Below are 72,089 nucleotides of genomic sequence, written 5' to 3' on the forward strand. Positions count from 1 at the left end.
TTTCAGGAATTATATTCAGGGAAAGGTTTAATTTATTTTAGGTAGAAGCAAATAACCCAGTGTTGATCATAAAAGGACAGCATAAACTTTAAAAGTAAAAACAGAAAATGCTGAAAATACTCTGCAGTTCTGGCAGCATAATTGGAGAGAGAAACAGAGTAATGGCCTGGATTTTATTCTGGCTACGGTGTTCTCGACATCTAGAAAAAGGGATGCCAAGATCCCATGTCACCTCTTCCTCAGAAGGCCCGCCGAGTCTAGTGACAATCAAGCACTTAAGTGGACAGTGGTGGGCCTTTCCTCAGGATCAAGGATCCTGTTGCTGGAAGGCCTGCTCTTGGAGAGCTGCCAGACATTCAGAGGCCAGCAACTGCAGCACCATGGCAGAGGTGGTGGCTGCTGCAGGAAGAGCACTTACCAGAGCCCGAGCAGCATCACTGGACCTAGACAGGTCAGGGTCGGAGGGTCTCGTGGGGTGGGGACTGCGGAGGAGGGAGATGTAGGGGGTGGGGTGGGGTTCAGTAGCCAGGACAGAGGGGTGGCTCTCAGCGGGCACCCTCACTTCCTGATGCCAGGTCCCTCCTTCAGGCACCACCATCCAACCTGATTTCATGCTCTCCCCGCCTCCAAACCAATCGCAGGGGAGAGTATAAAATGTTGTCCCCCCATGTTTCAGGTCAATGATGTTTTGTCAGATTTCAGATTTTCAGCATCACAATGTTTTGTTTTTCTCAAACTTTAAAAGTGATTGATTTCCTTTTGTGACTTCAGCAAGTCTAATGCCCATGTTTCTGGTTCACTGTTTCCTAATTCTGCAGTGCAAAGTGACTTCTTAGAGATCCAAGTGGGGAATGATGTTCAAACACAAAACAATATATATCTGTCAAGCTGGGGACAAATGGAAGAGAAAAAAAGATAGGAACGAGGACAGTTATGCTCCATGACATTTTGAATGAATGATTTATAAAGACTTCACAGTGAAGCACAGGGGGATATTGTTCAGCTCACCAAATGACACCAGATCATTTGGCTCCACTGGAATCTACTTTAGAAATATAAGCAGATCAAGACATATCATAGCAACCGTGATGTCCTGTAGTTGAAGATATGTGATGTCAGAGAGTGGCTCAGACAGGTGGGCTGAATATTGGTGATTAACCATTCATGAACCCTTATCTTGCTCGATGAAAAAGATAAGGCTGCAGAAATGTGACCAGTGCTTCAATAGTTTAAACGAAAAGCAGACCATGCATCAATTCATGCTAAATAATTAGATGTGGACCACACAAACTTACTTTCTATAAGTAAGATAACTAATGTTAGTAATATTCAGACAAAAATGAAATTAATTTGCAAGGCTAGGAACATAAGAATGTGTGGGACCAATAACGGCCATTTTGGTTCATCTGGCTGATCCCAGTTTCACATCCATCCATCAGTTTCTTTTCCAGATACTTATCCAACTCTTGATTTTTTTTTTTTGACATCAGCCCTCACTCACTTCCTTGGCAACCCATTTCATGTATCCACTACCCATTGTGTGAAGTAATTTAATCTGAACTAGCTGAGGCTCTGTGGTTGGAAAGACAGACAGAGATGACATTAGAAAAGGAAGAGTTAATTTATATAAAAATAGGACAGTTTGGGAATTAAGAAAATTGAAAGGTTAGGGAAGATTTTATGGTTCCAACTACAGTGTGCTAGGATCAGATAGCAGTGAGTAAAATGCTCACAAAATATTGAAGCGCAAGGTTGAATAATTTAAATAAATTAGGTCAAACTGTGTCTGCAGTATCAGCTAACAAGGGCAATGCTACCATGTGTTAATGGCAGCAAGTGAATATGTGAAGCAATCCAGCCATAGTGAGCAGTTATTTGGTTAAAAGTTATTTTCCTCTGAATGAGGAATTTTAAAAATCATCCTAAAAAAAGGTTAAAAAAAAGTCCATCTCAATACTAAAAGCCTCAGTGCAAAAGTTTGCTTCATCTTAGAACCCATAAAGGCAACTTGTGATGAGGTTCGTGACTTTGGGAACGAATCCTTATCAGATGATAAAACATTGATAACATAGTTTTGCAAAACTGTCACAAAAGCTACCACAGTTTAAGGCTAATAGCCTTAAACCACAATCAACTGAATTTTTGACAAAGCTAACCAAACCCAAAAGCTGCATTATAATCTTGAAACACAGTCAGATGACTAATGAAAATTGACCATCAATGCCTTTCTTAGAAATCAAAGAGGCCCGGCCTTATCTAGAAATTAATAGTGATACAACCTTTCTTAGGAATCAAAGAGGATGAATCTTACCTAGAGATTAACAGTTATACAGCCTTATTTGGGAAATAAAGGGGGATGAACTTACTTGCATTTGAGGTAACTCCCCCATACGCAAGAAATTAATTAGTTATGCAACTTGAAAGCAGTATAAATATTGGAAGCACACATTGGACTTTTAGATTTGTTGGACTCTCCAACGTCTCTCATGGTGAAGGTATGGCTATTGGACTAAGGCAATGATAATTCTCCCCTTAACTGGGACAGTGTTTTCTCGCTAACTCAAAAGTCTTCTACTCGAGAATTTAAGGTAACTGTTAACTTAATAATTGCTGGATACCCTACTTAAATACTTCACTGTAACAAACAAGATTGTATTTTCTATCTTTTCCAAGAACTGTTGACATTGTCATTGACTGTCTCACCAACTGTGAATTGGATGTTCTGTTCTTCAATAAACTTTTATATAAATTAGATTTTATATTATCTCATAGTCTTCTGTATCATTACATATGAACCTGTCTATGTATACTCTTCGGTGGGGGAAGTACATTACTGTGCAGAGATTTCAGACCCTCAATATCTGGGTTATTATAATCTGGCTGGAGATTGTTAAAAGGCTATCTGGAGGATGGTAATATTCTCAGCTAGTTCCTTTCCTTTGGAGAGAGTTAGATCAGTATTTCAGACCCATTCAAGTATCTTTGGGATCCGTCTTTCTCAACCTTAAGTTGACAGTGTTCACCAGAAAAGTACGCCTGATATAGGATAGCCACAACAAGGGGCTATAATCTATTATTGTTGGTGCCCAAAATGTTTCCAAATTGATACAGAAACCTATATTTATATCTCAATATATCTTTTAGATTATTAAGTATAAAAGGAGTGTTTTACTGACAGTGGTACTATGACCCAGATTTAAATAAATATCGAAAGACAAAAAGTCCCTGATCAGGCCTTGTATAAATTTAAATCAGAACTCCCTCAATAGAACATTGAGGTTTCGAAATTTCTTATAACGTTCATATTAAATCCGTACCGAGGTTTGGTCCTGACAAAATGGCAAACCCAGTTAGAATTGGCCAAGTCTTTCTATTAGGAAATCCAGATGATTGCTTTGTTAGGGCAAATCCTATCCCAATACCTCCACAAGTAATAGTCTTTGAAATAGAAGGCTTTAATGCCGATGGAGGCATTAGAACCCATGGCACAATTGATGTTGATCCGCAGAACAAGGAGGAGATACAAAATATCCAATGGGATAATCAAATACATACTCCAGACCCACAAAATTCCTTAATGATAGGGTGCAGACCCACACAACAGGGAGGCCTGATAAACGGCGCTCAATAAGGCGAGTAAATCATGGCCGAATCATAGGACCCGGAGCAGCAAATGTTCCTGGGGGTCATGGAATCCGGCTAAGGTTGCAAGCTCATAACAAAATAATTGATCATAATCTTTGAGAAGATTTCAGACAACTTAGAATCCATTATACCAATGTAGACAGGCACCCGCTCAAGCTTACGCCAATGCTGGAGGGGCAGGACTTGCTGGACCAGTATGGCAATCGCAGCAACCACAAATTATGCCGCTAGACCAGGTAAACCTAAGTCCTACATTCACTATGTATGGTAAACACGGAAACACCAACCAGGAAAAAACACATTTGGATTCGAACGACCTTTGATAAATTGGAAACTTGTTGCCCAACATCTGACGCAACTCCTCCATATGATACTAGGCTCAGACTTAGTTCCTCTATTTAACCAGTTTAACAACTGGACTCAAATATACATCCATGTTCTCACAGCAATTCAAGGAGGGCATGTAATGGGTTCCATCAAGGAAATACTTACTAATACTGCCAAAACTAATGGGTTGGTAGCTGCCTACAGATTGGGCAGAATACTCACACAGGATACTGTGACATTGTCAACATGTAGGCCAGACCAGGTAGGGACAGCAGATTTCCTTCCCTAAAAGGACATTAGTGAACCAGATGAGTGTTTACGACAATTCATAATAAGTTCATGGCACTGTTACTGAGACTAGCTGTCAATTCCAGATTTTTAATTAATTCAATTAATTAATGAATTAATTGAAATTTAAATTCCACCAGCTGCCAGGGTGGGATCTGAACCCAAGTCCCCAGGGCATTAGCCTAGGCCTTTGGATGACTAATTCAGTGACATTACCATTACACCACCATCTCTTCATCAAGATCCAGATAACCAACAGAAATGGGATAATATCGAACGCATTATCCAACTAAATCATGACCTATTAGGCCTACCCCAAACTAAGCCTGTAGTAAGACAAAAAACTCAAGATAGAAATGCTGGAGAAGGTACTACTGGTACCCAGAGATAAAGACCACTTAGGCTCATGACTCAGACTTGTTCCAGCCAGACACAAACCCTTGCCTCTGGACCTCCACAGGAGGGCGTTCTGGAAGATCTATGCCCCCAGCCAGTCAACAGCAATAGGACGATCTCTCCCTGGAAAGATGAGATAGATATAGGGCCAAATCTCAGAGAAGGCAGAGGACAGTGGGATCCCTATGGGAACTAATTTTACATTGGCCAAGACTATCAGAGAACCATGGGAGGATACCAAGATGACAGAAATAGGGATCAAAGAGATTCCCAGCAGGATCCAAGTCAACCCCAATGTGAAGATCATCAAGCTAGTCAACAATCCGACAGATCCCCTAAGGGATCTGGAAAGGACAATATCCCCAAAAGGGAGGAACAAGAAAAATCAGTCAAAACGGTCAAAAGCAAGACCAAAAATAAAAAACTCAGGATTTTGAGGATCACCAATCTCAGGATTGAAGGACTGGCACCCAGCCAGGCCTCTTGATTCCCCTACACCCTGGCAACCCTGCCCACTAGCGAACAACTGGAGGCCCTGTTTGATATGGGAGCTGATTACATTGTGATGGACCTCACAAATATAAAAATTAAGTGCGCAGATTTGGGGAGCTCAAATTATCAAGTACAATTAGGGGAATTCACACAATGTAAGATGCAAATAATTGAATGTCGCAAAATTTCTATTACCATGTATAGAATCACAGCCACCCTTGAGGTAGGACTGGTACCAAAATTGGCCTGCTCGTTTATTATAGGACAACCGGACATAAAACATTATCTTAAAATCTCAACCATGCCTGTGGAAGACCAGGGTGACAGGCAAAAAATATTCAGATCCAACTAGATCAAACTTGCCGAGAGAGGGCAGATAAAGACCTTCTAGAACAATTCATTAATAAATATTACCCTTATCTACAACGCCAAATCAATGTGGTAAAGTAGACATCAAACCTCATTCACTTGTTGCCAGCTGGCACAAGCCCAAAATATAGTGGCCTATTCAGGACCACAAGGGGAAATGAGGTCTTTTTAAAACCATTAAAGAATTAGAAGAACAAGGTGTTCTAATAAAAATGGATTCTAGAACTAATTCACCACTGTTTGGTGTTGCCAAACCAGATGGGAGGTGGAGATTAGTGGTCAATTTTACAGCCTTAATTCTACTGCACAACAGCAGAATTACACTGCCCTTCTCTCTGGAATCAAGAGGGATGAATATAAATCATGTATTGATCAAGCAAATGGCTTTTGACCACATCCAAGCAAAGAGACTGATTGGCCAAAAACAGCTATGACTGGACCTGATGGCTGTCAGTACTGCTGGGCCAGATTGCCCCAGGGATTTCAAAACAGCCCGGTTATCTTTTCTGCTCATGTCATTGATCTTTTAGAAGACCTACCCAACATCAACTCTAATGTAGATGATATATATATTTCACACAATGATCTCCAAGACAACTTGAAAGCTATTGATAGAGTTTAAGCCACATTTTCTACTGCTGGGTACTTAATTAACATCACAAAGTCAACTAGTTAGGGAAGAGTTAGATTTTCTGGGCCAATGAATAACCAGAAATAGTAGAAGATTAATTCAATCCTATAAAGAGAAATTGGCCACCATTCAATACCTTAGAACTCTGAAAAACCTACAAGCATGTTCAGGACTCCTGGATTTTGCTAGATCTAATACGCCAACCTTCACCAAGCTCTCAGCACCCCTGTATGCTGGAGTGGGCAAAGCGGCAAAAGGACCATTCATATTTTCACCAGATGATTACTCAAAACTGCAGCAATTATGTCATGACAGAAGGCCATAGACCTGGAACAAAGGGACTTACAAGTTCCCCCTCAATATGCACATCAGGACATCACCTAAAGTGGCAGTTGCTTTTTTTTTTAAAAAACAATGAAAAAGCATTTTGCCAGTTCAGTTCCATTCTTATAAATTCTCCAATGTTGAAAGGAGGTACATAAAAATAGAAAAGGTCATGACTATATTAGTCCAATGCCCCATTAAGGCAAGAAACCTTCAAGGGGAACACCTGAGTACCATCTATACTGAGATACCAGACTTGAGATCAGTACTGAGGATGGCCTCTGATGAAAAAAGAGCCAGCCTACTCTGATATAATAAAAGGGCATCAATCCTGAATGATCTTACACATTTTAAAATTTTTATCCTCAGACATGGACTTAGAATATCTCCCCATTATAGAGGAGGGAAATCAAACAAATGCCTAAGAGGCCACTTACAGAATACCAATATTTACTGTGATGGGTCATCAATGACGACTAAAAGAGGGACATCCCAACAATCCACGGCTGGGATAGGGATAGTAGCAGGGCCTTTCCGAGATTCCTATTTTCTTTACCCAGAATAACTGCTATCCATACCCCTTGGCCATAAGACAGCACAATATGCTGAGGCAGCAGCACTGTGGTCTGCTTTAGAGAAGGCAGACCCTGTTAAATCCATATTAATCTGTACAGCTAGCGACTATCGTAAAAGAGGATACAACAAGGACCTAATGTTCTAGGAACAATCCGGATTTACCAACCAAAGGCCTGCCATGCAGGCCCCCACCTGCCAAGAATGAGGCACACATATTTCACCACATGAACATTGATTTTTAAACTGTTACTGGAGTAAAGAACTTGTTTAAAAAAAAACACAACAGACCCTTGACTGGAATGACATTTGCATAGTAACAGACAGTACTTGGAAAGTACAAAGGGGCCACTCCCTGCTCCTATTCAATCCACAATGGATTTTTGGTTACCAGACATTGAAGGTGGAGAGGCTAGCATTCAGGTTAACTGCTAAGATGGCCAAATACACAAACAGATGTGGTCAGACCAATTTAGTAACATGACTAACTGACTGTTGGAGCTTTTTTTTAAAATTTGAACTTGCCACAGAGTTTTAAAACTCAAAGCTGTTTGCTCCTGGATTGAGAACATCTCTCTCCTGCCTGTTCTCATCTAGTTCTCACCAACTTTGGAATCCATTGAAGACATATGAACCCCAAGAGAAAAGTCTCCTACAGCGAGCAAGGTTTAAGAATATTAGGCCCCAACGAAAAGCAAGATCTAACTACAAGAAAGGATTACAGTGAGCGCAAAGCACAGTAACAAAAACCCCTCTTCAGAGACTGTCTCAAACCTCTCCACTATTTTTCTTCTGCTCTGTTCTGTCTCTATTTGCATGTGTGTATCGCATATGTCAGTGCTGTATCTCTAATCTAAAAAAAATATGCATGTTAGCGTGGGGTGTGGCATGTATTCGTAGGTGTTAACCAAATTGGAGTTTAAGTTTAAATAAATTTCTCTTTTCTTCTTTAAGTCTAAAAAGGCCTATTTGTTCTCATTTCTTTGCCTTATAATTGGAAAGCAGTGAACAAGGATTCACCAAGGGGGAGCTCAAAACAGTTTGTTTAAACAAAACCCTGTTACAATAAAACTAGGTGAAGGCTGAGAAAGACCCCTAGACACCTTTCTCACCTGGTCATAACAACCCATAAATTATAAGTCATTGTGGAAGGACATTCTCCATTTGAGGACAGAAGACCAAAATTGTCAGGTAACTCATGTACGTGGGTATACCACTGAGACAGTATTCTTAAAGGGCAACAGTCTTGCAGATGAACAAGCAAAACGTTTGGTCTACATGACACCCCCTTGAGAGGGCCTGTCAAAGTTAGTGCTATCATTAGGGTAGAAAGGGCAGCTAATCAGGATGAAGAACTGATTCGGCTATTAGGCCCAGGAAAAAAAAAGAGAATCCACCAGGATATCCATCAAAGTACTTTTAATCAGAGACCCCGACTGGACTTGTGCTAATTAAGTTGCCCAAGGGAAACCGAGAAGTACCCCCGAGTCACCAATGAGAATAGCTTGTAAAAGAAGCTCATGAGAGTATAGGTCAAGCACATTCTGGTGCCAGAACAACATTCCGCAATTTAACTTCTTTATATTGATGGTCAGGCATGCTGAATGCATGTAAAATATACATGGATAATTGTGAGCTGTGCAATTTAAGTCACCACTTATTAAACCATCACCATTGGCTCCTGTAAAGCCTACTCAATCAAAGCAGAAAATCTTTACTGATTTCATTGGACAACTTTCCCCAACATTGGGATATAAACAGGTTCTTCTTTGTGTTAATGGATGCATTTCATACGAACAGACTGTTACGATCAGGTGAGAAAGGTGTCTAGGGGTCCCTCTCAGCCTTAACCTGGTCTTACTATAACAGTGTTTAATTTTAAACACACTGTTTTTAGCTCCCCCTTGGTGAATCCTTGTTCACCGCTTTCCAATTATACGGCAAAGAAACCAGCACAACCAGGTTTTCTTAGGTTTAAAGAAAGTTTGAAGTTGATTAAACTTAAACTCTAATTCGGTTAAGCCTACGGAGACACAACATACTGACGCTAGCATGCATACGCAATAGACACATGCAGATAGAAACAGAAAAAAAGAGTAGAAGAAATAAAGTGGAAAGGTTTGAGGCAATATCAGAGGAGCGTTTTTGCTACGGTTCTTCAAGCTCACTGCAGAGTCCTTGATTGGAGGTAGATCTTGCTTTTCATTGGGGCCCAGTATTCTCTTAAACCTTGCTCACTGTAGAAGACTTTTATCTTTTGGGGTTCATGGGTCTTCAGTGGATTTGGAGTTCAATGAGAAGGAGATGGCGAGCCAGACGAGAGGCTGTGGCAAGCCAGCCAGGAGAGATCTGTTTCAGTACAGAGCATTCTGCAGTCTCTCTCTGTCCAAACTGTCCTGTGGCTGGTTCAAAAAATCTGGACCAGCCAGTTGGTTATGCGACCATCTGGTCCAACCAGTCCTGGCTCTGTGGATTATATCATCTTAGCAGGGCCTGGAATGTACTTCCTTGCCTTCAATATCTGGTGCTCAAAGTCCATTGTGGGTTAAATTGGATAAGGGGAAGTAACCTCTTTTGTCTCCACAAGCAGAGTCTGGTAATATGCAAATGTTTTCCCAGCCAAGGGCCGAGTGATTTTTTAAAACAAGTCCTTTCTTTACTTCAGCAACAGTTTTCAAATCAATGTTCATATGACAAAATTAATATGCCTCATTCTTGGCAAGTGGAGGTCTAGCATGACAATACGAATTAGGAGCAGAAATAGGCCATTCAGCCCCTCGAGCATGCTCTGCCATTCAAGAAGATCCTGGATGATCTGTTTGTTTTTCAAATTCCACTCTCCATCTACCCCTGATAACCTTTGATTCCCTTGCCTAACAAGAATCTATCTACCTCTGCCTTAAAATATTCAATGACCCCTTAGGAGGAAACATCCTCTCCACATCCACCTTGTCAAGACCATTCAGGATCATACATACTTCAATCAAGTCTCCCCTCACTCTTCTAAACTCCAGCGAAAACAAGCCTACTCTGTCTAAACTTCCCTCATAAGACAACCTGCTCATTCCAGGTATCAATCTAGTAAACCTCCTCTGAACTGCCTCCAATGCATTTACACCCTTCTTTAAATAAGGAGACCAAAACTTCAGAGTATTCGAGATATGGTCTCACCAATACCACTGTATAACTGAAACAGAACATCCTTACTTTTATTTTCAATTCCTCTCGTAATAAAGGATAGCATTCCATTTGCCTTCTTTATTACCCACTGTACCTGTATATTAACTTTTTGTGACTCCTGCACCGGAACACCTAGATCCCTCTGCACTCAGAATTCTGCAGTCATTCTCCGTTTAAGTAATACACTTATTTTTTTTTTCTTCTTGCCAAGTGAACAACTTCACATTTTCCCACATTATACTCCTTCTGCCAGATTTTTGCCCACTCAACCTATCTATATCCGTCTGCAACCTCCTTATGTTAAAGGCCTGTTCGGGTCTGCAAATGAAACCCGACACAAACACGACAGAACCACATCCAACCCAAGCCCGACCCGGCCCGAGTCCTTTCATTTTTTCCCGTGCCCGACGCGACCCGACCACCGGAATATAATCAACTTTATTGAAGAGGTTGTGCTCTACCTTGGATGGAATTTCTCACTGCAGACTAGTGGGGAGAGTTTCCCGCCTTTGCGTCCTGGCCGTCACTGTGTCCGGCCCGTCCCAAGCCCGAATGCTGGACCCAGAAGAGCGACCTGGCCCGAACCAGACACATGTCGTCGGGTAGCTTATGCTCTACCTTATGACCTCTTCACAACAGACTTTCCTACCTATCTTTGTCTCATCTGCAAATTTAGCTACCATGACATCGCTCCCCTCATCTAAGTCACTGAAATAAGTTGTTAAATGTTGTGGGCCCAGCACAGACCCTTGTGGGACTCATCACATCCAGCCAATCAGAAAATGACCCATTTAAGCATACTGTTTTCTGCCAGCCAGCCAATCTTCTATCCATGCGAATATGTTACCCCCTACACCATGACTCACTACCTGTCAAATGCCTTCTGGAAATCCAAGTACAGTATGTGGCTCCCCTTTACCCACAGCATAAGTCACTCCTTCAAAGAACTCCAATAAATTGGTTAAACATGATTTCCCTTTCACAAAGCAATGCTGACTATTCCCAATTACCTCGAGTTTTTCTAATTGCCCAGCTACAACCTCCTTAATGATCGATTCTAACACCTTCCCCATGACAGATGTCACGCTAACTGGCCTATAGTTACCGGTTTTCTGCCTCCCCCACTTCTTGAATAGAGGGGTTATCTTTGCTACTTTCCAGTCTGATGGAACCTTTCCAGAATCTAATGAATTTTGAAAAATTACCACCAACACATCTACTACCTCATTAGCCACCTCTTTTAAGACCTAGGATGAAGTCCATCAGGACCCAGGGACTTGTCAGCCCGCAGTTCCAACAATTTGCTCTGTACCGCTTCCCTGGTGATTGTAATTTCACCAAGTTCCTCTCTTCCTTCCACCTCCTGATTTACAGCTATTGCCAGAATGTTTTTAGTATTCTCTATTGCGAAGACAGAAGCAAAATGTTTGTTCATTACATCCACCATTTCCTTATCATCAACTATTAACTCCCCGTTCTCACTCTCTGGAGGACCAACACTCACTTTACTTACTCTTTTCTTTTTTTAAATACCTGTAGAAACTTTTGCTATCTGTTTTTACATTTCTAGCTAATTTCCTCTCATACTCTAATTTCTTTCCCCTGATTAACCTTTTAGTCATTCTCTGCCATTCTTATATTCTGACCAATCACCTGAACTGCCACTCACCTTTGCGCAATTATATGTCTTTTCCTTAAGTTTGATGCTTTCCTCAACTTCTTTAGTTAACCAGATGGTGGGTCCTCCCCTTAGAATTTTTCTTTATAGTAGGAATATACCTATTCTGAGTATTGTGAAATATCCCCTTAAATGTCTGCAATTGCTTCTGCATTAATACATCTCCAGCCAAGTAACCCAATGCACTTCAGGAACTCATCTTTCATGTCCACATAGTTGCCCTTATTCAAGTTTAAAATACTAGTCTTAGACTCACTCTTCTCTCTTTCAAACTGGATATTAAATGCAATTATATTGTGGTGGCTTCTACCTAAAGGTGCCTTTACTCTGAGGTCATTAATTAATCCTGTCACTTTACATAATGCCGAGTCTAATATCACTTGCTCTCTGGTTGGTTCCAGAACATGCTGCTCCATGAAACTCTCTCGAAAGCATTAGAGTCATAGTCATACAGCACAGAAATAGGCCCTTCAGCCCATCATGTCTGTGCCGGCCATCGAGCACCTAACTATTCTAATTCTATTTTCCAGCACTTGGCCCATAGCCTTGTACGCCATGGCATTTCAAGTGCTCAGCTAAATACTTCTTAAATGTTGTGAGGGTTCTTGCCTCTACCACCTCTTCAGGCAGTGTGTTCCAGATTCCAGCCACCCTCTGGGTGGGAAATTTTTTCCTCAAATCCCCTTTAAACCTCCTGCCCCTTACCTTAAATATATGCCCTCTGGTTATTGACCCCTCAGCTAAGGGAAAAAGTTTCTTCCTATCTAACCTATCAATGCCCCTCATAATTTTGTATACCTCAATCATGTCCCCACCTCAGCCTTCTCTGCTCTAAGGAAAACAACTCTAGCCTTTTCAGTACCTTGTCATAGCTGAAATGCTCCAGCCCAGGCAACATCCTGGTGAACCTCCTCTGCACCCTCTCCAGTGCAATCACATCCTTCCTATAGTGTGGTGACCAGAACTGTACACAGTACTCCAGCTGTGGCCTAACTAGCATTTTATACAGCTCCAGCATAACCTCCCTGCTCTTATATTCTATGCCTCGGCTAATAAAGGCAAGTATCCCATATGCCTTCCTAACCACCTTATCTACCTGTGCTGCTGCCTTCAGTGATCTATGGACTAGTATACCAAGATCCCTCTGACCTCCTGTACTTCCTAGGGTCCTACCATCCATTGTATATGCCCTTGCCTTGTTCGTCCTCCCAAAATGCATCAACTCACACTTCTCAGGATTAAATTCCATTTGCCACTGCTCTGCCCATCTTACCAGCTCATCTATATTGTCCTGTAATCTAAAGCTTTCCTCCTCACTATTCACGACACCATCAATTTTTGTTTCATCTGCAAACTTACTTATCATACTTCCTATATTCACGTCTAAATCATTCATGTACACTACAAACAGCAAGGGTCCCAGCACCAATCCCTGCAGTACACCACTGGTCACAGGCTTCCACTCGCAAAAACAACCCTCGACCATCACCCTCTGCCTCCTGCCACTAAGCCAATTTTGGATCCACTTTGCCAAATTGCCCTGGATCCTATGGGCTCTTATCTTCTTAACCAATCTCCCATGTGGGACCTTATCAAAAGCCTTTCTGAAGTCCATGTAGACTACATCAACTGCTTTACCCTCATCTACACATCTAGTCACCACCTCGAAAAATTCAATCAAGTTAGACAGACACGATCTCCCCCTTACAAAGCCATGTTGACTATCCTTGATTAATCCCTGCCTCTCCAAGTGGAGATTAATCTTGTCCTTCAGAACTTTTTCCAATATTTTCCCAACCACTGATGTGAGACTCACCAGACTGCAATTACTTAGTTTATCCCAGCTACCCTTCTTGAATAATGACATCACATTCGCTGTCCTCCAGTCCTCTGGTACCTCTCCTGTGGCCAGAGAAGATTTGAAAATTTGTGTCAGAGCTCCTGCTATCTCCTCCCTTGCCTCACATAACAGCCTGGGATACATCTCATCTGGGCCTGGGGATTTATCCACTTTTAAGCCCGCTAAAGCAACTAATACTTCCTCCCTTTCAATGCTAACATGTTCAAGTATATCACAATTCCCCTCCCTGATCTCTACACCTATATCGTCCTTCTCCATAGTGAACACAGATGAAAAGTAATAATTTAAAACCTCATCCATGTCCTCCGGCTCCACACACAGATTGCCATTTTGGTCCCTAATGGGCCCCACTCTTTCCCCTGGTTATCTTCTTGCCCTTAATATACTTATAAAATGCCTTAGGTTTTTCCTTTATCTTGCCTGCCAGTGTTTTTTCATGTCCCTTCTTCGCTCTCCTAATTGCTTTTTTTTCCCCCAGTACCCCCCTACACTTTCTATACTCCTCTAGTGCCTCCGCTGTTTTCAGCGCTCCAAATCTGCCATAAGCCTCCTTTTGTTTCCCGATCCATTCCTCTGTATCCCATGACATCCAGCGTTCCCTGGACTTGTTGGTCCTAACCTGCACCTTTACGGGAACATGTTGGCTCTGAACCCACACTATTTCCTCTTTGAATGACTCCCTCGGGTTTGATGTAGACTTTCTTACAAGTAGCTGCTCCCAGTCCACTCTGGCCAGATCCTGTTTTATCATATTGAAATCGGCCTTCCCCCAATTCAGTACCTTTATTTCCAGTCCATCTTTGTCCTTTTCCATAACGACCTTAAATCTTACAGATTTGTGGTCACTATCACCGAAATGCCTCCCCCACTGACACTTCTACCACTTGTCTAGCTTCATTCCCTAGGATTAGGTCCAGTACTGCCCCCTCTCTTGTCGGGCTTTCTACGTACTGGCTCAAAGCTCTCGTCTGCATTTTAAGAATTTCGCCCCCTTTAAGCCTTTTACACTAAGACCATCCCAGTTGATATTGTGGAAGTTGAAATCCCCTACTATTATTACCCTATTATTTTTACACCTCTGAGATTTGCGAACATATCTGCTCCTCTATCTCTCCCTGACTGTTTGGAGGCCTGTAGTACACTTCCAGCCAAGTGATTGCCCCCTTTTTGTTTTTAAATTCTGCTCATATGGCCTCATTTGAAGAACCTTCTGAGATATCATCTCTCCTTACTGCAGTAATTGACTCTGATCAACAGTGCAATGCCACCTCCTCTTTTATCCCCTCCCCTGTCATGCTTGAAGATTCTATAACCTGGAATATTGAGCTGCCAGTCCTGCCCCTCCCTCAACCATGTCTGTGATAGCAATAATATCATCATCCCATGTGCTAATCAATGCCCTCAATTCAGCTGTCTTACTAGTAAGACTCTTTGCATTAAAATAGATGCAATCCAGCCTTGCATTTTTCATTTGTGCCTTAACAGGTCTATATTTGCTCTGCCTTCCAGACTGACTCAGTTTCTCTTCAATATTTGACTGGGCATCACCTGCTACTGTACCTCCACTCTATCCCATTCCCCTGCCAAATTAGTTTAAACCCCACCCCCCCTCCCCACCCCCGCAACAGCACTAGCAAACCTCCTAGCAAGGATGTTGGTCCCGTTCCGGTTCAGGTGCAACCCGTCCAACTTGTACAGGACCCATCTTTGCCAGAAACAGACCCAGTGATCCAGGAAACTAAAGCCCTCCCTCCTGCACCATCTCTTCAGCCAAGCATTCATTTGCTCTATACTCCTATTCCTATACTCATTAGCACGAAGCACCGGGAGCAATCCAGAGATTACAGCCTTTGAGGTCCTGCTTTTTAATCTGCTACCCAGCTCCCTAAATTCTTGTTGCAGGATCTCATCCCTCTTTTTACCTATGTCGTTGGTACCAATGTGTACCGCGACCTCTGACTGTTCACCCTCCCCCTTCAAAATGTCCTGCAGCCGCTCTGTGACATCCTTGACCCTAGCACCATGGAGGCAACATACCATCCTGAAGTCATGTTTGCAGCCACAGAAACACCTATCTGTACCCCTTACGATAGAATCCCCTATCACTATAGCTCTTCCACTCCTTTTCCTTCCCTGCTGTGCAGCAGAGCCATCCATGGTGCCACGAACTTGGCTGTTGCTGCTTTCCCCTGGGCGGCCATCCCCCCAACAGTATCCAAAGTGGTATATCTGTTTGAGGGGGATGGCCACAGGGGACTCCTGCACGATCAGCGTGCGGCTACAACTCTGCCTGTTGGTCACCCATCCCTTTCATGCCTGCACAGCTATTAGCTGCAGTGTGACCACCTCACTAAACGTGCTATCCACAACATCCTCAGCATCGTGAATGCTCCACAGTGAATCCACCCGCAGCTCCAGCTCCGTAATGCGGGTAGCCAGTAGCTGAAGCTGGATATACTTCCTGCACACATGGTCATCAGGGACACTGGAAGCATCCCTGATTTCCCACATAGTGCAGGAGGAACATATCACGGGTGCGAGCTCTCCTGCCATGACTTACCTTTAGATGAATTAGTTACTCCCTTTTAAAAAAATAGCAATTACACTAGGGGCCTTGTTCTACTCCGAACACCACCCACTACAATCTAAATTGCACTTTAAAAAAAAAATACACTAGTAGTACTCACTATCACTTGAGGTCTTTTTTTAAAAAAAAACAACTTTCCCCCTTTTGTTAAGCTATTTAAATTGACTAACAGCTGTTACATACCCAACCAATCACCTTGCAGATTTTCCATGTGGTCACTAAGTCTTTTTTTTCTATGAACACTTCATCCAAGCTACTATTGGCAATCTGATTTTTCCAGTTTATATGTAGAATAAAATCACCCATGATTGTTGCCGTTCCTTTATCACAAGCACCCGATATTTCTTCTTGTATAATTCGTCCTACATTGTGATTACTGTTCGGGGACCTGTCGACCACTCCCACTCATGACTTTTTTCCCCCCGACTATTCTTCATCTCCACCCAAACCGATTCCACATCCTGATATCCCAAACCAAGGTTATCTCTAATTATTGCACCAGTGCCATCCTTGATTAACAGTGCTACCCCTTCACCTTTACCTAGTTTCCTATTTCTCTTGAATGTCACATACCCCTCAATATTCAGGACCCAATCCTGGTCATCCTGCAGCCATGTCTCCGTAATGGCTTTCAAATCATATTTATTTAATTCAATATGTGCTATCAGTGCGTCTACTTTGTTATGAATGCTACCTGCATTCAGGTACAGAGCCTTTAGTTTTGTCTTTGTTATCTTTGTAACATCTAGTCTTGACTATTGATGTGTTCTTAGGTTTTTTTCTCTGTCCCTTCCTGCCATTCTCTGACCTTCATTTCCCATATTACTATTCTGCTCTCCTGCCTTGACTCTACCTTTTGATTTGTTACATCTACTCAAGCTTGATCCCTCACCGCATTGCCCGCCCCCCCACTTTCCCCAGTACTAGTGCCAGTGCCTCACAAACCGAAACCCACTTCTCCCATACCAGTCTTTGAGCCATGTATTCATTTCACCAATCTTCTGTGCCTTCTGCCAATTGGCACGTGGCTCAGGTAATAATCCATAGATTATTACCCTTGAGGTTCTGCTCTTCAATTTGGTGCCTACCTCCTCATATTGTCGAAGCAGATCCTCTTTCCCATTCCTACCTATGTCGTTGGTACATACATGAACCATGACAGCTGGATCCTCCCCCTCCCACTCCAAAGTTCCTGTCCAGCTCTGAGCAGATGTACCAAACCCTGGCACCGGGTAAGCAACACAGCCTTCTGGACTCTCGCTCTTGGCTGAACAATGTCAATCCCCTTTACTATACCATCCCCTATGACCACTACATGTCTTTTTGCTCCCCCCACTTGAATGGCTTCTTGTACTACAGTGCCATGGCCAGTCTGCTCATCCACCTTGCAGACCTCGCTTTCGTCTACACAGGTTGAGAGCACCTCAAACCTGACAATTGCAAAGTCTGAGGTTCCTCCACTACTGTCTGCTCAGTCCCATTAACTGCCTCACTCATGGTCACATCCTCCTGACCCTCGCTGCTGACCAAAACAGATGACCCTATTCTAAGGGGCGTGACCATCTTCTAGAAGAAAGAGTCCAGATATTTCTCCCCCCACCCCTACCTTATATTGCGCAGTGTTTGCAGTTCTGCTTCCAGATCAATAATCCTGATCTGGAATTCTTCTAGCTGCTTACACTTTCTGCAGACGTGTTTGTCTTGGATCGCCTTAGCAATCCAAAAGCTCCCACATACCACAGCTGCAACATAACACCTGTCCTCCCATTGTTACTTATGCTATTAGTTAACTTACTTTAGTTACTTTCTTAATTAACTTAGAATAATTCTATGTATAGTAGAATTTACTGGGCTTATTAAATGCTAGTACCACCGACAACTGAAGTTATACTTTTCTTAATTACACAGATATGTGTTTTAGGTATTTATATTAATAATTTTATCTTTTCTTTATTTTTATATTTTATTTATTTTATTTTCAAGTGTTAGTTCTTTTTATAGATCTACACTAACTCTGGTGTCCTAAGCTAGCTAATCACACACTGTCCCTTACACGAAGCACCTACCAACCAATCAACTTACTAGTTTGCTGTAATGTCACAGTTGGTTTTTCATTCAGTTTCTCCAGTAGCTGAAATGGCTCCGGGCTCCCAACTGTCTGCTTCGCTCCAGGTAGATAAGGCCGTGCTCTGATCCCCAAGCTGTATTTATGGCATTCCCGACTACCTCTGCTGCGCTCCAGGTAGGAAAGGCTACGCTCCGATCCTGGGGCTGTATTTATGGCATTCCTGGCTCCCGACTGCCTCTGCTCCATTCCAGGTAGGAAAGGCCCCACTCTGATCCCCGGGCTGCATTTGTGGCGCTCTCGGCTCCCGACTGCCTCTGCTCTGCTCCAGGTAGGTAAGGCCGTGCTCCGATCCTTGGGCTGTATTTATGGCGCTTCCAGCTCCCAACTGCCTCTGTTCTGCTCCAGGTAGGATTTCCTTCTGCTGGCTGATCCCCACAAAAGCTGTTTTGGTAAAAGCTCTCATCAATGCCATTACTGACATTATTAATGTAACTGGTGAACCCAAAATCCTACACTCCAATCAAGGCAGAGTCTTTGTTTCCAGGGTCTTCAAAGCCTTTTGGAAACAAAGGAGGATTGGGTTAGAGTACAACACACCATGTCATATGCAATCAGCGGGACTGGTGAAATGAGAAAACTAGGAAGTAAAAAAGCTATTGGCCAAACTGTTGAGAATCAGGGGAAATAAGTGAGCTGCCATCATTCTGGAAGTGTAATTATCACTCATTAACGTGTCCTCATCTGCATCAGGGACAGTGTCCCCTAAAACACCATGAGCTAAATTTGTGTAGGAGGTGGGGCTCCCGGTGCCAGCCTGAAAAGGCGGGGAAGCCTCACCTCTGCTTTTTCCAGCTACCCCCCCCCACCACCCCCAGTCTCTGCTTCACAACAGTTTCACAAGTTGGGATCCCCGACCCTTGAAAGACGGGGTCCCTGCGTCAATGAGCTGCTGGCCAAAAGACAATACTGGGAGCGGTGGCCACTGCCGGTACTGTAGAGGCTTCAGACCCAGGCCCAGCACTGAAACCCCAAACCAGAGGTGGGTAAGATGGGGCCAACGGGGCCAGTGAAGGGAAGGGGTTGGTGGCGAGGGGGTGGTCATGCAGTCCAGGGTGAGGGGTGGTCCTGGAGGGTGAAGTGGTTCCCAACGAGTACCCTCTGTGGCCCACAGATTATTCAGACAGCTCCCCCCCGGCCCCAGGGAGTGAGCCTCATATTACAAGGTGGCCTCCACACATCGCAGTGACGGTGGGAAGAGGCCCTTATTAGGCTCTTCAGCGCCTCAATTGGCCACTGAGCAGGAAGGCCATTGTTGGCCTATTCCACCCCCAGGAAGGTCACTCGGCTATGGGGAGGTGAAGGGCCCTCTGCCCCCCCACCACTCAATTCTCTGTGTTCCCCCACCTCCAACCCTGCCACAGAGGAGCCTATAAAATCCTGGTCCATATCATTTAGTGCATGGGGTTGAGATGCATACACCACTTTCCCATGGTTCTTGTGTTGCCTTTACATTCTCTGACTCCTTGACCCAACAGCGCCAGTTAGATTTAAAACAAGAAATAACAGAAGAGATACACAAGATAGATCAGAGGATAAGGGAGACAAATGGGCAAAAACAGTTAACCAACAAAGCATGGTAACCCTTAACAGGGGAATGGGTTCAGGAAAATACGTTCGAACTTAGAACTGGTTTAAGACCCAAGTGAAAAAAAACCTGTTCAAATACATTCAGTTATTAATGAAAGGACTATAAAGATATTAACTAATCAGCCGAATGGTTAGCAAACTCTTAAAACTGTCTCGGTAAAAGAGGTGTCCTGAGGGATACAAGAATGGAGGAACAGTACAAGGACCACTGTCTTCTCAGACTCAGCTTGGAACATGAAACTGGAACCAGAGGTGATCGACCTACTTCTGTCCTAATATACTAATCTGATGTTTATAGAGTAGTTGTATCTTTAAATCAATCTTTTGCGGCTTCGTAAAAAACAAGTGACTCTTCCTGACATTGCAAGAAATGCTTTACGTTGATAAACACCTGCTCGCTCCAACAGTCTTCTTTGCTGCTAGCAGAATCTGTCCTCATGTTGGATCAATGGATCAGAGATCAAGATCATAGCCTCAAGAAGACCATCATATCATAAGGTTTAGACTCACAATGCAGAAGAACAAAGGAACAAAGTAAGGTAGAACATCTAGATTGGAAGAGGGCTAATTTTCATGCGATGAGAAAGGATGCAGCCAGGGTAAAATGGAACCAAAGACTGACAGGAAGAGCGGTGTCGCAACAATGGGTTATCTTTAAGGAAGAGATGTTTCATGTACATTCCACCGAGGGCAAAATGTAAGGGGACCAATAACAGGGCTCCTTGGAAGATGAGGGAGATAGAGATTATGATGAAACCAAAAAAAAAAAAGAGGGTGTATGATGCATGTCAGGCAAATTCTTCAAGTGCCATGTGCATTAAGTTGAGAGGGGAGGTGAAGAGGAAAATTAGACTGGCAAAGACAGAATAGGAGAATAAAATGGCAGTCAACATAAAAGGGAACCCAAAAATCTTCTACCGGCATGTAAATAGTAAGCAGGTAGTATGAGGTACAGTGAGGCCTATTAGGTGCAAAGAAGGTAATATATGCTTAGAGGGATAGGGCAAGGCTAATATACTCAATGAGGACTTTGTATCTGTCTTCACTAAGGAAGTGGAATTTGAAAAACAAAATCAGTAGAAGCGGAGAGAGTAGAGGCAATGGATAGGGTAAAAATTGAGAAGGGATGGTACTAAAAAGGCTGGCCATGCTTAGGGTAGATGGCTTGTATGCCAGGTTGCTAAAGGAAGTGGGAATGGAGATAGTGGAAGGGATTGCCATAATATTCCAATCTTCCCTGGATACAGGGGAGGTGCCATATGATTGGAGAGTGGCAAATGTGACACCCTTATTCAAGAAAGGGTGTAAGGACAGTCCTAGCAACTACAGGCCAGTTATTTAACATCAGTGGTGGGTAAGGTTTTATAAACAATAAGAAAAAAAAAATCACACACTTGGAGAGGTTTGAGTTAATTAAGTATAGCCAGTATGGATTCGTAAAAGGCAGATCATGCTTGACTAATCTAATAGAATTTTTTGATGAAGTAACAGGGAAGGTTGATGAAGAGAATGCAGTGGATGTTGTTTATATGGATTATATGAAAACGTTTGCGAAGATACCACATAAAAGGCTGGTTAACAAGATTAAGGCTCATGGAATAGGAAGGTCAGTGCCCAATTGGATAAAAAAAAAAGTCTCAAGGAGAGAAAACAGTGAGTCATAGTGAATAGTTATTTTTCAGACTGCAGGATGGTGAACAGTGGTGTTCCCTAAGGATCAGTGCTTGGACCACTGCTTTTTGCAATATATAATGACTTGGATCTTGGAATACAGAGTAGAATCTCAAAATTTGCCAATGTCACCAAACATAGAGGTGTGGCAAACTGAGGATGATATGAACTGCTTGCAACATGACATTGATAGGCTATCAGAATGAGCAGAGGTGGCAGATGGAATTTAATACTGACAAGTGTGAGGTGATGAATTTTGGCAGTAGGAATAGGGAGGGGCAATGTATACTTAATGGCAAAGTTCTAAAGAGTGTGCAGGAACTGAGGGACCTAGGGGTGCATGTGCATCAATCTTTGAAGGCGACAGGAAATATTGAGAAAGCATATGGGATCTTGGGCTTCATAAACAGAGACCTAGAGTACAAAAGCAGGGAAGTTATGTTGAACCTTTATAAAGCTATGGTTAGGTCCCAACTGGAGTATTGCGTCCAGTTCTGGTCACCACACTTTAGGAAGGATGTGGGGGTCCTTGAGAGGGTGCAGAGGAGATTTACCAGAATGATTCCAGGGATGGGGAATTTTAGTTACAAGGTTAGGTTGGAAAAACTGGGGTTGTTCTCCTTACAACAAAAGGAGATTGCAGGGATATTTAATAGAAATGTATAATATTATGACAGGCTTAGATAAGTTAGACAAGGAAAAACTGGTCCCATTTAACTAATAGTACAAGGCCTAGGGGACATAGATTAAAGCTTTTGGGTAAGAGATGCAAGGAGAATATGAGGAAGAACTTTTTTTTTTAAACACAGCGGGTGCAAAGGACCTGGACTCGGTGCCCATCAGGGTGCTGGAACTGGAGACAATGACTTCAAAAGGAAATTGGATGGCCACTTGAAGGAAATAGAGTTGCAGGGCTACAGGGATCTAGCAGGGGAGTGGGACTGACTGAATAGCTCCGTGGAGAGCTGGCATGAACCAGATGGGCTGAACAGCCTCCTTCTGTGCGGCAAATGACTATGACCTTAAGATTGGAGATTTTATTAAGCTTCAGAAATCACTGGCCTTCGAACTATCCACCAAGAACCCCTCTCCGCAGATGAGGGCATTCAACTCATAACAGCCTTATGACAGCTATTCACATGTCCCTTTTAAAACTCCAGCCTATGAGGTCCCCTGGCCATGGTATGGAGATTCTTTCCTCAATGACCTCAGACTCAATACAATAAGAGAAAGAGCCCTTTCTAAACTCACGTCATGCCATGCTTCACAATATTAGTTCCCTTCCCACAGAGCAACCATACTCAGAGATACTCTTTGATTAGCTGAAGCTATCAAATGGACACTGGATATTCCTTTTACAGTCCCATTGATAAAACAAACTGAAGTTTATTACAAGCAGTGGAAACTCATTAATTTAGGCCTCATTAAGAGCTTAGTGTTATTCAAGGCCCTGGTAACGGTTAGACATCCATATGACCAGGTGGCCTGTCCACACTGGGAGCCTAATTCCATTTTCAATTTTACCTCCATGTTATATGATTTCCTTCATGTAGAGGAATGCACTGATCAGGGGCTTCTTATCTGTCATAAATCGGAGGAACTTGAGCAACGTGGAAAAGGTTCAGATAAGGCAAACTGCCCTCTCACCTCTACACCAGTTAGACTGGATTACAGGTGACATTTCCTTTGGGAAATGGATTTGATGCAGTCATTACAGCTTCCAGATGTTCCAACTGTGTCTGGACATAGGCACCTGGATGATAACGCCCTCTAAAGATGTCACCTGTTGGACACTATGTTAAATCCTCTCAATCAGGAGTCCCTAAAGTATGGCCCCTGGGCCAAATGCAGCCCAATTAATTTTTCTGACCGGCCCCTGGCAAATACTTAAAATAAAAATAGACCGCACAGATCAATTTAATAAGTATTAAGGTACGGCCTATGGAAATGGGTATAAATCTGACCATGCACGGCAGAAAAAAAAACGCAAGCCCATGACGCATTAATGTCCCTCTACGCTCATTGGTTCAATTGTAAAGTGCACTACTATGGAGGCCAGCCAAAGGCAAGTAGCGAGTAGGCCTATCAAACAGAATGCATTGCAACTGTTCCTACTCTGCATCAGACTTCAATATTTTTGTTGTTGTCCTTTTCAAGTACCACACCATTAAGCCATCATGTCAAAGAAACAAAGGCAGAATGTCACAAATTTAATAAAAAGTGGTCAGACGAGTATTTTTGTGTCCCTCACAGGCAAAAATTATTTGCTTGATATGCCAAGAAACCACTGCCGTTTACAAGGAATATAACATTAGAAGGCATTACGAGACAAAACACCAGGACAGGTTCTCAGAGTATACGGGTGAATGCAGGAAGGAAAAATTTGAGCAGTTTAAAAAAAAAGTCCAGCAAAACCTCTTCAAAAAGAAATTAGAGGAAAATGTTGCCTCTGTTAGAGCCAGCTATCGAGTGTTTCAGCTAATAGCAGCAGGCAGAAAGCCTTTTACAGAGGGAGAGTTTATCAAGCAGTGCATTCCACAAGTAGTCGAGGAAATATGCCCAGAAAAGCGAGACCTGTTCGAAGCGGTGAGTCTGTCAGCCAGCACAGTTACTAGAAGAGTAGAGGACTTAGGTGATGACCTGTTGACACAATTACAAGGTTATGCCCAAAATTTTGATGTTTTTTCTATTGCTTTGGACGAGAGTAATGACATTGTTGACAAAGCTCAGTTGCTTGTATTCATTTGTGGTATTGACGAATTGTTCAACATTACCGAGGAACTGGCAGGGTTGCATAGTATGAAAGACACTGCTACAGGGGCAGACATTTTTACGAACGTCTGCAAAACACTCGAGCGTCTGGATTTAAAGTGGGAAAATCTGAAGTGTATTACCACTGATGGGGCAAGCGACATGACGGGGAAAAATGCTGGGTTGATGGATAGAATTAACAGCCATGTAGAATCAGTGGGCATAGCAAAACCAGATTACATTGCATCATCAACAGTCGCTTTGTGGAAAGGCACTAGACTTCGATGAGGTTATGAAAGTGGTAGTGTCAATGGTAAATTTCGTCCATTCGCGTGCACACAAACACAGACAATTCCAAAGTTACTTGGAACAAATTGAAGCACTGTCCAGCGACGTGCTCTACCACAGTGACATTCGGTAGCTCAGTCACGGCAGAGTGCTGAAAAGATTTTTGGAGCTGTGCGCCAAAATCGACACATTCATGACTGAAAAAGGCAAGCCTGTGAAAGAACATTTTGATGGCCAGTGGCTATGGAAGCTCGCTTTTCTAACCGATCTGACACAGCACATAAATGATGTCAACATTAAATTGCAAGGCAAAGGGAAGCTAATCTGCGATTTATATAAAAGCAAAATTTATATAGCTATGTGAAAGGGTTCGAGATGAAGGTGCAGCTGTTTAATAAGCAATTAGCTGAGGGCAAACTCGATCAATTTCCAGCTTGTGCAACTCTCAAACAGAGCCAAACTCTGGGAACGGAATTTCCAAGGGATATGGCAGTGCAAAAGGTTGCATTGCACCAAGAGCAGTTTTCTGAGATATTCCAAGATTTCCACTGACATGATGCTGACATATGGCTTTTTGAAAATCCGTTTGCTGTCAGTGTTGATTCAGCACCAGAATCTCTACAAATGGAACTCATTGATCTCTAGACAAACAATGCTTTGAAGGACAAGTACAATGTGATTTGATTGCATTCTACAAGCACCTCCCAAGTGACAATTTTTCATGTCTAAAAGAAATTGTACGGGGCTTCATTACTATGTTCGGCAGCACGTACATTTGTGAACAGACATTTTCGCAGGTGAGGATTGTCATATCAAGGTTCAGATCAAGACTATCTGACGATCATCTGCATGCTGGAGTGTGCATTGCTGTCTCCAATATGACCCCAGACATTGGCCGCTTATTCATTCAGTGAGAAGTAAGCACATAAATCACAGAGGGTTTCAGAGAATGATTCCACCATCAGGCCCAGGAGGGCGAGTACATGCTTGTTAATGGCCCTTTGATAAAAAAAGCTTGGGACCCCTGCTCTAGATCCAGAAATTTCAATACCCCTCGTATTATTTATACACCTATTAAACTTAGCAAACTTAGTACGGTTCTTAGCCAGTTACAGGGCATGGAACTGATTCTTATCTTTACCCATTATTCAGTCGAGGATATTGTTAAAAGGGCACAACACTTGCTGTTGCAAATTGAATTAAATAATACTTGCCAAGCTCCAGGTCATAGATCAAGGTATTATAGAGGCAATGCCAGGGTTAGCTTCTGTTACTAAATCTGCTATTGAATGGATCACTGATACTGTCTCAGGAGCATTTGGAAGTATTTTTGGTGTCTTCTCATATCATTCCAGTACTCACTGATTGGGATCGTGATTCTCATTTTGGTTGTAAAATGATACCGTATTTCACTGTTGGAGAGAAGTTATGATTACTTTTGGAGACCTTTTTGATAAAACAGATTTCTTCGGATTTAAGAATGGCATCTAATTACGGTATTGAACGGCATTGTTGTAAGCCTACAAATGGGTGTTCAAACACATCTTCTACTATTGCACTTCAACGGAATCCTCTACTTTATCAATTGGATTCAACTATCGATTGCTAATCTTCAAGGACGTGGCTCAACGAGCTTCAGCCAGCTCATCAGGCACTGAGACTTCACCTTGACTCACCTGAATGCCTCATCCTTACAAATTTCATTCCTCTCCATCTTTGTTTAAAAATCTGTTCAATTTGTAATGAGCCTAAACATTGGCCTTGGGATGATTTAGAGGAGCAGTTCTGTAACATATGCTTAGACTATTCGAAATCTTGTAGTATTGAAATGGTTCATTGTACTCTTAAAACCTTGTTGGATAAGAATTGGCACTCTGTTGAATGTCTTGCTTGTGGACATCACTTGGTTAAGACTGCCTGCGCTTGCTGCTCGCATTCATGCTGGTCAAGAGGGGGTGTGAAGAAATCCGGCCATAATGAGGGGTTATAAGGTTAAACGAGTTATTTTCCTATCAATGAGGGACTAAATTTTTTTTTTTTAAGAAAGGTTTGTTTCCTGAAAGATTAAAAAAAGTCCAACTCTATAATACCAAAAACTCAGTGAAAAAGCTTGCCTCATCTTAGAACCATAAAGGCAACTTCTGATAAGGACGATTCACTCCCAAAGTCACGAACCTCTTCACACAGTAAAACATTGATAACAATTTTGCAAAATGTCACAAAAGCTACCACAGTATAACAGTTGATAAGATGGTTTTATGCTAATAGTCTTAAAACACAGTCAACTGAATTTTTGACAAAGCTAACCAAACCCAAAAGCTGAATCTTGAAACAGTCAGATGACTATTGAAAATTAACCATCACAATGCCTTTCTTAGTAATAAGATGCCTGGCCTTATCTAGAAATTAATAATTCTACAACCTTTCATAGGAATCAAAGAGGATGATCCTTACCTAGAAATTAACAGTTACACAGCCTTATTTGGAAAAGGGGGATAAAGAGGTAACACCCCCGTACATAAGAAATTAGTTATGCAGCTTGAAAACAGTATAAATATTGGAAGCACACGTTGGATTTTTAGATTCACTGGACTCACTCCAACGTCTCTCACAGTAAAGGTACGGCTATTGGAGTAAGGCGATGATGATTCTCCCTTATCTGGGCTATTTCTCCAATTACTACCCCAAACGCAGCTTCTCAGAACACCGTCACTATGTAATTGATGAAAAAGGAAATATAGCAGTTTCCTCAGGCATTAAGGTTGAGAAATGTGAGTTATTTGAAATTTTTCCAGTCATCAATTTGTTTGATACTTCAGACCTTCCCTTGAGACTTTTCCTGCAGTTTATGATATGTACTGGACAAAGATACATTTTGGACTGGAGAAATGGACTTCCAAATGGGAATCACGTTCTTCCTGAAGAGGAGGATATGGATGAGGCGAAATTGGAGAAAACCTGAGGCATTACAGATGATGTTTGTTTCCAACATGCAGATGGCCATTCCATAGGATTTACAGACCTTAACGGTCTTAGATACAATGTTTTGCCTGGCTGCTCTTCCTCCGGAGACTATTATTAGATTAGATTAGAGATACAGCACTGAAACAGGCCCTTCGGCCCGAGTCTGTGCCGAACATCAACCACCCATTTATACTAATCCTATATTCCTACCAAACATCCCCACCTGTCCCTATATTTCCCTACCACCTACCTATACTAGTGACAATTTATAATGGTCAATTTAGCCGTCAACCTGCAAGTCTTTTGGCTTGTGGGAGGAAACCGGAGCACCCGGAGAAAACCCACGCAGACACAGGGAGAACTTGCAAACTCCACACAGGCAGTACCAGGAATCGAACCCAGGTCCCTGGAGCTGAGGCTGTAGTGCTAACCACTGCGCCGCCCAAAGTAATCATGCCAGCTGCTATAGCCCACTGCATTAAATGATGAAGTTTAACTGACCATTGGTTTATTTTATTTTGCCATTTGATATTTTTAGGCAGCTGCTCATCATTGCATAAAGGAGGTCAACGATTCCTTTCTTAAGCAGGCCTCAGTTTATCCACGGTACCTGTGGAAAAGAGAGTGTAATTCAATTCTGTGAGCTAGCAGGGTCCCCACAGCTAAAGGGTGCATTTGCTTGAGATCACATGGCCCAGGATTTATGACAACTTCAATTTCATGAACAATAAAGAATTTAATTTGATAAACATGCAGCAACTACACAATGCCAACTACCTTGTGCTGGAAGTTAATGCCTACATGCTGGAAATCATCGTGATGCTTTCATCATTCATGAATCCACCATGTTATACTCAAGAAATCTTGTTATGGAAGGATACTAGAACCTACCTTTACTCAGTTTCACATTTATTGTACAGATTAAAAACATGCAACTCCTCACTCAAACCCTTCTCCAGTCTCAGTAAGTGTCTGCTTATAAGTGCTCGTCAGACCCCAATTAAGATCCTCCACCTGCACATAATCAAACAATTGATACACAATTAACAGATTAACACACCATAATATCCCTGATAACTCAGAACCATGTGACGGTATTGGATGATTGGTGATCAGGGATATCCCCTGCAGTCATGGATTATAACTCCAATTTGGCATTTGCATACAAGGAAAACAAATATAATAACACTCAGTGGAATACAAGAAGTGTGATAAAGCAAACCACTGGCATTCTGAAGTCTCCTTTTAGGTGACTAGACAAATCTAGTAGAGCCCAATAAGAGTTCACAGAATCCTGTAGCTTGCAGTGTCCTACATAACATTATGATGCAGAAAGGTTTGCAACATCTTGAAGCTTATAGGATGATTATGCTAAAGAAGTTGGTGAAGGCCATCCAACACCCACATCTGAAGGAAGATGCACATGAAAGAGAGCAAAGGTGTCTTCAGCCTGCAGCTAGAGAAAGGAAGGAGCAACTTATAGCCAAGTTCTTTCAATAAATAAAATTTAGAAACCTAATTAAACTGTCCTGCCCCATATTCAGTAATTACCTTGCAAAGACTTGAATTCCGAAAAGCTTCTCCAACTATCTTCCATGATACTGAAGTCAGATATCATCATTTGAGTTCACTACGTTGTAAACATTTGCAGAAATGACCTCTGAAATCTATGTTGCCAAATAATTCTTACTTGCCAGATCAAAAATCACTGTAAGCTTCCTATAATTCCTTGCATGCCAGCAGGTCCAGCAGAAAATTCTTAATTGATGTAAGAGCTGGTCCTTTTTCCCAAGAAACCAAGGAAACGTATGGTTCCCATTTCTGGCAGTCCGCAAGTAATGTACATTAATGCTTGAGGAACTAAAGGTGCAGTTGGCAGGTGGCATCATCTCATCAGTTTCATGTCTTTTTTTCTGAAGTCACCAGCACTGTTGTCCACTCTCTTTCCAACAATCCCTCCAATAAAAAAACTAACAGCTGATCTCACAGCTCTGTCAATGCGACTCTACATCCAACCACCAGGAGGTGACTGGTTCAGTCATTTTATCTCTTTCCTTGGATGAGCATCAGACTGCTACTTCCTTCTTGTAGCATCAGGAAAACCATAGACCCTATAATTCCTTGGTACAAGCCTGTTTTAAGTTTAAGCATTATTCTGTGATGTCAACAACTGGTTCAAATGCTGCTATCTCAAACTGTTTTTAAAAATTCATTCATGAGACACTGCTGGCAAGGTAAGCATTTATTGCCCATTCCTAATTGCCCTTGAGAAGATGGTGCTGAGCCACCTTCTTGAATACAACTTGGCTGGGCCATTTCAGAGAGCAGTTAAGAATCAACCACCTTGCTCAGGGTCTGGACTCACATGTAGGCCAGGCTGAGTAGGGATAGCAAATTTCCTTCTGTAAAGGACATTAGTGAACCAGATGAGTTTTCACGACAATCCAGTGGTTACCTGGTCACAATTACAGATATTCCTTTTAATTCCAGATTTATTTAATTAGCTAAATTTAAGTTCCGCAGCTGCTGTGGTGGAATTCGTACTTATATCTCTGGATCATTAGTCCAGGTATCTGGGTTACTAGCCCAGTAACATAACCACTCCTCTTGCATGAATTCTACAGATCCCTTCTAAAACTTTTTCATACTTATTGTACCATTACTTCCCTGAAGAATGTCATACTCCCCATTATCAATACACTAACATATTTGTTAATTGTGTAAATGGGAGCAGAAAGTTACAAAGGTACATAGGCAGATTAAGTGGGTGGGCAAAACTATGGCAGATGGAGCCCAATGTGAGGAAGTGAAAAGTAATCCACTTTGGATCCACAAAATATAAATCATAATATTTTCTCAATAGTGAGAGTCAAGAAACTGCTGAGGAGAAAAGTGATTTGGGTATCCAGGTACATAAATTACTAAAAGCTCGTACACAGGCACTGAAGTACAAGAGTCTGAAAGAGTTAATCTCGAGAGAGTGTAAAGAATACCTCCTACCATGATGATGTAAGAGATCACATGTGAGAGAAACTTGAAGCTAGATGCAGCATGGTTTTGGAGGAGTCACATAGACTAGTGTGAAGATGTACATAGTCATAATGTAATAAATGTTAATTTCTAATGACTCCAGACTGAAGTATCTCTTTAAGTTAGACTAACTAAGGCGACAGGGTACCAATCAAACATACAACAGGTACAAAAAGTCTAAATAAAATGTTGGCCTTTATCCCAAGAGGGCTGAAATGCAAAGCAGAAGAAGTTATGCTTCACTTCTACAAAGCCTTGGTCAGATCCCATCTGAAGTATTGCATTCAGTTCTAGGCACTTCATATCAGGAAGGATATATTGGCCTTAGAGTTATCAAAATTATACCAGGGCTTAAAGGGTTAAATTTTAAGGACATGTTGCATAAACGCGGGTGTATTCTGCTGAGTTAGAAGGTTGAGGGGTAATTTAATTGAGGTGTTTAAAATGATAAAAGGATTTGATACAGTAAATACAGAGAAGCTATTTCCTCTGATAGGGGAATCGAGAACACAAGAGCACAATCTTAAAATTAGAACTCAACCATACAGGAGTCAAATCAGGAAGCACTTTTTCATACACAAGATAGAGTGAATGTAGAATTCTGTCCCTTGAAAGACTGAATACATAGTCAATTGAAATTTTCAAGATTTGCATTGGCAGATTTTTATCAGGTAAGGATATCAAGGGAGATGGATCAAAGGCAGATAAATGGAGTTGAGTTATCGACTATCCATGATCTAAATAAATGGTGGAATAGTCTCGAGGGTCCGAATGGCCTACCCCTGTTCCTATGTTCTTAACCTTGTCAAACTCCCTTATGCTATTCCTATACACAGTCCTCAATTGCAAATGTTCATTCATCCGTTCCTCTCTTACTCAATTTATCTATTGCTTAGCCTATTGTATGTACAGCCTCCACCAGTTGCTATAGTTGCATATTTAACATACCCAGGGGATCTTTTGTAGGGATGGATCAACGTTGATCCTGTGGTTAAAACATTGCAATTTTCAAAAGATACAAAATATATTTGGTCAAAAAGCTTTGTTTCCCATCAAATACTCTCTTTTACAGGAAAGTTCCAGTAATCTTATCTAATTATCCTTATTGGTTGATTGTTATTAAGAAACATGTCTCATCCCTCTTATTGTTAAGACATTGAAGCAAATAGAAATATAGTTAAGCATAGGGGAAGGCATAGAGAGATTGAGAGAAAAAAAGAGGATGTGAGAGAGAGAGAGAGAAGCCCCAATATTAACTCAGGCACATTGGGAGCAAGGGAGATATTTTGTGGGAAACACAGAAGTAAGTTCAGTGTGTCTGTCACTGGCATTTTAATGCAGGCAGCTAATTATCATCATATTTCCAGATTTGGTGATGATTGTGCAGCATCAGGCATGATGAGGTCAGCCTATTACGATCACCTAGTTCATGGTTTGTATTACTTTTCTACAGGTATCTTTTAATTTGGAAACTGATTTATTTTTAAAGACAAATGAAAACACCTGGTTTGAGATGCTGACAAACAAACAAACATGGAGTCGTTACAAATCAAAAGGTAGCCCATGTTTATTTAGTAAGGTCCTAATGAGAAGTGTGGAGACAGTGTGTCTGCAGCTGCTGTCATCAAGGGTTTAAATTATTTATATAATTTCCCAGAACAAAGAGATTTAAAGTTGGAGGTAATTAGCTTAAATTGCTATCTGCGAAATCCCATTTGTACCACTTGCTATGGAGATAGATGTTACTAGGGAGATGGATCAGAGGTGATTTTTGATCTGTGTGTTTGCTGACACAGTCAGTCAGTTGGCTTTGGATAAGTAGTTGGCTTTTAGAAAGGTCCATGCTCAAGTTGGGAAATCCAGATTCGTGAGGTGTTAAATGTGAACTGGAGGATTCGCCTAGCCGAAGCTAAAAGGTGAATTCCCAGGAAATCTCAGACCTCAGAAGACAGCTGAGAATTTTAGGAAATTGAAATGAATTCCTAAGAGTTGTGGTACACTTCGGATTGGTCCCAGGAGAAGTGAACAAGCCACCAAGATCCTGTAATGTCTTCTTCTTTGACCTCCTTGTCTCGAGAGACAATGGGTAAGCGCCTGGAGGTGGTCAGTGGTTTGTGGAGCAGCGCCTGGAGTGGCTATAAAGGACAATTCTAGAGTGACAGACTCTTCCACAAGTGCTGCAGAAAAATTTGTTTGTCGGGGCTGTTACACAGTTGGCTCTCCCCTTGCGCTTCTGTCTTTTTTCCTGCCAACTGCTAAGTCTCTTCGACTTGCCACACTTTAGCCCCGCCTTTATGGCTGTCCGCCAGCTCTGGCGATCGCTGGCAACTGACTCCCACGACTTGTGATCAATGTCACAGGACTTCATGTCGTGTTTGCAGACGTCTTTAAAGCGGAGACATGGACGGCCGGTGGGTCTGATACCGGTGGCGAGCTCGCTGTACAATGTGTCTTTGGGGATCCTGCCATCTTCCATGTGGCTCACATGGCCAAGCCATCTCAAGCGCCGCTGACTCAGTAGTGTGTATAAGCTGGGGATGTTAGCCGCCTCGAGGACTTCTGTGTTGGAGATTCGGTCCTGCCACCTGATGCCAAGTATTCTCCGGAGGCAGCAAAGATGGAATGAATTGAGACGTCGCTCTTGGCTGACATACGTTGTCCAGGCCTCGCTGCCATAGAGCAAGGTACTGAGGACACAGGCTTGATACACTCGGACTTTTGTGTTCCATGTCAGTGCGCCATTTTCCCACACTCTCTTGGCCAGTCTGGACATAGCAGTGGAAGCCTTTCCCATGTGCTTGTTGATTTCTGCATCTAGAGACAGGTTACTGGTGATAGTTGAGCATAGGTAGGTGAACTCTTGAACCACTTCCAGAGCGTGGTCACCGATATTGATGGATGGAGCATTTCTGATGTCCTGTCCCATGATGTTCGTTTTCTTGAGGCTGATGGTTAGGCCAAATTCGTTGCAGGCAGCTGCAAACCTGTCGATGAGACTCTGCAGACACTCTTCAGTGTGGGATGTTAATGCAGCATCGTCAGCAAAGAGGAGTTCCCTGATGAGGACTTTCCGTACTTTGGTCTTCACTCTTAGATGGGCAAGGTTGAACAACCTGCCCCCTGATCTTGTGTGGAGGAAGATTCCTTCTTCTGAAGACTTGAACGCATGTGAGAGCAGCAGGGAGAAGAAAATCCCAAACAGTGTGGGTGCGAGAACACAGCCCTATTTCACGCCACTCAGGATAGGAAAGGGGTCTGATGAGGTGCCACTATGCTGAATTGTGCCTTTCATATTGTCATGGAATGGGGTGATGATACTGAGTAGCTTTGGTGGACATCCGATCTGTTCTAGTAGTCTGAAGAGACCACGTCTGCTGACGAGGTCAAAGGCTTTGGTGAGATCAATGAAAGCAATGTAGAGGGGCATCTGTTGTTCGTGGCATTTCTCCTGTATCTGACGAAGGGAGAACAGCATGTCAATGGCCGACCTCTCTGCACAAAAGCCACACTGTGCCTCAGGGTAGACGCGCTCGGCCAGCTTCTGGAGCCTGTTTAAAGCGACTCGAGCAAACACTTTCCCCACTCTTGATTATTTCAGGGGTAATGCTGTCCTTCCCAAGGGCTTTTCCGCTGGCTAGAGAATCAATGGCATCACTGAGTTCTGATTTTGTTGACTGTACGTCCAGCTCATCCATGACTGGTAGAGGCTGGGCTGCATTGAGGCAGTCTCAGTGACAACATTCTCCCTGGAGTACAGTTCTAGGTAGTGCTCAACCCAGCGGTCCATTTGCTTGCGTTGGTCAGTGATTGTGTCCCCTGATTTAGATTTGAGGGGGGCGATCTTCTTGATGGTTGGCCCAAAAGCTCTCTTAAAGCCATCATACATTCCTCTGATGTTTCCGGTGTCTGAGGCCAGCTGAATATGACTGGATAGGTGTTGCCAGTAGTCATTTGCGCAGCGCCTGGCTGTTCTTTGTGCAGTGCTTCTGGCTGCTTCAAGTGCTGCGGATGTTAACTTGCTGGGGGCTTTCTTGTAGTTCAACAGTGCAATGCGCTTAGCGGCTATGACAGGTTCCAGCTCTTCGATATGAGATTGAAACCAGTCTGCATTCCTCTTCGCACGTTTGCCGTAGGTGGTCAAAGCTGACTCATAGATGGCGTCTCTGATGTGGGCCCACTTGGTCTCAGCATCCCCTGTGGGAGTGTTTTGAAGGGCTTTTACAAGTGAATTTAGAAATTTTTGTAACAGCTGTGGATGAGAAATTCTGCTCGTGTTGATGCGCGGGTGGCCCTTCTGCTTGGAGTGATGCAGCTTCTTTGGTTTGAGTCCAACCTTGCTGCACACCAGGGAGTGGTCGGTGTTGCAGTCCGCACTGTGGAAGCTGCGTGTGATTTGAACACTGTTTAAGGAGGCTCGCCTTGCGACGATGAGGTCCAGCTGGTGCCAACAACGCGATCTTGGGTGCCTCCATGAAACCTGGTGACAGGGTTTAGTGTGAAAGAACGAGTTGGTGATGCAGAGGTTGTGATAGGTACACAACTCAAGCAGTCTCTGCCCATTCTCATTCATCCTTCCAACGCCATAGCGCCCAAGGCAGGAGGGCCCTGAGTCATGGTCAGCCCCAACCCTGGCATTAAAGTCCCCCAGCAGGAACAGGTGTTCGGTGTTGGGGATACTACTAATGATATTATGGAGTTCCTCATAGAACTGGTCTTTAGCTTCAGGTGGGGAGCAGAATGCTGGAGCATAGATGCTGAGTAGGTGTACTGGATCAGAGGTGGTGAGCAGTCGGATGGACAGTATGCGTTCCGAGCCATTTGAGGGAGGCTCTATCATGCTGAGCAAGGAGTTTCTGATGGCGAAGCCCACTCCATGCTGTCTTGGTTCTTCAGGATCCCTACCCTGCCAGAAGAACGTGTAGTCTTGCTCTGCTAGAGATCCACTTGCAGGGAGGCATGTCTCCTGAAGTGCTGCAATGTCTACATTGAGTCTACTGAGCTCGTTGTTAATGATGGTGGTCTTCCGAGAATCGTTGATTTGTGTAAGGTCTTCCGACAGGCCAGGACACCTAGTTCTGACGTTCCAGCTTGCAAAGCGAAGGGCTGGTACCTTCTTTCCATTTTTCGTGTTGTTTGGTGCGTTGTTGCAGTTCACTTTACAGGCAATGACCCTGAGCTCCAAATACCCATTGAAGCAGGTGGACTGTGGCGGGACAGAACCTTATTGCCGGGGGCTGCCCGGTTTGAGGCGGGCGGTAGCTGTCCAGTGAGGTGCGATGACCTCTCCCACCGACAGAGGCAACCCGTGGTGCCCAATCTCTATGCCAAGTGAGCTGGACTTATAACCCGTAACTGCTGCCTTCCGTGTTGTTTCAGTCATTGTGAGGCGACTATGGAGTGACCTCTCCATGGCGCATGCCTGGGCGAATGTATGGAGGTTGAGAGTTTCCCAAGCGTCAAAACCCCCCCTTGGCCTTTCTGGTGGGGTCCAAAGGAGTGCAGAGCACGACGTTTGGCACCGGTATGGCTGCAGGAACTGCCGAAAACATGCCAAAGGTGACACATGACCGCCTATGGGGTTCCGCTCCGGATTTTCTGTTAGGGTTTACTCCCTTAGACTTGGTCTCTCCCGAGATGCCCACAAGGCAGTGGGGTTGTTAGGGCCCCTACACAGGGGTAGGAGGATGCCGGTGGGAGGAGTGGGTGCGAGGGGGAGCTGGGAAGGGGGCTGTAAGGAGGTAGGGGGGTGCAGGGGAAGGGGGTGCAGGGGGAAGATAGTGCGATGGGAGAGTGGAGCTGGGAAGTGGGGGAAGGGGGGGAAAGGGGGTGCAGCTAATAAACCATTTCATCAGTTCCCACCATCGATGCCGGGAAAGCTCATCCGCGTCCTCCGGGAGGATGTAATGTAAAGAGAAATTATTGGGGGGAGGGGTGGGGGTGGAAGTAAAAGTCAAATGTGAATGTACTGTAGGATTTTAAGTTTAAAATATAAATGTCTCAATTTGTAATGTTAAGTTAGTAGTGTTTTGCTTTGTTTAATTCCTGTACAGTATACTTTTTGTTTAAAATGTGAAATCTTGTGGTGTATTTCTTTCAGTAATAACTGGAAATTCAACTTACTCTTTTTAAAAGTTAACGGTCCTGAACAGGATCATAACAGGACATGATGTGATTTCAACTCCAGTATTTAAAGGGACAATCCGAATATGGAGGAGTTGGAGTTTGAGACAATAAAAAATGAACAGTGAGAATGGATTCTGGATGCTCAAAAGCTGCATCCTGCTTCGATGATGCTTTCCTTGATGTACTGCTGGGGACTGAGAGCAGCGAGCAAGAGATACTCTTCTCCAGCTTTGGAAGGAGGAAGCCTGCTGCTACCACAAAGAAGCCGTGGTTGGAGATGGCCCAGGAGATCAGCAGCAGGAGCACTGCATCACATTCCTGGATTCCCTACAGGAAGCACTCGAATGACCTCCTCAGAAAAGGTGAGCACAGTTGCACATTCAAGAACATCTTGTGTGCATCACCTCACTGCCTTGTCAAGCCTACTCCATCACATCACTCCTCATAACCACTTACGATGCAAGAGTACCTGTTCTTCTCCTTCTATGCACTTCCTCACTCCCCATCTATCCATCCATCACTCACAATTATCCTTATACTTATGTAAATTAATAGCTCTCCTTGATAGTCACCCTCAGCAAATGCACTCTATCCATTGGGTGAAGACATGCCATTACACTCATTCATAGGTCAGTTCAGCAGCCTGCTTCTACCTCTGCTGAAGCTACAGGGATTGCACCACATAGAAATGGTTGGAAAATTGAGTAAACTTTTGTAGTTGCATATAGGTGTATGAGAAAATGTATTGTTTCTGTTCTTTAGTTAAATTACAAAATTTTATATTTTATTCATTTTCATGGGATGTGAGCATCACTGGCTAGGCCAGTGTTTGTTGCCTATCCCTAATTGCCCTTGAGAAGGTGGTGAGCTGCCTTCTTGAACTGCTGCAGTCCTTGGGGTGTAGGTACACCAACAGTGCTGTTAGGAAGGGAGCACCAGGATTTTGATCCAGCAAAAGTGAAGGAACTGGGATGTAGTTCCAAGTCAGGATGGTGTGTGGCTTGGAGGGGAACTTGCAGGTAGTGGTGTTCCCATGCGTCTGCTGCCCTTTTCCTTCTCGGTGGAAGAGGTTGTGGGTTTGGAAGGTGCTGTCGAAGGAGGCATGGTGAGTTGTACATGGTACACACTGCTGCCACAGTGCATCAGTGATAAAGGGAGTGGATGGGGTCCCGATCAAATGGGCTGCTTTGTCCTGGATGGTGTTGAACTTCCAGAATGTTGTTGGAGCTGTGCTTTGTCAGGCAAGTGGAAAGTATTCCATTACAGTCCTGACTTGTGCCTTGTGGATGGTGGACAGGCATTGGGGAAAGGAGGTGGGTTACTCGGTGCAGAATTCACAACCTCTGACCTACTCTTGTAGCCACAGTATTTATGTGACTGGTCCAGTTCAGCTTCTGGGCAATGGTAACTCGCTGAATGTTGACAGTGGGGGATTCAGCGATGGTAATGCTGTGGAATGTCAAAGGGAGACGATTACTTTCTCTCTTGTTGGAGATCGCCATTGCCTGGCACTTGTATGATGCACATGTTAATTGCCACACATCAGCTCAAGCCTGAATGTTGTCCATGTCTTGCTGCAAATGGACACTGACTGCTTCAGTATCTGAGGAGTTGCAAATGGTACTAAATACCGTACAAACATCCCCACTTCTGACCTTATGATGGAGGGAAGGTTATTGATGAAGCAGCTAAAGATTGTTGGGCTAGGACACTAGCCTGAGGAACTCCTGCAGTGATGTCCTGGAGATGATATGGTTGGCCTCCAACAACCACAGCCTTGTACTAGGTATGATTCCAACCAGTGGAGAGTTTTCCCCCTAACTTCCATTGACTTCAGTTTGCTCGGGCTCCTTGCTGCCACACTCGGTTCAAATGCTGCCTTGATGTCAAGGGCAGTCACTCGCACCTCACCTTGAGTTCAGCTCTTCTGTCCATGTTTGGACCAAGGCTGCAATGAGGTCAGGAGCTGAGTGGCCCTGACAGAACCCAAACTGAACGTTCGTGAGCAGACGGTTGCCGTTTAAGTGGCGCTTCATAGCACTGTCAACGACACCTTCCATCACTTTGCTGATGATTATGAGTAGACGATGGGGTGCTAACTGGTCAGATTGGGTTTGTCCTGATTTTTGTGAACAGGACATACCTGGGCAATTTTCCACATTGTCAGGTAGATGCCAATGTTATAACTGCACTGGAACAGCTTGGCTAGGGGCATGGCAAGTTCTGCAGTACAGGTCTTCAATACTACAGTTGGGATGTTGTCAGGGCCCATAGCCTTTGCAGTATCCAGTGCCTTCAGCTGTTTCTAGATAGGATTATGGACTTCACCCTAGGGTCTTAAAAGAGGTGGCTAATGAGGTGATAGATGCGTTGGTAATTTTTCAAAATTCTATAGATTCTGGAAAGGTTCCATCAGACTGGAAAGTAGCAAATATAACCCCTCAATTAAAGAAGTGGGGGAGGGAGAAAACAGGTAACTATAGGCCAGTTAGCTTGACTTTTGTCATGGGGAAGGTGTTAGAATCAATCATTTAAGGAGGTTGTAGCTGGGCACTTAGAAAAACTCAAGATAATTGGAAATAGTCAGCATAGTTTTGTGAAAGGGAAATCATGTTTAACCAATTTGTTGGAGTTCTTTGAAGGAGTGACATGTGCTGTGGGTAAAGGAGAGCCCGTTGACATACTGTACTTGGATTTCCAGAAAGCATTTGACAAGGTGCCACATAAAAGGTTGTTGTGCAAAGTAGGAGCTCATGGTGTAGTGGGTAATATATTTGCATGGATAGAAGATTGACTGGCTGGCAGAAAACAGAGAGTATGCATAAATGATTCCTTTTCTGATTGGCAGAATGTGATGAGTGAAGTCCCACAGGGGTCTGTGCTGGGCCAGAACTTATTGCAATTTATATCAATGATTTAGATAAGGGGAGCAATGGCTTGGCAGCTAAATTTACAGATGTCACAAAGATAGTTAGGGAAGTATGTTGTGAAGCTGGTTGCAGACTGATCTAGATAGGTTGAGTGAGTGGGCAAAAATCTGGCAGATGGAGAATAATGTAGGAAATTGTGAAGTTGTTCACTTTGGCAGGAAGAATAAAAAAGCAGAGTATTACTTAAACGGAGAATGACTGTAGAATACCAAGGTGCAGAGGGATCTAGATGTTCTCATCCAGGAATCACAAAAAGCTAGTATGCAGGTACAGCTAGTAATAAAGAAGGCGAATGGATGCTACCCTTTATTACGAGAGGAATTGAAAATAAAAATAAGGATGTTTTGCTTCAGTTATACAGGGCATTGGTGAGACCACATCTCGAATACTGCATGCTGTTTTGGTCTCCTTATTTAAGGAACGATGTAAAGCGTCGGAGGCAGTTCAGAGCAGTTTGTTAGATTGATACTTGGAATGAACAGGCTGTCTTATGAGGAAAGGTTGGACAGACTGGGCTTGTTTTCACTGGAGTTTAGAAGAGTAAGGGGAGACATGATTGAAGTTTATAAGATCCTGAACGGTCTTGGCAAGCTGGATACGGTGAGGATGTTCCCTCTTGTGGGTGAGTCCAGAACTAGGGGGCACTGTTTTTAAAATTAGGGGTTACCCTTTTAGGACAGAGATGAGGTGAAATTTTTTTCTGAGGGTTGTGCGACTTTGGAACTCTCTGCCTCAGAAGGTGATGGAGGCAGGAACATTGAATATTTTTAAGGTGGAGGTAGATAGATTCTTGTTAGGCAAGCAAATCAAGAGCTATCGGGGGTAGAGCGGAGTGTGGAATTCAAAACTCAAAACAGATCAGCCATAATCTTATTGAATGGCGGAGCAGGCTCAAGGGGCCGAATGGCCTACTTCTGCTCCTAATTTGTATGGATGTTCTTGTATCACGCGGGGTGAATCAAATTGGCTGAAGACTGGCATCAATGATGCTGCGGACCTCAGGAGGAGGCCAAGATGGATCATCCACTCGGCACGTCTGGCTGAAGATGGCTGAAAATGCTTCAGCCTTGTCTTTTCCACTGATGTGCTGGGCTCCTCCATCATTGAGGATGGGGATATTTGTGAAGCCTCCTCCTCTGGTTAATTGTACACCACTAGTCACAACTGGATGTGGCAAGACTGCCGAGCTTTGATCTGATCCATTGGTTGTGGAATCGCTTAGCTCTGTCTATAGCATGCATGTAGTCTTGTGTTGTAGCTTCACCAGGCTGACACCTCATTTTTAGGTATGCCTCATGCTGCTCCTGGCATGTTCTCCTACACTCTTTATTGAACCAGGGTTGATCACTTGGCTTGATGGTAATGATGAAGTGAGGGATATGCTGGTTCATGCAGTTACAGATTGTGGTTGAATACAATTCTGCTGCTGCTGATGGCCCACAGCACCTTATGGATTCCCAGTTTTGAGCTGCCTGATCTGTTCTGAATCTGTCCCATTTAGCACAGTGGTAGTGCCACAGAACATGATGGAGGGTATCCTCAATGTGAAGACGGTACTTCACTTTCACAAGGATTGTGCAGGGTCACTTCTACCAATACTGTCATGGACAGATGCATCTGCATCAGGTGGATTGCTGAGGACAAGCTCTAGTAGGTGTTTCCCTCTTGTTGGTTCCCACACTACCTGCCATAGGCCCAGTCTGGCAGATATGCCCTTCAGGACTCAGTCAGCTCAGTCAGTAGTGGTGCTACTGAGCCACTCTTGGTGAGGGACATTGAAGTCACCTCCCCGCAAAGTCCATACTGTGCCCTTGGCACCCTCAGTGCTTCTTCCGAGTGGTATTAACATGGAGGAGAACTAATTCATCAGCTGAGGGAGTGTGGTAAGTGGTAATCAGAAGGTTTCCTGCCCATGTTTAACCTGGTACCATGAGACAGTACATACCTATGAATGATGATGGTGGTGTCTGGGACATTGGATGTATGGTATGTTTCCGTGAGTATGACTATGTCAGGCTGGTGCTGAACTAGTCTGTGGGACAGATGGCCCAATTTCGGCACAAGCCTCCACATCTTTGTAAGAAGGACTTTGCAGGGTCAACGGGCTGTTTGCCGTTGTCATTTCCGGTGCCTAGGTCGATGTTTTATTCCTTTTCAACTTTCGTGCTACAGTTTTGGACTTTGGCTTGTTAGGCCATTTCAGAGGGCAGTTAAGTGTCTACCACATTGCTGTGGGTCTGGAGTCACATGTAGGCCAAACCAGGTAAGGACAGCAGATTTCATACCCTAAAAAACATTCGTGAACCAAATGGGTTTTTATGACCATCAACGGTAGTCTCATGGTCACCATTACTGAGTTTAGCTTTCAATTCAACATTTTTTAAATTCATTAATTGCATTTAAATTCCACCAGTTGCTATGATGGGATTTGAACCCATGTTCCCAGAATATTATCCTGGGTCTCTGGATTACAGTCCAGTGACATTATCACTACACCAATATTTCCCTGTCTTTCTGCACCTCTTTCCCGTCTTGCTCATGCTTGGCTGTTGGGTGGTAAGTCACCTTTTAAACTGCTTGTCATAGAGGCAGGCTGCTCAGATTCCTGTTCTGTCTGCTGAGATACTCCTGGCCAAAGGCTGGTGGATTTTTGAGCCCATGTGTGCCCACTTATTCTGATTGGCATCATCGCAGGCAAAGTTCATATAATTGCTGGCCTTGGCAATCAACCCATCAGTCATCGGTCTTGTGGATTTGTGGGCCACCAAATGAAAGATTCTGGATATGGCTCCAACAGAGCCAGATCGAGAGGTTAAAACGTTAAGAGCTGTGGTCACTTTGACAGCCACTGTTAATGTGTGGCCAGCTGGTTCAACAGGGAACAGGTTTACTTCTAGGAGTCTGCAGATGTCTGCCACCACCCGATGTGACAACCTGAGCCTCCTGAAGCACTGCAGTCCCAGTATGTCAAGAAAACTCAGCCTCTGCCTGTAGACCCTGTTTTGTGGCTCATGCCTCCTGAGAGAACACCCATCTACTGCTCTCCTCTTTTGATATCCATCTGTAGTTCTCTCAACAGCAAGATGCTGCTGCTCTGTTGCTGGTCATCTTGCTTCTCGATGGGTGTCCAATCTAAGGCAGCCAAGAGTCGCACATTCTTTTGTGATTCAGAAAATGTCCAAAGTACTGAAAGTAAATACTTAACAAAAGTACAGTGAATGAATCCTTTCCCACTTAGTGGGTAAGGAAGGTTGAGCAGTTATTGAAGTATGTGCAGGAGTTTTAAGCAGCTCCTTCAATTGCCATTGTATCCTCCTTGTTTTCAATGGTGGGTTTCATAGATCCATGGAGCCATAACAGCACAGAAGGAGGCCATTCGGCCCATCAGAGATGCAGAGCGATTTGGGTGTCCTAGTGCATGATTCGTAAAAGCAAGTAATTAGGAAAGCTAATAAAATGTTATCGTTTATTGCGAGGGGAATTTAATATAAAAGTTATACTTCAGTTACTGATGTGCTTGGCTCCCCCACCATTGAGAATGGGGATGTTTGTGGAGCCTCCTCCTCCTGTGAGTTATTTAATTGTCCACCACCATTCACGACTGGATGTGGCAGGACTGCAGAGCTTAGATCTGATCCGTTGGTTTGTGGGATTGCTTAGCCCTGTCTATCGCATGCTGCTTCCGCTGTTTGGCATGCAAGTAGTCCTGTGTTGTAGCTTCACCAGGCTGACACCTCCTTGCATGCCCTCCTGCACTCTTCACTGAACCAGGTTTGGAACCCCGCCTTGATGGTAATGGTAGAGTGGGGGATATGCCGGGCCATGAGATTACAGATTGTAGTTGAGCACAATTCTGCTGCTGCCGATGGCCCACAGCGCCTCATGGATGCCCAGTTTTGAGTTGCTAAATCTGTTCAAAATCTGTCCCATTTCGCACAGTGGTCGTGTCACACATCATGATAGATATCCTCAAGATGGGACTTAGTCTCCGCATGGACGGTGCGGTGGTCAGTCCTACCAATACTGTCATGGACAGATGCATCTGCGACAGGTAGATTGGTGAGGACGAGGTCAAGTAGGTTTTTCCCTCTTGTAGGTTCCCTCACCACCTGCCACAGACACTAGCAGCTATGTCGTTAAGGACTTGGCCAGTAGTGGTGTTACCGAGCCACTCTTGGTGATGGACATAGAAGTCCCCCACCAGAGTACATTCTGTTCCCCTGATAGGGAGTGCTTCTTCCAATTTGTGTTCAACATTGGAGAAGTACTGATTCATCAGCCGAGGGGAAGGTCGGGGGGGAGGTGGTGCATTAGGTGGTGATCAGCAGGAGGTTTCCTTGTCCATGTTTGACCAGATGCCATGAGACTTTGTGGGGTCTGGAGTCAATGTTGACTCACAGGGCAACTCCCACCTGACTGGATACCACTGTGCTGCCACCTCTAGTGGGTCTGTCTTGCCAGTGGGACAGGATATACCCAGGGATGGTGATGGTTGATTCCGTAAGTACGACTATGTCCGGCTGTTGCTTGACTAGTCTGTGGGACAGCTCTCCCAATTTTGGCACAAGCCCCACATGTTAGTAAGGGCGATCTTGCAGGGTCGACAGGGCTGGGTTTGCCATTGTCGTTTCCAGTGCCTAGGTCGATAGTGAGTGGCTTGCTAGACCATTTCAGAGGGCATTTAAGAGTCAACCACGATGCTGTGAGTCTGAAGTCACATATAGGCCAGACCAGGTAAGGATGGCAGATTTCACTTGTGCAACAGATAGGTTTTAACAATAATTGACAATGGTTTCATGGTCACCATTACACTAGCTTTTAATTCTTGATTTATTAATTGATTTCAAATTTCACCATCTGCAATGGTGGGAGTCGAATCCATGTCCCCAGAGCCTTAGCCTAGGCCTCTGGTTACCAGTCCAGCGACATTACCACTACGCCACCGCCTCCCTGACTAGTGAACTAGGGGTCACTGTTTGAAAATAAGGAGTTGCCCATTTAAGACCGAGATGAGGAGAAAGTTTTTCTCTGAGGGTCATGAGTCTTTGGAACGCTCTTCCTCAAAAGGCAGTGGAAGCAGAGTCTTTGAATATTTTTAAGGCAGAGGTAGATAGATTCTTGATAAGCAAGGGGGTGAAAGGTTATTGGGGTAGGCAGGAATATGGAGTCAAGGTTACCATCAGATCAGTCATGATCTTATTGAATAACGGAGCAGGCTTGAGGGGCCAAGTGGCCTACTCCTGTACTAATTCAAATGTTCATAAGTAAATCCATGTTGACTCTCTGCAGAGCTTTCTAATCAGTCCTATTCCCTGTATCTATCCTGTAGCTCTGTTAAGTTTATTTCTCTCAAGTGCCCATCCAATTTCCATTTGAAATCGTTCATCGTCTCTGCTTCCACTACCCTCATAGGCAACAAGTTCCAGGTCTTTACCACTCACTGTATTAAAAAAAGTTCTTCCTCACATTCTACCCCCCCCCCCCCCACTCCCTCCCCCACCGCATCTCTTGCCTAAAACCTTAAATCTGTGTCCTCTAGCCCTTGGAGCATCAAGTAATAGGAATAGCTCTTCTTTGTCTACCTTATCCAAACCTGTCAATGTCTTCTTGTACACCTCTATCAAATCTCCCCTCAATCTCCTTTGCTCCAAGGAGAACAACCCCAGCTTCTCCAACCTAACCTGTATCTAAAATCTCTCATGCCTGGAACCATTCTGATAAATCTCCTGTGCACCCTACCATCCTAAAGTGCGGTGACCAGACCTGGAAACAATACTCTAGTTATGGATGAACCAGAGCTTTATAAATGTTCAGCATAACTTCCCTACTTTAGTACTCAATACCTCTATTTACGAAGCCCAAGATTCGATATGCTTTGCGAACTACTCTCTCAATATGTCCCACCACTTTTAAAGATCTATGCACAGGTGCCCTGAGGTCCCTCAGTCCCTGTACATGCTTCAGAACTGTGCCATTTAGTCTATATCACCTCTCTGTATCCGTTTTGCCAAAATTCATCAGCTCACATTTTTTTTATATTAAATCCCATCTGCCACTTCTCTGCCCATTCTGCAAGCCTATCTATGTCCTGTTGCAGTTGATTGACATCATCCTCACTGTCTGCCATACCACCTCAGCAAATTTTGAAATTTTACTCTATATTCCAATATCCAAGTCAATTATGTATATTTTTTTTTAAAACTGGTCAAGGCACTGGACCTTGGGGAACATTGCTGTCTTCCATCCTCCAGTCTAAAAAACAGTCATTTACCATAACTCACTGTTTTCTGTCCTTAAGCCATTTTTTTTATCCAGTTGGACACTGACCCTCCTATTCCACCAGCCTCAATTTTGGCAACCAGTCTTTTATATGGTACTTTGTCAAATGCTTTCTTAAAATCCATATAGACAACATGCATTGCTTTCCCTTCATCAACCTTCTGCTTACTTCATGAAAAAAATCAAGTAGATAAGTCAAGCACAATCTGCCTTTTACAAATCCATGCTGGTTTTCCTTAATTAACTTAAACCTTTCCAAATGTCTATTGATTTTTTCCCCTGATTATTGTTTCTAAAACCTTATCCAGCACAGATGTTAAACTGATAATATTAACCCCCACAGGAAGACTGAGAAACTTGTGGATGCAACACTAATTTAAAAGTCAATTAAGATATTGCTTCATTTGAGTGATTACCAAATGTTAATAGGCAACCTGCTTCTCCCAAGGGGTTTGCATGCAACTAACCTAACGCATTCGAGTTGAACACTAAGGTCGGCGGTTGGAACCGGCTTTCCGAAATGCTCGCATTTTTTTGCTGGTTTTAACCCGCCCCGCCGCCACATCCAAACCCACGAGCTCCTCCAGTTGAAAGATTCCCCCTACTTTGAACTGTCGGCATGATCTCTTTAAGGAATCACATGTTAATTTCCTGCAAGATGTCTGCTTGACCCTGCAAAAGAAACAAATGCTAATTTGTATCTAAAACATTTAGTATCTTTAATTTCACATGATTACTGTAAGGCTCAATTTCATGGAATTTCATAGGAACATAGACTTAAGAGCAGGAGGAAGCCATTCGGCCCTTCAAGCCTGCTCCACCATTTGATAAGATCATGGCTGATCTGGTTGTGCTCTCAACTCCACTTTCCTGTCTGCCCCCAATAACCTTTGACTCCCTTGTCTATCAAAAATCTAACTCAGCCTTGAATAATTTTAATGACCCAGCCTCCACTGCTTTCTGGGGAAGAGAATTCTACAGGCTAAAGACCCTTTGAGGAAAAAAAATTCTTAAACTGTGTCCCCTAGTTCTAGTCTCCTCCACAAGAGGAAACATCCTCCTGGTATCCACTCTACCAGGTCTCCTCAGAATCTTGTATGTTTCAATAAGATCACCTCTCATTCTTCCAGACCCCAATGGGAATAGGCTGAACCTGTTCAACCTTTATTCATAAGATAAGCCCTTCATCCTCAGAACTTTCTCTGAACTGCTTCTAATACAATTATATGCTTTTTCAAATAACGAGACCAAAACTATACACAGTACTCCAGATGTGGTATCACCAAGGTCCTGTACAGCTGCCCTAAGACTTCCCTACCTTTATACTCTATTCCCCCTTGCAATAAATGCCAGCATTCCATTTGTCTTCCTAATCACTTGCTGTACCTGCATACTAACCTTATGTGATTTACGTACCAGGGCAGCCAGATCCTGCTGTCCAACTGAGTTCTGCAATCTCACTTCTTTAAATAGTATACAGCTTTTCTATCCTTCCTTTGAGTATAGAAAATGAATTAACTTGTGAAGATCAGGCAATATGTTGTTTAATATTGATTTCCTTAACTTTGTTTACTTGATGTAAATATTTTCCACAACCTTTTTATTTTAATTTGAAGGCAACTGAAACCTTATGTACTTTACAGCTTTTTTCCTGGGATCGCTCCAATCAGGACCCAACAGATATTTATGTAATGTCTTTAATGTGGAAAAACATTCCAAGGCACTTCACAGAGGAAGAAACGAATGGATGCTGAATCTGAGCAGGGATGTTGAGAGGTGACTGAAGGCCTGGTCAAGGGATGGGAGTTAAGGGGTGGTGAAATTGGATATTGGACAAGTTCCACTGACTTCAATAGAATTGAATATTGGATATGTCCTGCAATGGGCACCAGAAATGATTCTGTCTGTTTTGCTTCCCCCATCCATGTCCAATTTCACTCCCAAGAAGTATTTTAAAGGTGGAGAAAGAAATGGTGTTTAGAGAGGGAGTTTCAGAAAGAAAGGCTGAGCCAGCTGAAAGGATGTAAAGGATGGAAAGCCAGATTCAGAGGATTTGATGAAATGATAAGGCTGGAGGACGTTGCAGAGGTATGGCATGATTAGGCATGGAAGAATCCATAAATATGAGTATGAGCGTTGCCTGAAGGACACTGACCTAGAGCAGGTCATCAAGCATAGAGTGGTGAATGAACAGGCTTGAATGAAGATTGTGATCAGCGGAGTTGTGGACAAGTTTGAGTTTCTGGATAATGGAGGTCAGCTGGGCTTTGCAGAAGTTCAATATGGAGTTGACAAAAGTGGAATAAGGATCTCAGTGGTAGTGGAGGGGAGGAGGAGCAGAGGCAACAATGTTTTAATATGGAAGTAAGCAATTTTGGTGAGGGATAGCATATAGGGTTAGAAACTCAGGATCAAACAGGATTCCTTTATTATGCACAGTCTGGTTAAGTCTGAGCAATTAGCCAGGAACTAAAAACAAAGGATTTGGTCGTCCCAATGTTTAGTTGAAGAACATGTTGGCTCATTCACAACATGCGTGAGGCAGACAGTCTGTAGACATTGAGATACCTGTGGGCACAATGGAAGTGGAGAAAAACTAAATCCGAATGTTGTCAGCACACATATGGAGGATGATGCCTATGGATAACGTCACTGAGGACAACACACAGATGAGGAAGAGAAGGGAACCAAGGATGAAACTTTGGGGAACTCCAGAGGTTGTGATGTTAGGTGGAAGGAAAAGCCATTGCTGGAGGTCTACTGGTAGAGTTAGGATAGTTGGTAGTTAGTAGTGGAAACACAAGGACAATCCCATCTATCTGCTCCAAAGTCATGGTACTCATTAAAATTAATAGTTACTCCAGGATACTGACAGCTTTTTCCCAACAGTGAAATCTTTCTAATGGGGTAATTTGTTTAGATTTGAAGAAATATATGTTTAATTTGGGGTATACTGACAACACGTGATGATCCTTTAGATTTGGCTTCTTGTTTAATTCTGTGCTCGATTCTGTGCTAAACCTGACAGACATGAAGTTTAGTGTCACAACATTTGCATGTCATGCCATCAGTGGGAATAAAAATTCATTAAGGTCCACTATTGGGCGCAGGGATCCCGACGTGTGATTACCCCATGTCTGGTCCTGTTGAGACAGGCAGTGTGCAAATTTCATAGGAACATAGAAAATTTATGCAATAGAAGGCAGCTATTTGGCCCATCATGTCTGTGCTGGTTGAGAAAGAGTTATCCAGCCTAACCCCACATTCCAGCTCTTGGTCCGTAGCCCTGTAAGTTACAGCACTTCAAGTGCATACCTAAGTATTTTTTAAGTGCAATGAGGGTTTCTGCCTCTACCACCCATTCAAGCAGTGAATTCCAGATCCCCACCCCCTTCTGGGTAAAAAATATTCTCCGCAACTACCCTTTAATCCTTCTGTCAATTACTTTAAATCTCTGACCCCTGGTTATTGACCTCTAAACTAAGGAAACTAGGTCCTTCCTATTCACTCTATCTGGACCCCTCATAATTTTATAAACCTCAATAAAATTTCCCCACGTGCTGCACAATGCACCACAGCCCCCTACCTCACCTATCAGCAATCCGAACTCATGCCTAACATTCAGAGACTCCATGTCACTCTCACACCTTCCATTTCTGCCCGTCTCTCACTCACCTCTTGCTACTTCCACATACCTGCAGCTATTCAGCTATGACAGGCAGATCACCCAAATGCATTGCAACACACTCACTGACATTCTTCTCCCTCTCTTGCTAAACATTGTAGCCCATTAACTGTAGGTAGCAGCAGAGACCTGGCAGGGAACAGGCACAACAACATTGTTTGAGTTGTCTGGAGGAGATGGTGCTTCACATCATTGGGTTGGCTGTGACTGAGGTTGTTGTATCCAGTGTCATTGGGAACATTCAGGATGATGGTATGTTCTTGCTTAATGGCCTTTCTCAAATTCCACCTCACCCTCATCCTGCTATCTGGCATGAAGTGCAAGTTGCAGATGGTGTGGCCATGGACCTCCTGCTTTCCAGCACCGCCACCACCCCCGCCCCCCCCCCCCCCCACCCCGCCCCCCTAATCCCCTAACCCCTTCCCTCACTCCAACCCTCCTCTTCTGCATTTCTGCTTTCAGATATTCAAGAACTGCTGACTGTACAGCCTTACCATGAAGTGCGAGAGCTACACAAGACTTCTGATGAAGAAGCACCATCACTTGATCTGGCAATCATAGCCACCAGTACAGATACTGGCATTGTGAAATTTGGAGGTAGTATAGAATTGGGATCAACAAGTGGTGAGTCTCCGGCATGAATGGGTTGCAGCCAGGGAAGAATGAAAGGATAGTTTGTGTGTCAACTCAGCAGAAGACAAGGTCACAGACAGGTTCTGGGGCAGAGAGCTTGAAGAGGACTTTGATGGGCGACTTACAGGAGAACACTGATGGTCATACAGACCGAGATGCTGGGTGCATTGACAGGCTTGCCACAGAGTCTTCTGTCACTGTCAAGGAGCATAGAGGAGTCTGGCTCTAACTTGACACAAGACTTCACAGAAACCTTAGAGCGCATCCTTTCCAGCATGGAAGTGGTGGCCAATTCCATGACAGTACTGTGGACCCAGTCATGATGCAGAGTCTCGCAGCTGATGCCTCAGTTTCCATTGCATCACAGGCAGAAGCCACCCAATTTTTCAGACTGAGGTCATGAGCTCTCTCAGCTTGGTGCCATGCAGGCTCAGACTGCTACTATCATGGCTGTGGATATCAGTGCTCAAAGGGGCATGGAGGCTCTCGAGGCAGTCCAGTAATCTCTCCTCCAACACTATACTAGGATTGCTGAGGTGCACTTCTGGGAAAGAGGCAGTACCTCTGTGGCGTATGAACCTGCAGTCCTCTCAGGATGACAGCATTCATGCTCCCACCATCATCACTCTGCCAGTGCCCTTAGCCTTTCAGTCAGCCAGCGCAGACAGCTGCTGTCCATGCTGATGTGGTGTAGTCTGAACCCAGGCCAACAAGGCCCAGAGGTGCTCTAAGTCCTCCTGTAAGGGGGCAGCACAGTGGCGCAGTGGTTAGCACCGCAGCCTCACAGCTCCAGCGACCCGGGTTCAATTCTGGGTACTGCCTGTGTGGAGTTTGCAAGTTCTCCCTGTGTCTGCGTGGGTTTCCTCCGGGTGCTCCGGTTTCCTCCCACAGCCAAAAGACTTGCAGGTTGATAGGTAAATTGGCCATTATAAATTGCCCCTAGTATGGGTAGGTGGTAGGGGAATATAGGGACGGATGTGGTAGGAATATGGGATTAGTGTAGGATTTGTATAAAATGGGTGGTTAATGGTCGGCACAGACTTGGTGGGCCGAAGGACCTGTTTCAGTGCTGTATCTCTAAATAAAAAATAAATAAGGCCATCTGCAGTGTCCCCCAGTGAAAGTCAGCAGCTTTCCGCCAGCCATGCTGTAGCCACTGTGGTAGCACTGCGTGGAAGCACTAGGACAGGAAAAGGCACCCACAAGACAGGTATTAAGGGAACGCACAAGGATGAATAGTTCAGTTTCGTACTGGAAGTGTTGTGGGATAAAGTTGTTATAAAATGGTTTTTAGTTGGTGGCCTTTACTTCAGGATTTTGGCCGAAAGATTGCTGTGATGGCATGGAACAGATGGATTGAAAGGTGGGGAAATGTGGACAACTGTGATGTGGGGATGACATCTCAGGAACCAGAATCTAATTCTCTGTTCTCTGACAGCCCAGCTGGAGTAGAGAGTTTGTGGATGCCTCCTCCCTTCCTGCTCTTCCTCCTCCTCCCGAGGTGGCCTCGAAAGGCCTGGTGGCAATCACTGCGTCCTCATCACAGCAAGGTTGTGGAGGATGCAGTAGACCACCGTGCTTTGGTGAGTACTGGAAACTCTCCTCCAGTGGTCCAGACACTGGAACTATTGTTTCAACCTGCTGATGGTTTTCTCCACAATGTTTCTGGTTGCTGTATAGCTCCCATGGTAGGCATGCTGTCGGATAGCAGAGGAGAGTCAGGAGCCGGGGTAGAGTGGGTATCTCTTGTCACTCAGTGCCAGACTCTACCCCAGCTGTATGTGAAATGCTGTAAGTCAAGATCACCAGAGGAAGTGATGTTGCATCACACATGACTAGGGAGTTGAGTGCAGCCCGACAGAGTGAGATATGTTTAGATATAGCTTGTGCAGTAAATAGCTCGTGCAGTATAAAAACCCTCATTTTCTTTGGATATTACGTATAGTCCTGTGAATCCTACAATAGTTCACATACCAAAGGAACAAGTAATATTACACTATACAAATACTACATAAATACAAGTTGTTGTTTATGCTCCCCATTGTTGCCTGCCACCTGTCAAGTGACCTTCAGCCTTGAGGAAAATGGTATGACCAGAGTAGAATACGAGCAATGGGTGTCGGTGACAGGGATGGATTATTGACTGTGGGACTACATTGTGCTGGGAACTGGTGGGTGGGAGGGGGAGGGGTGGTTGCAGTGGATTCAGCATTGGTGTGTCAGATTGCTGCACTGCCTCAGATTTGCTGAAATGTGCCTGAATGAATGCGTCCCAGGCATCCCTGGCAGTTAAGTGAGAGGCTGAGATAGTCTGGTCACATCAGGTTCATTCTCCACTTCCTCCTCCTCCTCTTCCGAAGATTCAGAGCTGTACCTGTGGGAATCCAGCCAGAGCAGCAAACCCAAGGGCCCTCTCATTCAGACTGGCATCATCAGTAGCAAAGTGGATGTAAGTGGCAACCCTGGCAGACATGGCTTCCATTAGCTGGAAGATGCAATTGTGTGCAGAAGATTGTGAGATTCTACAGATGTCACCAACAGAATCTGGAAGGAGCTGGAGGCGAAGAAGTGCAGCACTATGGTGACCTTGATCCACTTACAATGCATTCCCACCTGGTCTACTTGGAAGATGGTCTTCTTCAAGGAGTCTGCAAATGTCAACAATGATCTGGTGTGAAAATCTGAGCCATCTGAGGCACCGGTACTCAGTCATGTCCAGAAAGCTAATCCACTGCCTGTATACACTGCACTGGGGGTATCAGCCCCTACGCATGGAGCTCTGTGCTCATCCCCTCTGTCCTGTGGAATGGTAGGTGGTTGCGGAGAAGGCTGCTATTGCTCCAGCTACTGCTCTTGTTCCTGTTTCTGCTGCTCCTGTTGTTCCTCATCTGAGGCCCAAGGTAGAGCTGCATAAGCGGCTGCCATGTTGCCGAGAAGACTGACAGCAGGGAAGTGCAGATCAAAGGCAAAAAACTCCAAGGTAGCAGAAATGCCCTCCAAAGTTTTGAAAATCGCCTCCATACCAGTGAAAACACACTTTGAGAACAAGTCCTGTGAGCAAACATCTTTCATTTAGGCAAAGAAGCAGCTATCATATCTCAGTATTTATAGGCTTTCCTATAAATGGAGTGGTGTGGGCTTCGCCATCAGAAACTCCTTGCTCAGCATGACAGAGCCACCTTCAAATGGCTCGGAACGCATACTGTCCATCCGACTGCTCACTGCCTCTGGTCCAGTACACCTACTCAGCATCTATGCTCCAACACTCTGCTTCCCACCTGAAGCTAAAGACCAGTTCTATGAGGAACTCCATAATATCATTAGTAGCATCCCCAACACCGAACACCTGTTCCTGCTGGGGGACTTTAATGCCAGGGTTGGGGCTGACCATGACTCATGGCCCTCCTGCCTTGGGCGCTATGGCATTGGAAGGATGAATGAGAATGGACAGAGACTGCTTGAGTTGTGTACCTAATCATAACCTCTGCATCACCAACTCGTTCTTTCACACTTAACCCTGTCACCAGGTTTCTTCGAGGCACCCAAGATCACGTCGTTGGCACCAGCTGGACCTCATCGACACAAGGCGAGCCTCTTTAAACAGCGCTCAAATCACGCGTAGCTTCCACAGTGCGGACTGCGACACCGACCACTCCCTGGTGTGCAGCAAGGTTAGACTCAAACCAAAGAAGCTGCATTACTCCAAGCAGAAGGGCCACCCGCGCATCAACACTAGCAGAATTTCTTATGCACAGCTGTTACATAAGTTTCTAAATTCACTTGAAAAAGCCATTCAAAACACTCCCACAGGGGATGCAGAGACCAAGTTGGCCATCAATGATTCAGCAATGACCACCTTTGGCAAACATGTGAAGCAGAATGCAGACTGGTTTCAATCTCATTTTGAAGAGCTGGAACCTGTCATAGCCATAAGCGCATTGCACTGTTGAACTACAAGAAAGCCCCCAGCGTGTTAACATCCGCAGCACTTAAAGCAGCCAGAAGCACTGCACAAAGAACAGCCAGGCGCTGCGCAAATGACAACTGGCAACACCTATGCAAGTCATATTCAGCTGGCCTCCGACACCAGAAACATCAGAGGAATGTATGATGGCATTAAGACAGCTTTTGGGCCAACCATCAAGAAGATCGTTTCCCCCCGCCCGCCCCTCAAATCTAACTCAGGGGACACAATCACTGACCAACGCAAGCAAATGGACCGCTGGGTGGAGCACTACCTCGAACTGTACTCCAGGGAAAATGTCACTGAGACTGCCCTCAATGCAGCCCAGCCTCTACCAGTCATAGATGAGCTGGACGTACAGCCAACAAAATCGGAACTCAGCAATGCCATTGATTCTCTAGCCAGTGGAAAAGCCCCTGGAAATGACGGCCTTACCCCTGAAATAATCAAGTAGTGCCAAGCTTGCTATACTTTCAGCACTCCATGAATTGCTTTGCCTGTGCTGGGACGAGGCAGCAGTACCACAGGACATGCGCGATGCCAATATCATCACCTTCTACAGAACAAGGGTGACCGCGGTGACTGCAACAACTACTGTGGAATCTCCCTACTCCGCATAGTGGGGAAAGTCTTCACTCGAGTCGCTTTAAACTGGCTCCAGAAGCTGACTGAGTGTATCTACCCTGAAGCACAGTGCGGCTTTCGAGCAGAGAGATCCACCATTGATATGCTGTTCTCCCTTTGCCAGTTACAGGAGAACAACAGATGCCCCTCTACGTTGCTTTCATTGATCTCACCAAAGCCTTTGACCTCGTCAGCAGACGTGGTCTCTTCAGACTACTAGCAAAGATCGGATGTCCACCAAAGCTACGAAGTATCATTACCTCATTCCATGACAATACCACCTCCAGGCGCGTATCCATTGTCTCTCGAGATAAGGAGGCCCAAAGAATGAAAGGCACAATTCAGCATAGCGGTGCCTCATCAGACCCCTTTCCTATCCTGAGTGGTGTGAAACAGGGCTGTGTTCTCGCATCTACACTGTTTGGGATCTTCTCCCTGATGCTCTCACATGCGTTCAAGTCTTCAGAAGAAGGAATTTTCCTCCACACACGATCAGGTGGCAGGTTGTTCAACCTTGCCCGTCTAAGAGCGAAGACCAAAGTACGGAAGGTCCTCATCAGGAAACTCCTCTTTGCTGACGATGCTACATTAACATCCTACACTGAAGAGTGTCTGCAGAGATTCATCGACAGGATTGCGGCTGCCTGCAACAAATTTGGCTCACCATCAGCCTCAAGAAAACGAACATCATGGGACAGGACATCAGAAATGCTCCATCCATCAATATCGGCGACCACGCTCTGGAAGTGGTTCAAGAGTTCACCTACCTAGGCTCAACTATCACCAGTAACCTGTCTTTCGATGCAGAAATCAACAAGCGCATGGGAAAGGCTTCCACTGCTATGTCCAGACTGGCCAAGAGAGTGTGGGAAAATGGCGCACTGACACAGAACACAAACGTCCGCGTGTATCAAGCCTGTGCCCTCAGTACCTTGCTCTACGGCAGCGAAGCCTGGACAACGTATTGTCAGCCAAGAGCGACGTCTCAATTCATTCCATCTTTGCTGCCTCTGGAGAATCCTTGGCATCAGGTGGCAGGACCGTACCTCCAACACAAGTCCTCGAGGCGGCCAACATCCCCAGCATATACACCCTACTGAGCCAGCGGCGCTCGAGATGGCTTGGCCGTGTGAGCCGCATGGAAGATGGCAGGATCCCCAAGGACACATTGTACAGCGATCGCCAACATTATGATCAACATTGAAGTCCTTGTTTTTACATAATTTCATTGTAAAATCCTTGCTGTTATTTCATTAGTATATATATATATATATATATATATATATATATATATAAACTTGTATCCTCTGAGCCTAAAAAAAGAAAGAGATCAATTTCTAGCTATATATATATATATATAGCTAGAAATTGATCGCTTTCGTTTTTTTAGGCTTAGAGGACACAAGTTGCGACCTGCCCACTCCTATTGTCAATGAGGCAAGCAATATGCAAATTTGGTGCTGCCTCCTCATTCACCTGATTGTAGCATCAGTCCTGAGTGGGGTCCGTGCTGCTGGCTGCCTGAGTACTCAGCAGGGTGCCAAGCAGCATTCACTCATCTAAACTGGTGCATCCAGCCTGCTCATCTTGAAGACAGTCTTCCCTGTAAAAGGGAAGCTGCAGTGAATCACAGGAGGCTGCTGCTGAATACTATTGCTGCAATTCAGAAGAAGGAAAATGGAACACAAGGGCAGAGAGAGGCCTCCCAGGTTCACAGATACAGTGCTGGAGACCTTAATAATGGAGGTGGTGGAAAGGAGGAGAGATGCAATATGGTTTCACAAGCAGGCAGAATTGGCGACAGGTGCTCAATTCTTGGTGTCTGGACTGAGGACCAGGAATGGTTCCTCACGAAGTCTATTGACCTCACGTGGCTGGTCAAGGTCACTGAATGCATCTTCACATGCTATCCCCTACCCACCGCTCCACCAGCCTCTCATGCTGCTCACACCCGCATCACTCACCCATTAACAATTGCTTGCACTCAGGACTTGCACTTAATATCCAGATACCCACTTCACGCTCAGACACATTATAATTATGCCAGCCTCACACCCAGCTCCCACTGCTTCCACATACCTCCAACTATTCAGCTGTGCAAGGCACATCACTCATAGTACAACACAATTACTGACATCCTGCGCTCTCTCTCTTGAAGGAAAAGTTGGCCCGTAACAGGATAGGGTAGAACCATTAGAGACAAGGGCACCTTCGTCTCCGGAGACCTACGTATGAGATGATTCTCCACAGCAAGGGACTGGTGATGAAAGAGCCACGGACTCCAGCATTGCTGACAACATTAAGGATAATGATATCTTGGTGCCTTATGCACCTTCCCAACTCCTCTTCTTCCTATTATCTGGCATGATGAGTAAGCTGTGGATGATGCGACCATGGACATCTTGCATTCCACCCACCCCACTTCCCTCACTCCCTCCTTGCCCTTTCTGATGTCCTGCTTTCAGACACCCAGGAACTGTCACCTGTCCAGCCACAGCACATGTAGGAGGATAGTGCACAATAGCACAGCAATTGTGAAGAGGCCCCACTGCATGTACATTAGAGGCTAGTATAGAGGTGGGATCAGCAAGTGGTGAGTTACTGGGCATAAGTGGGCTGCAGCCAGGCCAAGGTGTTCCAGCTCACCGGAGGGCGAGGTCGCAGATAACTTCAGTTGCAGAGGACTCAGATGAGGATCTCAATGGAGCAGTATACAGGAGACTGCTGATAAGGATGCACACTGAAGTGCTTGGTGCATTGGCTGGCCTGCCAGACAGCTTCCTGTGACTGTCAAGGAGCATGGATGAGTGTGGCTCTCACTTGGCAGAGGACATCGCACAGAGCTTGCCCTCTCTGTAGCCCTGCTCTCTCTTCCCGTCATGCTGCAGTTCCAGAGGCGCTGTAACTGCAGCCCCTTACCTTTGCAGCTTTTGTGTGGTCACCAAATATTCAGCCCTCCCTGGGAGGATGCAGCAACATTCCCTGCAAAATCCAGGAATGCACCACAACACCTCCAACACCACTCCACAAGCCTTCCGCCACTTTGCAATAGCAGAAGTTATTCTAAATTACTTTACCTGCAAGTTGGGTGCCTGACCTTTAAATAACGCTAGTTCTGGGCCCCTTTTGCAGCGCAGTGCATGTTCTGAGGTGATTTATAAGCAAATATGTTGTAGAAACATAGAAAATTTTACAGTACAGAAGAAGATCATTCAGCCCTTCCTGTCTGTGCAGGCCGAAAAAGCTATCCATCTTAATCTCAGCTTCCAGCTCTTGTCCATAGCCCTATAGGTTACAACACTACAAGTGCATATCCAAGTGCTTTTTAAGTGCGATGAGGGTTTCTGCCTCTACCAACCTTTCAGGCAGTTAGGTCCAGACCCTTGTCACCCTCTGAGTGAAAAAAATTACTCCTAACCTCCCCTCTAATCCTTCTACCAACTACTTGAAATGTATACACCCTGGTTATTGACCCCCCCAGTGATTCAAACGTGTTAGCAGTGTTTTGCTTCTTGCCGAAAAGAACAGGTAGTTCCCTGCAAACAGGAATTTGTTCTTCCTATCCACTCTGTCTAGGCACTTCATAATTTTATACACCTTAATTAAATCTACCCTACATTTAAGTCTAAATCATTGATATATATACCCCAAACAGCAAGCGATTCAGTACGGAGTCCTGTGGAACCCATTGGAAAAAGCCTGTCAGTTGTAAAAACACCCATTGACGATTACCCTTTGCTTCCTGCCACTGAGCCAATTTTCGATCCATCTTGCCACTTTCCCTTGTATCCCATGAGCATTTAATTTTCTGAACAGTGTGCCATGTGGGACTGTGTCAAAAGCCTTGCTAAAATCTGTGTAGACTACATCAAACAGGGAGGCGGTGGCGTAGTGGTAATGCCACTGGACTAGTAATCTAAGGGCCCAGGCTAATCATCTGGTGACATGGGAACGAATCTCACTATGGTAGATGGTGAACTTTGAATTCAATGAATAAATCTGGAATTAAAAGCTAGTCTAATGGTGACCATGAAACTATTGTTGATTGTTGTAAAAGCCTATCTGGTTCACTAGTGTCCTTTAGGCAAGGAAATCTCGCTGTCCTTACCTGGTCTGGCCTACATGTGACTCCAGACCCACAGCAACATGGTTGACTCTTAAATGCCCTCTCAAATGGCCTAGCAAGCCACTCAGTTGTATCAAACCATGACAAAGACTAAGAAAAGGAATGAAACCTGACATCACTCAGCATTGACCTAGGCACTAGAAACGACAACGGCAAACCCAGCCCAGTTGACCCTGCAAAGCCCTTCTTACTAACATCTGGGGGCTTGTGTCAAAATTTGGAGAGCTATCCCACAAACTAGTCAAGCAGCAGCCTGATACAGTCATACTCACAGAAACATACCTTATGGACAATCTCCCAGACACCACCATCACTATCCCTGGCTATGTCCTGTCCCACTGGCAGGACAGACCCACAACAGGTGATGGCACTGTGGTATACAGTCAGGAGGGAGTTGCTCTGGGAGTCCTCAACATTGACTGTAGGGCCCATGAAGTCTCACGTCATCAGGTCAAACATGGGCAAGGAAACCTCCTGATCACCACCTACCGCAGCCTCCCCCCACCTTGGCTGATGAATCAGTGCTTCTCCATGTTGAACACCAATTGGAAGAAGCACTGAGGGGAGCAAGAGCACAGAATGCACTCTGGGTAGGGGGCTTCAATTTCCATCACCAAGAGTGGCTCGGTAGCATCACTACTGACAGAGCTGGCCGAGTCCTAAAGGACATAGTGGCTAGACTGGGTCTGCAGCAAGTGGTGAGGGAACCAACAAGAGGGAAAAACCTACTTGACCTAGTCCTCACCAATCCATTTATCGGTGACAGTGTTAGTAGGAGTGACCACTGCACAGTCCTTGTGGAGACAAAGTCCCATCTTCACATTGAGGGTACCCACCATTGTGTTGTGTGGCACAGCCACTGTGCTAAATGGGATAGATTTCGAATAGATCTAGCAAATCAAAACTGGGCATTCATGAGGCACTGTGGGCCATCAGCAGCATCAGAATTGTATTCAACCACATTCGGTAACCTCAAGGCCTGGCAAATCCCCCACTCTACCATTACCATCAAGCTGGGAGACCAACCCAGGTTCAATGAAGAGTGCAGGAGGGCATGCCAGTAGCAGCTTCAGGCACACCTAAAAATGAGGTGTCAACCTGGTGAAGCTACAACACAGGACTACTTGCATGCCAAACAATGGAAGCAGCATGCGATAGACAGGACTAATCAATCCCACAAACCAATGGATCAGATCTAAGCTCTGCAGTCCTGCCACATCCAGCCGTGAATGGTGGTGGACAATCAAATAACTCACAGGAGGAGGAGTCTTCACAAGCATCCCCATCTCCCCATCCTCACGATGGGGGAGCCCAGCACATCAGTGCAAAAGACAAAGCTGAAGTATTTGCATCCATCTTCAGCCAGAAGTGTCGAGTGGATGATCCATCTTGGCCTCCTCCTGAAGTCTCCAGCATCACAGATGTCAGTCTTCAGCCAATCTGATTCACTCCATGTGATATCAAGAAACGTCTGAAGGCAGTAGGTACTGCAAAGGCTATGGGCCCTAACAACCATCCGGCAATAGTAATGAAGACCTGTGGTCCAGAACGAGCCTCGCCTCTAGCCAAGCTGTTCTAGTACAGCTACAATACCGGCATCTACCTGGCAATGTGGAAAATTTCCCAGGTATGTCCGGTCCACAAAAATCGGGACAAATCCAACCCAGCCAATTACCGCCCTATCAGTCTACTCTCAGTCATCAGCAAAGTGATGGATGGGATCATTGACAGTGTTATCAAGCAGCATTGCTCAGCAATAATCTTCTCACTGATGCTCAGTTTGGGTTCCACGAGGGCCTCTCAGCTCCTGACCTTATTACAATCTTGGTTCAAACATGGACAAAAGAGCTGAACTCAAAAGGTGAGGTGAGAGTGACTGCCCTTGACATCAAGGCAGCATTTGACTGAGTATGACATCAAGGAGCTGGGGCAAAACTGGAAATAATGGAAAACGGGGGAAAACTCTCTGGTGGTTAGAGTCATTCCTAGCGCAAAGGAAGATGGTTGTGATTGTTGGAGGCCATGCAAGTGCTAAGCAATGGCCATCTCAAACAAGTGTTATGACCAGATGAGAAAGGTGTCCAGGGGTCTTTTACTGTCTTCACTTGGTCTTATTGAAGCAGGGTTTAATTTTAAACACACTGTGTTTTGTGCTCCCCTTTGTGAATCCTTGTTCACAGCTTTCCAATTATAAGGCAAAAAAATGAGCACACCAAGTTTTCTTTAGATTTAAAGAAGAAAGGTGAAATTTATTAAACCTTAAACTTAAACTCTAATACGGTTAACGCCTACAGATATACGATGCACCCATGCTAGCATGCGCATGCGATACACACTTGCAAATAGGGACAGAAAAGAGAAGAAAAATAAAATGGAGAGGTTTGAGGCAGTCTCTAAAGGGGGTTTCTTGTTACTGTTTCTGTGTTTCCAGCTCGCCGTAGAGTCCTTGATTGTAGACAGCTCTGACTTTTCGTTGGGGCCCAGTATTTTTCTTAAGCCTTGTTCGTTGTAGGAGCCTTTTCTCTCTTGGTGTTCATATGTCTTCAATGGTTCCCGAAGTCGGTGAGAGCGAGATGAGAGCAGACAGGAGAGATATGTTCTCAGTCCAGGAGCTAACAGCCTTCTGAGTTCAAATTCCCTGTTGGAAGTTCAAATTCAAAAAATTCCAACAGTCGGTCATGTGACTAAACTGGTCTGACCACTTCGGTTTGTGTATTCGGCCATCTTAGTAGTTAACCTGGAATGCTTCAACATCTGGTAATCAAAAGTCCATTGTGGATTAAATTGGAGCAGGGAATAGTTTCTTTATCCTATGAAGTACTTTCTGTTGCTATGCTAATGTTTCTCTCCAGCCAAAGTCTCCAATTGTTTTTTTACCATCAATAGTTTAAAATCAATGTTCATGTGGCAAAATTAATTTTCCTCATTCTTGGCAGGTGGGGGGCTTGCCTGACACAAGAGAGAATCTAACCATCTCTCCTTGTTGTTCAATGGCATTACCATCACTGAATCCCCCACTGTCAACATCTTGGGAGTTACCATTGACCAGAAACTGAACTGAACCAGCCACATAAATACAGTGACTACAACAGCAGGTCAGAGGCTGCGAATTCGGCACTGAATAACTCAACTGCTGTCTCCCCAATGCCTGTCCACCGTCTACAAGGCACAAGTCAGGAGTGTGATGGAATATTTTCCACTTGCCTATACGGGTGCAGCTCCAACAACACTCAAGTAGCTTGACCCTATCCAGGATAAAGCAGCCTGCTTGATTGCACCCCATCCACCACTTTCAACATTCATTCCCTTCACCACTGATGCACAGTGGCAGCAGTGTGTACCATCTGTTATTTTATTCTGCTGCAGACTCAATAATGTGTTTTGCAAAAGTAACATTCAGGTGGTTCCTTTAAGAACATGCCCCCCCATCCCCCACCAACCACCAACCCAATCTTCGACCTGCTTTTCCTGAAATTCCTGATTCATCCTGGGATATGAAACAATGGGTCCTGTCCACATCCCAGTATCTCTCACAAGTGACCATTCTTCATGTGAAAACTTAGGCGATGAATATTGCAAGGCTATTCAACAATGGAAGGCATTACAACCGAATCGAATCTGTCCTCACCCAATGAACAGGCAGGCATAGGCACACACACATTTTCTGGCTGGGCCAATGAATAGTGGTCGGGAGGATGGAATGATCGGATTTTAAATTTATAACACTTTTTCCTTTAGCACAGGGAACCAGCAGCAGTATGAGAAAGGCAAATAACAAGAACAAGCTTTGTGGATTTCGGTTGCAAGTCATGTGCTAGTTTAAAATTCATTCAAATTGGTCAATTTATTGAAATCCTATGTAAACAGCTTTATGTAAAAGGACACTTTAAAACTAGGCAACAGGAATTATTTTTCCCTGTATACAGATAACTAGTAAGGATGTGATCTTTTCACATAAATATCCTGAAATCTATACCAAAGTAGTAAACAACGGCACGTAAAAAATGTGCAGGACCAACTTCCCAAACCCCGGAACAAGACATTTAATCCATTTTCGTGGGTAAGTAATACAATCAACAGAAGAAAGCTTAGGTTGTTTACAGAATGGAGAACAGGTGACAGGAAATGTATCTTTTGGGAGCAAGACATAAAACAGTTAAAATTTTTAAGCCAACACGATTAAATCTTACTTCAAATGAACAAACATTAGTAAGTCTGAGTGGTTGGCAGATAATTCAGTTTAATTAGTTCACTTCTAATCAATAGGTTAAGCAACATTAGCACTTTCATGGATGCAGAGTGAATCGGAAGACACTGCACTATCTCCTAATAGTCTAATCAAGAACTGACAAACGTAGCAGAACCGTTGCAGGTGGATCAGAGTGACGGACTGTTCTGCGATTCAAACGTTTAACTATTTTGGGGCAACAGATCAGAACTATGGTTGTTACATTGACACAGAACCCATTTATTTCCACTTGGTGGGGCTACACATACCAGTTCGCCATCAAGTACCGCAACAGTGCAGTTTTTATATTAAAACTAGAATGCAAAGACGTCACAGTTTAATGTCTTTAGACATTCACAGCCTACAACTATCTGGAAAACCAGCAAAGAGAAGCATAGCTACTGATAATGGTGCAGGCGAGTCTTATTTGTTCCCAGCGTCAGACTTCTTACTTTTCCTAGTCAGATGATTCAATTCTCTTTAATAGAAAATAATGTATCATCTAATGTCAGTGTTCAATTGCCACCAGAGATAACTGTGCCATGTATCTGTTTAGAGAATATATCCATTGTTATTGTGTAACACTCACCCTGCTGAATAAGCCAGAATTTCCCATTGTCAGTGAAGTTAAAGCAATAACAAGTACTTTAAGGGTTAACATAGAAAAGCTGGTGATTACTATTACACACAGCATTTTGAGCTGTTTCCAGATGAGCAAGTAGAACTCTGTGCATTCACTGGCATGATCCCCACAAAAGACAACAATTTCATTGTGTAGTGAGAGCAGTCGGGTGAAACTAAAATGCCATTTTTATCATTAAAATCTAATGGGTTCTGCTGTCATGATTATGAAATCTTTTACAATACATTGTTAAAATCTTTTGTAACTTATTATATTTTAGGTAAATAAGTCATCTACTTTCCTGAAGTTCATGCAGCAAGACAACAGCCTCATTAATGTTTAAATCCTTTCATCAAGCAAGTAAACATTTATTACTGCCTTGAATTCCCAAAGAAAAATGGTTGAAAGATTGACACAGGCCTCTCATTCTTCCCTGACAGTAAAATGCAACATTTATTCATGTTTCCCACGTGACGAAGATAATTACAATTGAAATGTATCTACATACTCTCCTTACACATGACAATGTTTCTCGAACTCGCTGTTGCTTAGTTAATGATTTAAGAGCTGAGCTGGTTACAAGCCCATTATGCATGCTTACGTGAATGTGACACCTGATGCTCATACATTTTACACAGAACAATTAACTTTATTTTAATACTGCAGTGTACTTTTTCAAAACAGCATTCCTTAAATTTATATTCAACTGATCAAACCGTTCTCTAAATTTGGAATGAGCTTTGAAAGGCCACTGGCAAAGTACTGGTTGGTTGACTTCTAGTTTTGTGGGATGGAAGGGGTGTTTACTTGCAAAAGGATACTGATATTAGAACATTACAGCGCAGTACAGGCCCTTCGGCCCTCGATGTTGCGCCGACCTGTGAAACCATCTGACCTACACTATTCCATTTTCATCCATATGGCTATCCAATGACCACTTAAATGCCCTTAAAGTTGGCGAGTCTACTACTGTTGCAGGCAGGGCGTTCCACGCCCCTACTACTCTCTGAGTAAAGAAACTACCTCTCACATCTGTCCTATATCTATCACCCCTCAACTTAAAGCTATGTCCCCTCGTGTTTGCCATCACCATCCGAGGAAAAAGACTCTCACTATCCACCCTATCTAACACTCTGATTATCTTATATGTCTCTATTAAGTCACCTCTCCTCCTCCTTCTCTCCAACAAAAACAACCTCAAGTCCCTCAGCCTTTCCTCGTAAGACCTTCCCTCCATACCAGGCAACATCCTAGTAAATCTCCTCTGCACCCTTTCCATAGCTTCCACATCCTTCCTATAATGCGGTGACCAGAACTGCACGCAATACTCCAGGTGCGGTCTCACCAGAGTTTTGTACAGCTGCAGCATGACATCGTGGCTCCGAAACTCGATCCCCCTACTAATAAAAGCTAACACACCATATGCCTTCTTAACAGCCCTATTAACCTGAGTAGCAACCTTCAGGGATTTATGCACCTGGACACCAAGATCTCTCTGTTCATCTACACTACCAAGAATCTTCCCATTAGCCCAGTACTCTGCATTCCTGTTACTCCTTCCAAAGTGAATCACCTCACACTTTTCCGCATTAAACTCCATTTGCCATCTCTCAGCCCAGCTCTGCAGCCTATCTATGTCCCTCTGCACCCTACAACATCCTTCGGCACTATCCACAACTCCACCGACCTTAGTGTAATCCGCAAATTTACTAACCCACCCTTCTACACCCTCTTCCAGGTCATTTATAAAAATGACAAACAGCAGTGGCCCCAAAACAGATCCTTGCGGTACACCACTAGTAACTAAACTCCAGGATGAACATTTGCCATCAACCACCACCCTCTGTCTTCTTTCAGCTAGCCAATTTCTGATCCAAAGTTCTAAATCACCTTCAACCCCATACTTCCGTATTTTCTGCAATAGCCTACCATGGGGAACCTTATCAAACGCCTTACTGAAATCCATATACACCACATCCACGGCTTTACCCTCATCCACCTGTTTGGTCACCTTCTCGAAAAACTCAATAAGGTTTGTGAGGCACGACCTACCCGTCACAAAACCGTGCTGACTATCGCTAATGAACTTATTCTTTTCAAGATGGTTATAAATCCTGTCTCTTATAACCTTTTCCAACATTTTACCCACAACCAAAGTAAGGCTCACAGGTCTATAATTACCAGGGCTATCTCTACTCCCCTTCTTGAACAAGGGGACAACATTTGCTATCCTCCAGTCTTCCGGCACTATTCCTGTCGACAATGACGACATAAAGATCAAGGACAAAGGCTCTGCAATCTCCTCCCTAGCTTCCCAGAGAATCCTAGGATAAATCCCATCTAGCCCAGGGGACTTATCTATTTTCACACTTTCCAAAATTAATAACACCTCCTCCTTGTGAACCTCAATCCCATCTAGCCTAGTAGCCTGAATCTCAGTATTCTCCTCGACAACATTTTCTTTCTCTACTGTAAATACTGACGCAAAATATTCATTTAACACTTCCCCTATCTCCTCTGATTCCACACACAACTTCCCACTACTATCCTTGATTGGCCCTAATCTAACTCTAGTCATTCTTTTATTCCTGATATACCTATAGAAAGCCTTAGGGTTTTCCCTGATCCTATCCGCCAATGACTTCTCGTGTCCTCTCCTTGCTCTTCTTAGCTCTCCCTTTGGATCCTTCCTGGCTAGCTTGTAACTCTCAAGCGCCCTAACTGAGCCTTCACGTCTCATCCTAACATAAGCCTTCTTCTTCCTCTTGACAAGCGCTTCAACTTCTTTAGTAAACCACGGCTCCCTCGCTCGACAACTTCCTCCCTGCCTCACAGGTACATACTTATCAAGGACACGCAGTAGCTGCTCTTTGAATAAGCTCCACATTTCAATTGTTCCCATCTCCTGCAGTTTCCTTCCCCATCCTACGCATCCTAAATCTTGCCGAATCGCATCATAATTTCCTTTCCCCCAGCTATAATTCTTGCCCTGCGGTATATACCTGTCCCTGCCCATCGCTAAGGTAAACCTAACCGAATTGTGATCACTATCACCAAAGTGCTCACCTACATCTAAATCTAACACCTGGCCGGGTTCATTACCCAGTACCAAATCCAATGTGGCATCGTCCCTGGTTGGCCTGATATTTAAATAGCTAATTAAATCTTTCTACTCTTGTTGTCTTGGAAGTTGGCAGTTTGTGGCCATGCATGGATTTTGTTTCATACAGTCAATCTTGTTAGATAGAATGACCTAATTTAGATAATATAGCAATTTGAGCACTGCAAGTCCCCTTGGTGTGATGCATTAGCAGTAGCTAAGTAACAAAATACATATTAGTCCTCTCATTCCCTTCCCTTTCTTTGACGTGCAGAACAAACCACAGCTCATTCACCCGATAACTTATATTTACACGAATAATTATGGCACAAGCTTTTGCTGTAGTTGTGAACTCCCAACTCAGTTGTGCTCAAATATTGGTACAAAGTTACCAAACTGATATGTTGGCTTTAATCATTCCAGAATGGGAGAAGAATGTTTCAAAAGGAATAGGGAGGGAGGTAAAAGAGGTGGGGGTGTGGCATTGCTAATCAGGGATAGTATCACAGCTGCAGAAAGGGAGGTCATCGAGGAGGGTTTGTCTACTGAGTCAGTATGGGTGGAAGTCAGAAACAGGAAAGGAGCAGTCACTTTATTGGGAGTTTTCTATAGACCCCCCAATAGCAACAGAGACATGGAGGAACAGATTGGGAGGCAGATTTTGGAAAGGTGCAGAAGTAACAGGGTTGTTGTCATGGGTGACTTCAACTTCCCTAATATTGATTGGAACCTCCTTAGTGCAAATAGTTTGGATGGAGCAGATTTTGTCAGGTGTGTCCAGGAAGGTTTCCTGACTCAATATGTAGATAGGCCGACTAGAGGGGAGGCTATGTTGGATTTGGTGCTTGGCAATGAATCAGGCCAGGTGGGAGAGCATTTCGGTGATAGTGATCACAACTCCCTGACCTTTACTATAGTCATGGAGAGGGATAGGAGCAGATGGGATGGGAAAATATTTAATTGGGGGAGGGGAAATTACAATGCTATTAGGCAGGAACTGGGGAGCTTTAATTGGGAACAGATGTTCTCAGGGAAATGCACAACAGAAATGTGGAGGTTGTTTAGGAAGCACTTGCTGTGACTGCTGGATAGGTTTGTCCCGATGAGGCAAGGAAGGGATGGTAGGGTGAAGGAACCTTGGATGACAAGAGATGTGGAACAGCTAGTCAAGAGGAAGAAGGAAGCTTACTTAATGTTGAGGAAGCAAGGATCAGAAAGGGCTCTAGAGGGTTACAAGGTAGCCAGGAAGGAACTGAAGAATGGACTTAGGAGAGCTAGAAGGGGACATGAAAAAGTCTTGGCGGGTAGGATTAAAAAAAATCCCAAGGCGTTCTACATTATGTGAGGAACAAGAGGATGGCCAGAGTGAGGGTAGGGCCGATCAGGGATAGTGGAGGGAACTTGTGCCTGGAGTCGGAGGAGGTACGGGAGGTCCTTAATGAATACTTTGATTCAGTATTCACTAGTGAGAGGGACCTGGACGTTTGTGAGGACAGCGTGAAACAGGCTGATATGCTCGAACAGGTTGATGTTAAGAAGGAGGATGTGCTGGAAATTTTGAAAGACATGAGGATAGATAAGTCCCCGGGGCCAGACAGGATATACCCAAGGATATTATGGGAAGCGAGGGAAGAGATTGCCGCGCCTTTGGCAATGATCTTTGCGTCCTCACTGTCCACTGGAGTAGTACCAGATGATTGGAGGGTGGCAAATGTTATTCCCTTGTTCAAGAAAGTGAATAGGGATAACCCTGGGAATTACAGACCAGTCAGTCTTACGTCGGTGGTGGGCAAATTATTGGAGAGGATTCTGAGAGACAGGATTTATGATTATTTGGAAAAGCATAGTTTGATTAGAGATAGTCAGCATGGCTTTGTGAGGGGCAGGTCATGCCTCACAAGCCTTATTGAATTCTTTGAGGATGTGACAAAACACATTGATGAAGGAAGAGCAGTGGATGTGGTGTATATGGATTTTAGCAAGGCATTTGATAAGGTTCCCCATGGTAGGCTCATTCAGAAAGTAAGGAGGCATGGGATACAAGGAAAGTTGGCTGTCTGGATACAGAATTGGCTGGCCCATAGAAGACAGAGGGTGGTAGTAGATGGAAAGTATTCAGCATGGAGCTCGGTGACCAGTGGTGTTCCGCAGGGATCTGTTCTGGGACCTCTGTTCTTTGTGATTTTTATAAATGACTTGGATGAGGAAGTGGAAGGCTGGGTTAGTAAGTTTGCCGATGACACAAAGGTTGCTGGAGTTGTGGATAGTGTGGAGGGCTGTTGTAGGTTGCAACGGGATATTGACAGGATACAAAGCTGGGCTGAGAAGTGGCAGATGGAGTTCAACCTGGAAAAGTGTGAAGTGATTCATTTTGGAAGGTCGAATTTGAATGCAGAATACAGGCTAAAAGACAGGATTCTTGGCAGTGTGGAGGAACAGAGGGATCTTGGGGTCCACGTCCATAGATCCCTCAAAGTTGCCACCCAAGTTGATAGGGTTGTTAAGAAGGCGTATGGTGTGTTGGCTTTCATTAACAGGGGGATTGAGTTTAAGAGCCGCGAGGTTATGCTGCAGCTCTATAAAGCCCTGGTTAGACCACACTTGGAATATTGTGTTCAGTTCTGGTCGCCTCATTATAGGAAGGATGTGGAAGCTTTAGAGAGAGTGCAGAGGAGATTTACCAGGATGCTGCCTGGACTGGAGGGCATGTCTTATGAAGAAAGGTTGAGGGAGCTAGGGCTTTTCTCATTGGAGCGAAGAAGGATGAGAGGTGACTTGATAGAGGTGTGCAAGATAATGAGAGGCATAGATAGAGTGAATAGCCAGAGACTTTTTCCCAGTGCGGAAAGGGCTATCACCAGGGGGCATAATTTTAAGGTGATTGGAGGAAGGTTTAGGGGAGATGTCAGAGGTAGGTTCTTTACACAGAGAGTGGTGGGTGCGTGGAATGCACTGCCAGCGGTGGTAGTAGAAGCAGATACATTAGGGACATTTAAGCGACTCTTGGATAGGTACATGGATGATAGTAGAATGAAGGGTATGTAGGTAGTTTGATCTTAGAATAGGTTAAAGGGTCGGCACAACATCGTGGGCCGAAGGGCCTGTACTGTGCCTTACTGTTCTATGTTCTATGTTCTATAAGACGTTTATAGAATGTAGCCTAGCAATTGCTGGTGGTAATGTTAGCAGATAAGCATTTAAAAGTTCCTTTGACATTCTTTTTTTTATTGGTTCATGGGATGTGAGGGTGATTGGTAAGGCAAGCATTGCTTGCCAATCCCTAACAGTCCTTGAGAAGTTGGTGGTGAGTTGCGTTCTTGCACCGCTGCAGTGCATTAGATGTAGGTACACCCACAGTGCTGTTCGGGAGGGTGATCCAGGTTTTTGACCCAGTGACAGTGAAGGAATGATGACATAGTTCCACGTCGGGATGGTGTGTGACTTTGTGTGACTTAGAGGGGAATTTGTAAGTAGTGGTGATCCCATATGCCTTCTGCCTGGTCCTTCTAGGTGGTAGAAGTCGCAGATTTGTAAGGTGCTGTCGAAGGAGCCTTTGTGAGTTGCTGCAGTGCATCTTGTATATGGTACACGTTGCAAATACTGTGCCGGTGGTGGAGGGAATATATGTTTAAGGTGGTGGATGGGGTGCCAATCAAGTGGGCTGCTTTGTCTTGCATGATGTCGAACTTCTTAAGTGTGGTTGGAGCTGCACCCATTCAGGAAAGTGGAGAGTATTCCATCACATTCCTGACTTGTGCCTCGTAGATGATGAACAGGCATGGGAGGTGACTTACTCACCGCAGAATTCCCAGTCTCTGACCTCCTTTTGTAGCCACAGTATTTATTTGGCTGGTCTAATTAATTTTCTGGTCAATTGTAACCCCCAGGATGTTGATGGTGGAGGTTAAAGCCTGGCTCGGGTATAAAATTAAAACCCGACCCGGGCCCATCCCGACCACAGCCAATCCAAATCCAACCCGAGCCTGAGTCCTTTAAATTTTTTTCGTGCCCGACCCAACTCGATCCAACACAACACGACACGACACGAATATCCTTCATCCATTCCGGCAGCAGGCTATTCCTGCAGATGGAGTTGTGGGGAATCATTGGTAAGCCTGATCCCGTGACTTCCCGGAAGCAACATTGTCCAGCCCGACCTGACCCAAGACCAAATGTTGGACTCGGAATATAGACCCGACCCGACCCGAACCCGACACATGTAGTTGGGTCTAGTCGGGTTGGGGTCGGGTAGTCAGGCTTTAGTGGAGGTTTCAGCAATAGTAGTGCATTGAATGTCAAGTGGAGGTGGTTAAAATTTCTCTTGTTGGAGATCGACATTGCCTGGCACTTGTGTGGCACAAATGTTACTTACCACTTATGACCCCCAGCCTGAATGTTGCCCAGATCTTTCTGCATGCAGGCCCAGACTGCTTCAGTATCTGAGGAGTTGCAAATGGTACTGAACTCTGTACAATCATCAGCCAACATCCCCAAATCTGACCTTATGATGGAGGGAAGGTCATTGATGAAGCAGCTGAAGATGGGCCTAGGTTCCCTGAGGAACTCCTGTAGCGTTGTCCTGGGGCTGAGATGATTGACCTTCAATAATCGCAACCATCTTCCTTTGTGCTAGGTGTGACTTCAACCAATAGATAATTTTCCTGCTGATTTCCATTGCCTTCAATTTTCTCAGGTTCCTAGATGCCACACTCAGTCAAATTTCACCTTGATGTGAATGACAGTCACTCTCAGCTCACCTCTTGAATTCAGCTCTTTTGACAATGTTTAGACAAAGACTGTAATGAGGTCAGGAGCTGAGTGGCCCTGGTGGAACCCAAACTGAGCTACGGTGAGCAAGTTATTGCTGAGTAAGTGTTGCTTGATAGCACTTACTATCCATGATACTGTCCATGACAACTTCTATCTCTTTGCTGATGTCTGAGAGTAGACTGATTGGGCAGTAATTGACTGGATTGGATTGGATTTGTCCTTTTTTTGTGAACAG

This window comes from Heterodontus francisci, chromosome 1, assembly GCF_036365525.1.
Source record: "Heterodontus francisci isolate sHetFra1 chromosome 1, sHetFra1.hap1, whole genome shotgun sequence".
Classification (NCBI taxonomy): Eukaryota; Metazoa; Chordata; class Chondrichthyes; order Heterodontiformes; family Heterodontidae; genus Heterodontus; species Heterodontus francisci.